The 69,243-nt window shown below is 45.1% G+C and overlaps 3 protein-coding genes, 1 long non-coding RNA gene and 2 pseudogenes across 4 annotated transcripts; 4 read left to right on the top strand and 2 right to left on the bottom strand.

Annotated features, from left to right (window-relative positions):
• Positions 1 to 27,910: 27,910 nt before the first annotated feature.
• Positions 27,911 to 44,861, bottom strand: LOC123407071. Its single transcript, XR_006612536.1, has 4 exons — positions 44,480 to 44,861; positions 44,320 to 44,405; positions 37,444 to 37,513; positions 27,911 to 28,124 (listed from the first exon to the last, which is right to left on the bottom strand). It is a non-coding gene; the product is annotated as an uncharacterized LOC123407071 (long non-coding RNA).
• On the top strand, positions 30,845 to 34,255 carry LOC123407068 (G-type lectin S-receptor-like serine/threonine-protein kinase At2g19130). Its single transcript, XM_045100112.1, has one exon. It carries the CDS (start codon positions 31,039 to 31,041, stop codon positions 33,451 to 33,453), a length of 2,415 nt encoding a protein of 804 aa, XP_044956047.1. The 5' UTR covers positions 30,845 to 31,038; the 3' UTR covers positions 33,454 to 34,255.
• LOC123407070 lies at positions 34,265 to 37,437 on the top strand (annotated as a pseudogene).
• Positions 41,191 to 44,017, top strand: LOC123407069 (annotated as a pseudogene).
• Positions 44,862 to 54,834: 9,973 nt separating the features above from the next.
• Positions 54,835 to 59,694, bottom strand: LOC123409343. Its single transcript, XM_045102273.1, has 4 exons — positions 59,550 to 59,694; positions 59,218 to 59,398; positions 59,059 to 59,139; positions 54,835 to 55,229 (listed from the first exon to the last, which is right to left on the bottom strand). Exons 1-4 carry the CDS (start codon positions 59,692 to 59,694, stop codon positions 55,064 to 55,066), a joined length of 573 nt encoding a protein of 190 aa, XP_044958208.1. The 3' UTR covers positions 54,835 to 55,063.
• Positions 55,224 to 58,850, top strand: LOC123407067 (G-type lectin S-receptor-like serine/threonine-protein kinase At2g19130). Its single transcript, XM_045100111.1, has one exon. The coding sequence runs from the start codon at positions 56,236 to 56,238 to the stop codon at positions 58,642 to 58,644; it is 2,409 nt and encodes an 802-aa protein (XP_044956046.1). The 5' UTR covers positions 55,224 to 56,235; the 3' UTR covers positions 58,645 to 58,850.
• Positions 59,695 to 69,243: the final 9,549 nt, after the last annotated feature.

The raw sequence follows: 69,243 nt of genomic DNA, 5'->3' as shown, positions 1-69,243 counted from the left end.
TGCTGCTGCAGCGTTTATCAGCAAGGTTTCATCTACAACTAATATTTTCTGGAATCAAGAACACAACAATCTTTTCTAAAATCAAGAACAGATAGAGGAACAAGGGTGCAGTGAGGAGATATGGATCTCACCTTGCTGGATGTGTCATGGGCCTGGATGCAGACCTTGCTGACGATGAATCCAAGCTGCCGGAGATGAGGACGAGGCCCTGTTGATCTCAGCCGCTGGAGGCCGAGGTCGCAGCCGCCTTGAGGAGGTGGGCGAGGAGATGCCGAGCTCGTAGCCGCCTTGAGGAGGGGGACGAGGAGATGGCGAGGTTGCAGCCGCTTGAGGAGGGGGACGAGGAGATGGCGAGGAGGGGGACGACCGGACGAGGAGATGGCGAGGATCTGGCGGCAGGGGTAGCGGCGGCAGGGAGCTAGGGTTCCATGTCGCGAGGTGTTTTGGAAGGATGAAGGGGATCGAACAGGTATGTTTTGCGGAGGGAGTCGCGAGGAGTCGGACCTTAGCGACTTCGCCAAATCTGATTGGGATCGGCTCCGCTCCATTCTTTTGACTCCGTGGAGTTGCAGCGTTCGGCGCGCTCCTTCCGCTCCCGGAACAGAGTTGTGGAGTGGAGTGGATCCGAACAGGTCCTAATTGCGCTAGAGCTAGACAATGGCACCACTGTAGCTTAGGAAAAAAAAGTGATTTCCTGCTGGCTGTTCGCTGCTGCATGCGCGTGACGTTATGAACTAGAATTAGAAAAGAGCTAGACAGTGGCGCCACTGTAGCTAGACAGTGCGGTGTGGCTGTGACGTGAGCCAAGACCAAAGTGCAAGGATCCATGCGGCTGACGTGTTCAAGGTATTAAAAACTTGCATGTGCTTCAAACATTTGCCAACCACTCATTTCTGCACTTGTTTGAAGAAGGCTAACATACTTAGGCCCTGTTTGGATCCCAGTGCTAGAGCTAGTTGGAGCTAGTTGAAGCTGAACTAACCCTCAAAGTATCCAAACATATGTGCTAGTTTGGGTTAGATGGAAACTAACCCACCAAAAAAACTATTCCTCAGAAGGGTGCTAATTGGAGCTAGTTGGGGTATATCAGTAAAAAAATCCCCATCCTCCCGCATCCACCGCTCTAGCCCTAGCCGACCGCTGCTCGTACGCTCGCCCCAGCCGGCCGCTGCTCGCCGCGCACGCCCCAGCCGGCCGCTGCTCGCCCGCTCGCCCCAGCCATCCTCGCTCGCCCGTTCGGCCCGCCGGCCGCGCTCGCCACCGCCTGCCGACGCCGCCCCCGCCACCGCCTGCCGACGCCCCCGCCAGCCCTCGACAGCCACCGCCGGCCACGCTCGCCCCGCCTGTCACTGTCGGTCCCGTCGCGTGCCACCGCCGGCCCCGGTCCCGCCTCCCACCGCCGGCCCTGTCCCGCCTCCCACTCTGCGATGGACGGAGGCAGCTTCGACGCTTGGGGTTCGCAGCCGTCGGCAAGCGGCCCTGCTGCCCAGGCCGGCCTCGACCTCAACTCGCAAGCGTCGGCATCAGAGGGATTTCCAGGGCTTGGGCTCTATGGAGCTTTCCTCCAAAGCGACAACGACGAGCTTCTCCCTGGGCGCGGAAGGAGCTCCGGGCTCCCTCCTTGTCGCCGCCCGCGTGCCGGAGCAGGAGACGGATTGGCGAATCCATCGCCGCCATTTGTCCGACAATTGGACTTCGGCGGCTCCTCGTCGGCGGCAGATGGTCGCGGTGGAGGAAACGACAGCTTGTTCGTTGGCGGGTCATCGACGAGGGCTGGAGGCGGCGTTCGGCAGCGCGCCAACTCAGCCGCCACGGCACCCGGCCGCCGTAACCAGCGCAACAGCACGACAATCCGGGGCGGCGGTGGAGGCCAGCGCGTACCGCCTCCCCGGGTTCCACGGAGTGCCGTCCGTGGGCAAGCATACGGCTACGGTGCTCCCTTCTATAATGATGATGAAGAGTTGGAGGATGATGTGGAGGAGTTATCGAGCTTCGGAGGTCCCCCGGTGAGCCAAAGAAATCGAGCCCACTAGAATGATGCTAATAGTGCTTGCTTGTTAGAATTGTGCATTGAGCAACGTAAAGCAGGAACATATAATGGTAAAGTGATGACTGGTGAACGGTATGAAGCTGTTGTCGACGGCTTACTTGCTAGAAGAGGGTTGGTATATTCCTGCGTGCAGGTGAAGAACCAGATACTCGTACTCAAAAATACCTACTCTTTCTGGCGATACATGCAAGTTCATACAGGGTTGGGGAGGAAACCAGATGGAACCGTTGATGCCGACTCCCAGTTCTGGATGACACACACAGAGGTACACTTCTTAGTAATGCTAATTTTAATTGAATTCTGGAATGTGCTATCATATATTAACTAGTTTCTCCATTTCACTATCGTGCAGAAGAAACCATACCTAAGGTAGCTGCAGTTGGGACCTCCAGCAAACGAGGATTTGCTTGATCAATTGTTCAGAGGTTACACTATGGATGGAAGCACGGCCTTTGTTCCTGGAGATGATTACGGTCAGAATCAAGGGCAAGATTTAGGGACAGGAGAGGAAGAGGAGGAGTTTCAAGGAACACCTACAAGTAGAAGCAACGAGAGGAGCCAGAGATGCAAGAGATCATCAAGCACTACAAGCACTTTAACCAGTCCATTGAAGAAGAGCAAGAGCCCAATGGTGAAGATTGTGAACGACATAGCTAGTACCTTCAAGGAGTCTGTCGTAGCCAACACTAAACAAATGCAGAAACGTGCAAATGAGAAGGCTGCATTTTCTATGAAGAGATGTCAGGAGTTGGCTTTTGAGTGTGGCATCGAGCAAACAGTTGACTCTATATATGCTATGTCCAAGATGTTCGAAATGGAGTACCAAAGAGAGTTCTTATGTGGCCTATTAAGTCATGAGCTTAGGCTGGGTTACTTCAAGAAATGGTGTAGGGACAACAATTTGGAGTAGTTCTTAGGTTGGGTTGGGTTACTAAAAGATATGGTGCAGGGACCTATTTAAATTTCTGCTTGTGAGGTGTTGGACCTATTTAAATTTCTGCTTTTGAGGTGTTGGACCTATTTAAATTTCTGCTTGTGAGGTGTTGGACCTATTTAAATTTCTGCTTGTGAGGTGTTGGACCTATTTAAATTTCTGCTTGTGAGGTGTTGGGCCTATTTAAATTGCTGTTTGTGAGGTGTTGGACCTATTTAAATTGCTGTTTTTGAGCTGTTGGAGTCATAATAAGTGCAGTTTTTAGCTGTTGGAGTCATAATAAGTGCAGTTTTTAGCTGTTGGAGTGACATAAAGTGCAGTTTTTGAGCTGCTGGAGTGATATAAAGTGCAGTTTTTGAGCTGTTGGAGTGATATAGAGTGCTGTTTTTGAGCTGTTGGAGTGATATAAAGTGCAGTTTTTAGCTGTTGGAGTGATATAAATTGCAGTTTTTGAGCTGTTGGAGTGATATAAAGTGCAGTTTTTAGCTGTTGGAGTGATATAAAGTGCAGTTTTTGAGCTGCTGGAGTGATATAAAGTGCTGTTTTTAGCTATTGTAGTCATATAAAGTGCTGTTTTTAGCTATTGTAGTCATATAAAGTGCTGTTTTTTAGATGTTGGAGTCATATAAATTGAGGATTAATTTCATATGTTGTTTGTGAATCAGGAAGAAGGTCATGGCCACATGAGTGAGGAAGAAGAATATGATGGAGGTAGCACAAGTGAGGATGAGATCATATCCATGTGCCACAACAATTTCGTGCAGTCCGAGAAATTAATCTTGCAGCTGGTTCCTATCTTGGGTATGTACTCCGATAACTACTTTGTAAAATTACCTAGAAGGTCTAGTGGGTATTCTGGTTTGGATTGGGTGCAAGAGACACTATCCCGAGATACCCAATGCTACAACATGTTCAGGGTTGAGATACATTTGTTTAATAGGCTACATAATACTTTGGTGCAATCATATGGGTTGAAGTCCAGTAGTAAAATGACATCTGTGGAGGCTCTAGCTATGTTCTTATGGATTGTTGGATCACCACGGTCAGTTAGACAGACTGAGAACCGTTTCAGGAGGTCTACGGAGACAGTAAGTAGGACATTTAACAAAGTTTTGACATGCCTCCTTAGGTTAGCACATGATATAATTGTACCCAAGGACCCAACATTTTCACAAGTGCACCCAAACTTAGAAAATCCAGCATTCTGGCCTCACTTTAATGACTGTATAGGAGTTATAGATGGCACACATGTGAAGGTTGTGGTGGATAAGAGTAAGAGGATTTCATACTTAAACAGGCACAATGAAACCAACCAGAATGTGCTTGCTATTTGTGATTTCGACATGAGATTTACATTTGTGATGTCGGGATGGCCTGGTTCAACACACGACATGAGAGTTTTGAAAGATGCCATAAGTACTCATCATCACAAATTTCCCCATCCACCATCAGGTTTGCTACTTGAACCGTCTTGCAACAATTTTTGACCAATTACACTTGTTCATCTAAGTCTCATTGTGTGCCTTTGAAAATATGTAGGGAAGTACTATGTGGTTGATGCGGGATACCCAAACCGGTCGGGCTACCTTTCGCCATACAAATGCACAAGGTACCATGTGCAGCAATGGCAAATCGGCCCGCCGCCACAAGGTATGAAAGAAACCTTCAACCATGCACACGCCAAAGTTAGGAATGTCATTGAGCGATCCTTTGGAGTGTTGAAGATGAAATTTAGGATTTTGTTGAACATGCCAAAATTTCCAGAAGACAAGCAAACTAGAATTATTGTTGCTTGTATGGCTCTTCATAATTTCATTCGAGAGAGCAGAATTGCGGATAGGGAATTTGATGCCTGTGATGCGGATGAAAATTATAACCCAATGCCTAGTTCTTCGGCATCCGCATGGCCAGAAGATGAACCTTTTGTTGGAAATATGTCCTAGAGGCAATAATAAAATGGTTATTACCATATTTCCTTGTTCATGATAATCGTCTATTGTTCATGCTATAATTTATTAACAGGAAACAATGATACATGTGTGAATAATAGATCACAATGTGTCCCTAGCAAGCCTCTAGTTGGCTAGCTCGTTAGTCAATAGATGATCATGGTTTCCTGGTCATGGGCATTAGATGTCATTGATAACGGGATCACATCATTGAGAGAATGATGTGATGGACAAGACCCAATCCTAAGCATAGCACTAGATCGTATTGTTCGTATGCTAAAGCTTTTCTAAATGTCAAGTATCTTTTCCTTCGACCGTGAGATTGTGCAACTCCCGGATACCGTAGGAGTGCTTTGGGTGTATCAAACGTCACAACGTAACTGTGTGACTATAAAGGTGCACTACGGGTATCTCTGAAAGTGTCTGTTGGGTTGGTACGAATCGAGATCGGGATTTGTCACTCCGTGTGATGGAGAGGTATCTCTGGGCCCACTCGGTAGAACATCATCATGAGCTCAATGTGACTAAGGAGTTAGTCACACGATGACGTGCTACGGAACGAGTAAAGAGACTTACCGGTAACGAGAGGTATAGGTATACCGACGATCGAATCTCGGGCAACTTCTATACCGACAGACAAAGGGAATTGTATACGGGATTGATTGAATCCTTGACATCGTGGTTCATCCGATGAGATCATCATGGAGAAAGTGGTAGCCACCATGGGTATCCAGACCCCGCTGATGGTTATTGACCGAAGAGGTGTCTCGGTCATGTCTGCATGTCTCCCGAACCTGTAGGGTCTACACACTTAAGGTTCGATGACGCTAGGGTTATAGGGAATTGTTATACGAGCTTATTGAAAGTTTTTAGGAATCCCGGATGAGATCCCGGACGTCACGAGGAGCTTCAGAATGGTCCGGAGGTAAAGATTGATATATAGGACGGATGGTTTCGGACACCGGAAGTGTTTCGGGCATCACCGGTAACGTACCGGGACCACCAGAGGTGGCCCCGGGGGTCCACCAAAGGGGGGCAACGACCTCGGGAGGCTAGATGGGCCAAGTGGGGAAGGGAACCAGCCCCTAGGTGGGCTGGTGCGCCCCCCCCCCTCAGCCCGTGGCGCAGGAAGAGGGGAGAGGGGGGGGGACCATAGCGCAGGTGGGCCTAAGGCCCACCAGAGGGGTGCGCCACCCCTCCTCCCTGCCCTGGCCGCCGCCCCCTCTCCCATCTGGGGCTACCACACCCCTTGGGGGTGGAAACCCTAAGTGTTGCACCCCCTCCCTCCCCCCCTATATATAGTTGAGGTTTCGGGGCTGTTTGGCACACGGTTTTCTCTCTCTCTCGGCGCAGCCCTGCCCTTCTTCCTCCTCCTCTCTGCCGGTGTTTGGCGAAGCCGTGTCGGGAGACCTCGTCTCTCCATTGACACCACGCCGTCGTGCTGCTGGAGTTCTTCCCCAACCTCTCCCTCCTCCTTGCTGGATTAAGGTGCGGGAGACGTCATCGGGCTGCACGTGTGTTGAACGTGGAGGTGCCGTAGTTCGGCACTAGATTGGAATCACACCGCGATCTGAATCGCCACGAGGACGACTCCATCAACCGCGTTCTAGTAACGCTTCCGCTTAGCGATCTTCAAAGGTATGAAGATGCACTCACCCCTCTCTCGTTGCTGGTCTCTCCATAGGAAGATCTGAATATGCGTAGGAAATTTTTTGAATTTATGCTACGTTACCCAACAGTGGCACCCGAGCCAGGTTTTCTATGCGTAGATTCTATGCACGAGTAGAACACAAAAGGTTGTGGGCGATGATTTGTCAATTGCTTGCCGCTACTAGTCTTATTCTTTTCTGGCGGTATTGTGGGATGAAGCGGCCCGGACCGACCTTACACGTACGCTTACGTGAGACTGGTTCCACCGACAGACATGCACACCGTGCATAAAGGTGGCTAGCGGGTGTCTGTCTCTCCTACTCTAGTCGGATTGGATTTGATGAAAAGGGTCCTTATGAAGGGTAAATAGCTTTGGCATATCATCGTTGTGGCTGTCACGTAGGTAAGAAAGCTTTCTTGCTAGAAACCCAAATCAGCCACGTAAAACTTGCAACAACAATTAGAGGACGTCTAACTTGTTTTTGCAGGATTTGACATGTGATGTGATATGGCCAAAGTTGTGATGTTGCATGTATGATGTATGAGATGATCATGTTATTGTAATAGGTTTCACGACTTGCATGTCGATGAGTATGACAATCGGCAGGAGCCATACGAGTTGTCTTAATTTATTGTATGAGATGCAACGCCATGTGCTTACTACTTTTACTTCATTGCTAACGATTAGCTATATTAGTAGTGATAGTAGTAGTTGGCGTGACGACTTCACGGAGACACGATGATGGAGATCATGATAATGGAGATCATGGTGTCACGCCGGTGACGATGATGATCATGCGATGCCTGAAGATGGAGATCGAAAGAGCAAAGATGATAATGGCCATATCATGTCACTATATGATTGCATTGTGATGTTTATCATATTTTTCATCTTATTGCTTACAATGACGGTAGCATAATAAGATGATCCCTCTTAAAATTTCGAGAACGTATTCCCCTAAGTGTGCACCGTTGCGAAGGATCGTTGTCTCGAAGCACCACGAGATGATCGGATTGTTGGAATTATGCCCTAGAGGCAATAATAAATGTATAGTTATTATTATAATTACTGTATCAAGATAATAGTTTATTATCCATGCTATAGTTGTATTGAATGAAGACTCATTTACATGTGTGGATACATAGACAAAACACCGTCCCTAGCATGCCTCTAGTTGGCTAGCCAGTTGATCAATGATAGTCAGTGTCTTCTGATTATGAACAAGGTGTTGTTGCTTGATAACTGGATCACGTCATTGGGAGAATCACGTGATGGACTAGACCCAAACTAATAGACGTAGCATGTTGATCGTGTCATTTTGTTGCTACTGTTTTCTGCGTGTCAAGTATTTGTTCCTATGACCATGAGATCATATAACTCACTGACACCGGATGAATGCTTTGTGTGTATCAAACATCGCAACGTAACTGGGTGACTATAAAGATGCTCTACAGGTATCTCCGAAGGTGTTAGTTGAGTTAGTATGGATCAAGACTGGGATTTGTCACTCCGTGTGACGGAGAGGTATCTCGGGGCCCACTCGGTAATACAACATCACACACAAGCCTTGCAAGCAATGTAACTTAGTGTAAGTTGCGGGATTTTGTATTACGGAACGAGTAAAGAGACTTGCCGGTAAACGAGATTGAAATAGGTATGCGGATACTGACGATCGAATCTCGGGCAAGTAACATGCCGAAGGACAAAGGGAATAACATACGGGATTGTACGAATCCTTGGCACTGAGGTTCAAACGATAAGATCTTCGTAGAATATGTAGGATCCAATATGAGCATCCAGGTCCCGCTATTGGATATTGACCGAGGAGTCTCTCGGGTCATGTCTACATAGTTCTCGAACCCGCAGGGTCTGCACACTTAAGGTTCGACGTTGTTTTATGCGTATTTGAGTTATATGGTTGGTTACCGAATGTTGTTCGGAGTCCCGGATGAGATCACGGACGTCACGAGGGTTTCCGGAATGGTCCGGAAACGAAGATTGATATATAGGATGACCTCATTTGATTACCGGAAGGTTTTCGGAGTTATCGGGAATGTACCGGGAATGACGAATGGGTTCCGGGAGTTCACCGGGGGGGGGGGGGGAACCCACCCCGGGGAAGCCCATAGGCTTTGGGGAGACACACCAGCCCTTAGTGGGCTGGTGGGACAGCCCCAAGGGGGCCTATGCGCCAAGAATAAAGAATCAAAGGAAAAGAAAAAAAAAGAGGGAGGAAGTGGGAAGGGAAGGGGACTCCTCCCACCAAACCAAGTCCAACTCGGTTTGGGGGGGGAGTCCTCCCCCCCTTGGCTCGGCCGACCCCTTGAGGGTCCCTTGGACCCCAAGGCAAGGTCCCCCTCCCTCCTCCTATATATATGGAGCAATTAGGGCTGATTTGAGACGACTTTCTCACGGCTGCCCGACCACATACCTTCATAGTTTTTCCTCTAGATCGCGTTTCTGCGGAGCTCGGGCGGAGCCCTGCTGAGACAAGATCATCACCAACCTCCGGAGCGCCGTCACGCTGCCGGAGAACTCTTCTACCTCTCCGTCTCTCTTGCTGGATCAAGAAGGCCGAGATCATCGTCGAGCTGTACGTGTGCTGAACGCGGAGGTGCCGTCTGTTCGGTACTAGATCGTGGGACTGATCGCGGGATTGTTCGCGGGGCGGATCGAGGGACGTGAGGACGTTCCACTACATCAACCGCGTTCTCTAATGCTTCTGCTGTACGATCTACAAGGGTACGTAGATCACTCATCCCCTCTCGTAGATGGACATCACCATGATAGGTCTTCGTGCGCGTAGGAAAATTTTTGTTTCCCATGCGACGTTCCCCAACAGTGGCATCATGAGCTAGGTTCATGCGTAGATGTCTTCTCGAGTAGAAAACAAAAGTTTTTGTGGGCGGTGATGTGCGTTTTGCTGCCCTCCTTAGTCTTTTCTTGATTCCGCGGTATTGTTGGATTGAAGCGGCTTGGACCGACATTACTCGTACGCTTACGAGAGACTGGTTTCATCGTTACGAGTAACCCCCTTTGCTCAAAGATGACTGGCAAGTGACGGTTTCTCCAACTTTAGTTGAATCGGATTTGACCGAGGAGGTCCTTGGATGAGGTTAAATAGCAACTCATATATCTCCGTTGTGGTGTTTGCGTAAGTAAGATGCGATCCTACTAGATACCCTTGGTCACCACGTAAAACATGCAACAACAAAATTAGAGGACGTCTAACTTGTTTTTGCAGGGTATGATTGTGATGTGATATGGCCAATGATGTGATGTGATATATTGGATGTATGAGATGATCATGTTGTAACAGAAATATCGACTTGCACGTCGATGGTACGGCAACCGGCAGGAGCCATAGGGTTGTCTTTATACTAACGTTTGTGCTTGCAGATGCGTTTACTATTTTGCTAGGATGTAGCTTTAGTAGTAATAGCATAAGTAGCACGACAACCCCGATGGCAACACGTTGATGGATGATCATGGTGTGGCGCCGGTGACAAGAAGATCGTGCCGGTGCTTTGGTGATGGAGATCAAGAAGCACGTGATGATGGCCATATCATGTCACTTATGAATTGCATGTGATGTTAATCCTTTTATGCACCTTATTTTGCTTAGAACGACGGTAGCATTATGAGGTGATCTCTCACTAAAATTTCAAGACGAAATTGTGTTCTCCCCGACTGTGCACCGTTGCTACAGTTCGTCGTTTCGAGACACCACGTGATGATCGGGTGTGATAGACTCAACGTTCACATACAACGGGTGCAAAACAGTTGCGCACGCGGAACACTCGGGTCAAGCTTGACGAGCCTAGCATGTGCAGACATGGCCTCGGAACACATGAGACCGAAAGGTCGATCATGAATCATATAGTTGATATGATTAGCATAGGATGCTTACCACTGAAACTATACTCAACTCACGTGATGATCGGACTTGGGATAGTGTAGGTGGATCATGAACCACTCAAATGACTAGAGAGATGTACTTTTTGAGTGGGAGTTTAGCATATAATTTGATTAAGTTGAACTCTAATTATCTTGAACATAGTATAAGTCCACTTTGAATATATTTGTGTTGTAGATCATGGCTCACGCAAGTGTCATCCTGAATTTTAATACGTTCCTAGAGAAAGCTAAGTTGAAAGATGATGGAAGCAACTTTGTAGACTGGGCTCGTAATCTTAAGCTAATCTTACAAGCTGGGAAGAAGGATTATGTCCTTAATGCTGCGCTAGGAGATGAACCACCCGCTACGGCTGATCAGGATGTTAAGAACGCTTGGTTAGCGCGTAAGGAGGACTACTCAATAGTTCAATGTGCAGTCTTGTATGGCTTAGAACCGGGACTTCAACGTCGCTTTGAGCGCCATGGAGCATTTGAGATGTTCCAGGAGTTGAAGTTTATCTTTCAGAACAACGCCCGGATCGAGAGGTATGAGACCTCCGATAAATTCTATGCTTGCAAGATGGAGGAAAACTCGTCTGTCAGTGAACATGTGCTCAAAATGTCTGGGTACTCAAACCGTCTAGCTGAACTGGGGATTGAACTCCCGCAAGAAGCTATCACTGACAGAATCCTTCAATCACTGCCGCCAAGCTATAAAGGCTTTGTGTTGAACTACAACATGCAAGGGATGAACAAGTCTCCCGGCAAGTTGTTTGCGATGCTGAAAGTCGCAGAGTCTAAACTCCGTAAAGAGCATCAAGTGTTGATGGCGAGCAAGACCACTAGTTTCAAGAGAAACGGCAAAGGCAAGAAGGGCAATTCGAAGAAGAGCGGCAAGCCTGTTGCCAATCCGCCGAAGAAACCCAAGGCTGGACCTAAGCCTGAAACAGAGTGCTTCTATTGCAAGGGTATGGGTCACTGGAAGCGCAATTGCCCCAAGTATCTGGCAGATAAGAAGGCGGGCAAAGAAAAATCAGGTATATTTGATATACATGTTATTGATGTGTACTTAACCGGCTCTCGTAGTAGTGCCTGGGTATTCGATACCGGTTCTGTTGCTCACATTTGCAACTCGAAACAGGAACTGCGGAATAGACGAAGGCTGGCGAAAGACGAAGTGACGATGCGCGTAGGAAATGGTTCCAAGGTTGATGCAATCGCCATCGGCACAGTGTCACTTCAGCTACCATCGGGATTAGTGATGAACTTAAATCATTGTTATTTAGTGCCTGCGTTGAGCATGAACATTATATCTGGATCTTGTTTATTGCGAGACGGTTACTCTTTTAAGTCTGAGAATAATGGTTGTTATATTTCTATGAGTAACATCTTTTATGGTCATGCACCGAATGTGAGAGGATTGTTCATATTGAATCTTGATAGCGATACGCATATACATAACATTGAGACCAAAAGAGTTAGAGTAAACAATGATAGCGCCATATTTTTGTGGCACTGCCGCTTGGGTCATATTGGTGTAAAGCGCATGAAGAAACTCCATGCTGATGGACTTTTGGAGTCAGTTGACTTTGATTCACTTGACACGTGCGAACCATGCCTCATGGGCAAGATGACTAAGACTCCGTTCTCTGGAACAATGGAGCGTGCAAGTGACTTGTTGGAAATCATACATACCGATGTGTGTGGTCCAATGAGCGTAGAGGCACGCGGCGGATATCGTTATTTCCTCACCTTCACTGACGATTTGAGTAGATATGGTTATGTCTACTTGATGAAGCACAAGTCTGAAACATTTGAAAAGTTCAAGCAATTTCAGAGTGAAGTGGAAAATCATCGTAACAAGAAGATCAAGTTCCTACGGTCTGATCGTGGGGGTGAATATCTGAGTTTCGAGTTTGGTGCTCACTTAAGACAATGTGGAATTGTTTCGCAGTTAACACCGCCTGGAACACCACAGCGTAATGGTGTGTCCGAACGTCGTAATCGTACTTTGTTAGAGATGGTGCGATCTATGATGTCTCTTACTGATTTGCCGTTATCTTTTTGGGGTTATGCATTAGAAACAGCTGCATTCACTTTAAATAGGGCACCATCGAAATCCGTTGAGACGACACCATACGAACTGTGGTATGGCAAAAGGCCAAAGTTGTCGTTTCTTAAAGTTTGCGGATGTGATGCTTATGTCAAAAAGCTTCAGCCTGAAAAGCTGGAACCCAAAGCGGAAAAATGCGTCTTCATAGGCTACCCAAAAGAGACAGTTGGGTACACCTTCTATCTCAAATCCGAGGGCAAAGTGTTTGTTGCTAAGAACGGAACTTTTCTCGAGAAGGAGTTTCTCTCGAGAGAATTGAGTGGGAGGAAGATAGAACTTGACGAGGTTGTCGAACCTCTCATCCCTCTGGATGGTGGCGCAGGGCAAGGGGAAACCTCTGTCATTGCGACGCCGGTTGAGGAGGAAGTTAATGATGATGATCATGAAACTCCAGTTCAAGTTTCTATTGAACCACGCAGGTCGACGAGATCACGTGCTGCTCCAGAGTGGTACGGTAATCCCGTCTTATCAATCATGTTGTTAGACAACAATGAACCTGCGAATTATGAAGAAGCAATGGTGGGCCCAGATTCCAACAAATGGCTAGAAGCCATGAAATCTGAGATAGGATCCATGTATTAGAACAAAGTGTGGACTTTGGAGATACTACCTAAGGGCCGCAAGGCTATTCAGAACAAATGGATCTTTAAGAAGAAGACGGACGCTGACGGTAATGTGACCGTTTATAAAGCTCGACTTGTGGCAAAGGGTTTTTCACAAGTTCCAGGAATTGACAACGATGAGACTTTCTCTCCCGTGGCAATGCTTAAGTCCGTCAGAATCATGTTAGCAATAGCTGCATTTTTCGATTATGAAATCTGGCAGATGGATGTCAAAACGGCGTTCCTTAACGGTTTCCTTAAGGAAGAGTTGTATATGATGCAACCCGAAGGTTTTGTCGATCCTAAAAATGCTGACAAAGTGTGCAAGCTCCAGCGATCCATTTATGGACTGGTGCAAGCATCTCGGAGTTGGAACAAACGCTTTGATGAGGTGATCAAAGCATTTGGGTTTATACAAGTGGTTGGAGAATCTTGTATTTACAAGAAAGTGAGTGGGAGCTCTGTGGCGTTTCTAATATTATATGTGGATGACATATTACTGATTGGAAACAACGTAGAGCTTTTGGAGAGCATAAAAGGTTACTTGAATAAAAGTTTCTCTATGAAGGACCTAGGAGAAGCTGCTTACATTCTAGGCATTAAGATCTATAGGGATAGATCAAAACGCCTGATAGGACTTTCACAAAGCACATACCTTGATAAAGTTTTGAAAAGGTTCAAAATGGAACAGTCCAAGAAAGGGTTCTTGCCAGTTTTACAAGGTACGAGATTGAGTAAGACTCAGTGCCCAGCAACTAATGAAGATAGAGAGCATATGCGCTCCGTCCCCTATGCTTCAGCCATAGGTTCTATCATGTATGCGATGATGTGCACTAGACCGGATGTTAGCCTGGCCATAAGTATGGCAGGTAGGTTCCAGAGTAATCCAGGAGTGGATCACTGGACAGCGGTCAAGAATATCCTGAAGTACCTGAAAAGGACTAAGGAGATGTTTCTCGTGTATGGAGGTGACGAAGAGCTCGCCGTAAAAGGTTACGTCGATGCAAGCTTTGACACAGATCCGGACGACTCTAAGTCGCAAACCGGATACGTATTTATTCTGAATGGGGGTGCAGTAAGCTCGTGCAGTTCCAAGCAAAGCGTCGTAGCAGATTCTACATGTGAAGCAGAGTACATGGTTGCCTTGGAGGCGGCTAAGGAGGGTGTCTGGATGAAGCAGTTCATGACGGATCTTGGAGTGGTGCCAAGTGCACTGGATCCAATAACCTTGTTCTGTGACAACACTGGTGCCATTGCCTTAGCAAAGGAACCAAGGTTTCACAAGAAGACCAGACACATCAAACGACGCTTCAACCTCATTCGCGACTACGTCGAGGAGGAGGACGTAAATATATGCAAAGTGCACACGGATCTGAATATAGCAGACCCGCTGACTAAACCTCTTCCACGGCCAAAACATGATCGACACCAGAACTGTATGGGTGTTAGATTTATTACAATGTAATTCACATGGTGATGTGAGGGCTAGATTATTGACTCTAGTGCAAGTGGGAGACTGTTGGAATTATGCCCTAGAGGCAATAATAAATGTATAGTTATTATTATAATTCCTGTATCAAGATAATAGTTTATTATCCATGCTATAGTTGTATTGAATGAGGACTCATTTACATGTGTGGATACATAGACAAAACACCGTCCCTAGCATGCCTCTAGTTGGCTAGCCAGTTGATCAATGATAGTCAGTGTCTTCTGATTATGAACAAGGTGTTGTTGCTTGATAACTGGATCACGTCATTGGGAGAATCACGTGATGGACTAGACCCAAACTAATAGACGTAGCATGTTGATCGTGTCATTTTGTTGCTACTGTTTTCTGCGTGTCAAGTATTTGTTCCTATGACCATGAGATCATATAACTCACTGACACCGGATGAATGCTTTGTGTGTATCAAACGTCGCAACGTAACTGGGTGACTATAAAGATGCTCTACAGGTATCTCCGAAGGTGTTAGTTGAGTTAGTATGGATCAAGACTGGGATTTGTCACTCCGTGTGACGGAGAGGTATCTCGGGGCCCACTCGATAATACAACATCACACACAAGCCTTGCAAGCAATGTAACTTAGTGTAAGTTGCGGGATTTTGTATTACGGAACGAGTAAAGAGACTTGCCGGTAAACGAGATTGAAATAGGTATGCGGATACTGACGACCGAATCTCGGGCAAGTAACATACCGAAGGACAAAGGGAATAACATACGGGATTGTACGAATCCTTGGCACCGAGGTTCAAACGATAAGATCTTCGTAGAATATGTAGGATCCAATATGGGCATCCAGGTCCCGCTATTGGATATTGACCGAGGAGTCTCTCGGGTCATGTCTACATAGTTCTCGAACCCGCAGGGTCTGCACACTTAAGGTTCGACGTTGTTTTATGCGTATTTGAGTTATATGGTTGGTTACCGAATGTTGTTCGGAGTCCCGGATGAGATCACGGACGTCACGAGGGTTTCCGGAATGGTCCGAAAACGAAGATTGATATATAGGATGACCTCATTTGATTACCGGAAGGTTTTCGGAGTTACCGGGAATGTACCGGGAATGACGAATGGGTTCCGGGAGTTCACCGGGGGGGGGGGGGCAACCCACCCCGGGGAAGCCCATAGGCTTTGGGGAGACACACCAGCCCTTAGTGGGCTGGTGGGACAGCCCCAAGGGGGCCTATGCGCCAAGAATAAAGAATCAAAGGAAAAGAAAAAAAAAAGAGGGAGGAAGTGGGAAGGGAAGGGGACTCCTCGCACCAAACCAAGTCCAACTCGGTTTGGGGGGGGAGTCCTCCCCCCCTTGGCTCGGCCGACCCCTTGAGGGTCCCTTGGACCCCAAGGCAAGGTCCCCCTCCCTCCTCCTATATATATGGAGCAATTAGGGCTGATTTGAGACGACTTTCTCACGGCTGCCCGACCACATACCTCCATAGTTTTTCCTCTAGATCGCGTTTCTGCGGAGCTCGGGCGGAGCCCTGCTGAGACAAGATCATCACCAACCTCCGGAGCACCGTTACGCTGCCGGAGAACTCTTCTACCTCTCCGTCTCTCTTGCTGGATCAAGAAGGCCGAGATCATCGTCGAGCTGTACGTGTGCTGAACGCGGAGGTGCCGTCCGTTCGGTACTAGATCGTGGGACCGATCGCGGGATTGTTCGCGGGGCGGATCGAGGGACGTGAGGACGTTCCACTACATCAACCGCGTTCTCTAACGCTTCTGCTGTACGATCTACAAGGGTACGTAGATCACTCATCCCCTCTCGTAGATGGACATCACCATGATAGGTCTTCGTGCGCGTAGGAAAATTTTTGTTTCCCATGCGACGTTCCCCAACACGGATGTGATAGACTCTAACGTTCGCATACAACGGGTGTAAGCCAGATTTACACACGCGAAACACCTAGGTTGACTCGACGAGCTTAGCATGTACATACATGACCTCGAATACAAGAGACCGAAAGGTCGAACATGAGTCATATGGTTGAATACGATCAGCATGAAGTTGCTCACCATGGTGACTAGTCCGTCTCACGTGATGATCGGACACGGGTTAGTCAACATGGATCATGTATCACTTAGATGACTAGAGGGATGTCGATTTAAGTGGGAGTTCATACTTAATTTGATTAAATGAACTTAACTGTCATGAACTTAGTCTAAAAGTTGTCTTTATAAATTTTGTAGATGGCCGACATCAACCTCAATTTCAACGCATTCCTAGAGAAAAACAAGCTGAAAGATGATGGTAGCAACTATGCGGACTGGGTTCGCAACTTGAAGCTCATCTTTGAAGCAGCTAAAAGGGCTTATGTCCTTGATGCGCCGCTAGGTGACCCTCCCGCTCCTGCAGCAGCCCAGGACATTCTAAACGTCTGGCAAACGCGGAGTGATGACTACTCTCTAGTTAGGTATGGCAATGTTATACAGTTTAGAAACGGGGCTCCAAAGGTGTTTTTAGCAACACGGTTCATATGAGATGTTCCAAGAGCTGAAGCTAGTTTTTCAAGCTCATGCCCGTGTCGAGAGATATGAAGTCTTCGACAAGTTATTTAGCTGTAAGATGGAGGAGAACAGTTCTGTTAGTGAGCACATACTTAAAATGTCTGGGTTACACGGTCATCTGACTTCACTTGGAGTCAAACTTCCGGATGATGCTATAATTGACAGAATCCTCCAGTCTCTCCCACCAAGCTACAAAGGCTTTGTGCTTAACTACAACATGCAAGGGATGGAGAAGACCATTCCCGAGTTGTACTCGATGCTCAAGTCTGCAGAAGTAGAAATCAAGAAAGAGCATCAAGTGTTGATGGTCAACAAGAACACTAGTTTCAAGAAGGGCAAGGGTAAGAAGAACTTCAAGAAAGATGGCAAAGCCGTTGCCGCGCCCGGTAAGCTAGATGCCGGGAAGAAGAAAAAGAATGGACCCAAGCCTGAGACTGAGTGCTTGTATTGCAAGGGAAAGGGTCACTGGAAGCGAAACTGTCCCAAATACTTAGCGGACAAGAAGGCCGGCAACGTTAAAGGTATATGTGATATACATGTTATTGATGTGTACCTTACCAGCACTCGTAGTAGCTCATGGGTATTTGATACCGGTGTTGTTGCTCACATTTGCAACTCAAAGCAGGAACTGCGGAATAAGCGGAGACTGGCAAAGGACGAGGTGACGATGCGCGTCGGGAATGGCTCCAAGGTCGATGTGATCGCCGTCGGCATGTTACCTCTACATCTACCGTCGGTATTAGTTTTAAACCTTAATAATTGTTATTTAGTACCAGCTTTAAGCATGAACATTGTATCAGGGTCTTGCTTGATGCGAGACGGCTACTCATTTAAGTCAGAGAATAATGGTTGTTCTATTTATATGAGTGATATGTTTTATGGTCATGCTCCGCTGGTAAATGGTTTATTCTTGATGAATCTCGATCGTGATGTTACGCATATTCATAGTGTGAGTACCAAAAGATGTAAAGTTGATAATGATAGTACCACATACTTGTGGCACTGCCGCCTTGGTCATATCGGCGTTAAGCGCACGAAGAAGCTCCATACTGATGGACTGTTAGAGTCTCTTGACTTTGAATCATTTGACACATGCGAACCGTGCCTCATGGGCAAGATGACTAAGACTCCATTCTCAAGAATAATGGAGAGAGCAACCGACTTATTGGAAATAATACATAATGATGTGTGTGGTCCAATGAACGTTGAAGCTCGCGGTGGCTATCGTTATGTTCTCACTCTCACCGATGATTTGAGTAGGTATGGGTATATCTACTTGATGAGGCACAAATCTGAGACATTTGAAAAGTTCAAGGAATTTCAGAGTGAGGTCGAGAATCAACGTGACGGAAAAATTAAGTGTCTACGATCTGATCGTGGAGGAGAATATTTGAGTCACGAGTTTGGCACACACCTAAGGAAGTGTGGAATCATTTCACAACTAACGCCGCCTGGCACACCGCAACGAAATGGAGTGTCTGAACGTCGTAATCGCACTTTATTAGATATGGTACGATCTATGATGTCTCTTACCGAGTTACCGCTATCATTTTGGGGATACGCATTAGAAACTGCAGCATTCACTTTAAATAGGGCACCGTCTAAATCCGTTGAGACGACACCGTATGAACTATGGTTTGGCAAGAAACCTAAGTTGTCGTTTCTTAAAGTTTGGGGCTGCGATGCTTATGTGAAGAAACTTCAACCAGAAAAGCTCGAACCCAAAGCGGAGAAATGCGTATTCATAGGATACCCTAAGGAAACTATTGGGTATACCTTCTATCTTAGATCCGAAGGTAAAACCTTTGTTCCCAAGAACGGATCCTTTCTAGAGAAAGAGTTTCTCTCGAAAGAAGTAAGTGGGAGGAAGGTAGAACTTGATGAGGTAATTACACCCCCTCTCGAACAGGATAGTAGCGCAACACGGGAAGTTGTTCTTGTGGCGCCTACACCAACTGAAGAGGAAGTTAATGATAATGATCATGAAGCTTCGGATCACGTTACTACTGAACCGCGAAGGTCCACGAGGGCACGCTCCGCACCAGAGTGGTACGGCAACCCTGTGATGGAAATCATGTTGTTAGACAACGGTGAACCTTCGAACTATGAAGAAGCGATGGCGGGCCCGGATTCCAACAAATGGCTTGAAGCTATGAAATCCGAGATAGGATCCATGTATGAGAACAAAGTATGGACTTTGGTGGACTTGCCCGATGACCGGCGAGCCATAGAAAATAAATGGATCTTCAAGAAGAAGACTGATGCAAACGGTAATGTAACCGTTTATAAAGCTCGACTTGTCGCAAAGGGTTTTCGACAAATTCAAGGAGTTGACTATGAAGAGACTTTCTCTCCCGTAGCGAAGCTTAAATCAGTCCGAATCATGTTAGCGATTGCCGCCTTTTATGATTATGAAATTTGGCAAATGGACGTCAAAACAGCGTTCCTTAACGGGAACCTTAAGGAAGAGTTGTATATGATGTAACCAGAAGGTTTTGTTGACCCTAAGGGTGCTAACAAAGTGTGCAAGCTCCAGCGCTCCATCTATGGGCTGGTGCAAGCATCTCAGAGTTGGAACATTCGCTTTAATGAGGTGATTAAAGCATTTGGGTTCATACAAGTTTACGGAGAAGCCTGTCTGTACAAGAAAGTGAGTGGGAGCTCTGTAGCTTTCCTCATACTGTATGTGGATGACATATTATTGATGGGGAACAATACAGAAATGTTGGAGAGCATAACGGCCTATTTGAACAAGAGTTTTTCAATGAAGGACCTTGGAGAAGCTGCATACATATTAGGCATCAAGATCTATAGAGATAGATCGAGACGCCTCATAGGTCTTTCGCAAAGCACATACCTTGACAAGATATTGAAGAAGTTTAATACGGAAAACTCAAAGAAAGGGTTCTTGCCAGTTTTGCAAGGTATGAGATTGAGTAAGGCTCAATCGCCGACCACGGCAGCAGATAGAGAGAAGATGAGTACTGTCCCCTATGCTTCAGCCGTAGGCTCTCTAATGTATGCCATGCTGTGTACCAGACCTGATATAAACCTTGCCATAAGTTTGGTAGGGAGGTACCAAAGTGATCCTGGTATGGAACACTGGACAACGGTCAAGAATATCCTTGAGTACCTGAAAAGGACTAAGGAAATGTTTCTCGTTTGTGGAGGTGAAGAAGAGCTCGTCGTAAAGGGTTACGTCGACGCTAGCTTCGACACAGATCCGGATGACTCTAAGTCACAGACCGGATACGTATATGTTTTGAATGGTGGGGCAGTGAGCTAGTGCAGCAGCAAGCAAGAAGTCGTGGCAGCATCTACATGCGAAGCGAAGTACATAGCTGCTTCAAAAGCGGCTCATGAAGGAATTTGGATGAAGGAGCTCATCACCGACCTTGGAGTGGTTCCAAGCGCGTCGGGTCCAATGACACTCTTCTGTGATAACACTGGGGCCATTGCCATAGCCAAGGAGCCCAGGTTTCACCGGAAGACGAAGCACATCAAACGCCGCTACAACTCCATCCAGGACCATGTCCAGAGTGGAGTGATAGATATTTGTAAAGTACACACGGATCTGAATGTTGCAGACCCGTTGACTAAACCTCTTCCACGAGCAAAACATGATCAACACCATAATGCTATGGGTGTTCGATACATCACAATGTAACTAGATTATTGACTCTAGTGCAAGTGGGAGACTGTTGGAAATATGCCTTAGAGGCAATAATAAAATGGTTATTATCATATTTCCTTGTTCATGATAATCGTCTATTGTTCATGCTATAATTGTACTAACAGGAAACAGTGATACATGTGTGAATAATAGATCACAATGTGTCCCTAGCAAGCCTCTAGTTGGCTAGCTCGTTAGTCAATAGATGATCATGGTTTCCTGGTCATGGGCATTAGATGTCATTGATAACGGGATCACATCATTGGGAGAATGATGTGATGGACAAGACCAAATCCTAAGCATAGCACTAGATCGTATTGTTCGTATGCTAAAGCTTTTCTAAATGTCAAGTATCTTTTCCTTCGACCGTGAGATTGTGCAACTCCCGGATACCGTAGGAGTGCTTTGGGTGTATCAAACGTCACAACGTAATTGGGTGACTATAAAGGTGCACTACGGGTATCTCTGAAAGTGTGTGTTGGGTTGGTACGAATCGAGATCGGGATTTGTCACTCCGTGTGACGGAGAGGTATCTCTGGGCCCACTCGGTAGAACATCATCATGAGCTCAATGTGACTAAGGAGTTAGTCACACGATGACGTGCTACGGAACGAGTAAAGAGACTTACCGGTAATGAGATTGAACAAGGTATAGGTATACCGACGATCGAATCTCGGGCAAGTTCTATACCGACAGACAAAGGGAATTTTATACGGGATTGATTGAATCCTTGACATCGTGGTTCATCCGATGAGATCATCGTGGAGCAAGTGGAAGCCACCATGGGTATCTAGACCCTGTTGATGGTTATTGACCGGAGAGGTGTCTCGGTCATGTCTGCCTATCTCCCGAACCTGTAGGTTCTACACACTTAAGGTTCGATGACGCTAGGGTTATAGGGAATTGTTATACGAGGTTATCGAAAGTTGTTCGGAGTCCCGGATGAGATCCCGGACGTCACGAGGAGCTCTGGAATGGTCCGGAGGTAAAGATTGATATATAAGATGGATGGTTTCGGATACCGGAAGTGTTTTGGGCATCACCGGTAACGTACCGGGACCACCGGGACCACCGGAGGTGGCCCCGGGGGTCCACCAAAGGGGGGCAACGACCCCGGGAGGCTAGATGGGCCAAGTGGGGAAGGAAACCAGCCCCTAGGTGGGTTGGTGCGCCCCCCCCCCCCCCACTCAGCCCATGGCGCAGGAAGAGGGGAGGGGGGGGACGCTAGCGCAGGTGGGCCTAAGGCCCACCAGAGGGGTGCGCCACCCCTTCTCCCTGCCCTGGCCGCCGCCCCCTCTCTCATCTGGGGCTGCCGCACCCCTTGGGGGTGGAAACCCTAAGGCCTGCGCCCCCTCCCTCTCCGCCTATATATAGTTGAGGTTTCGGGCCTGTTTGGCACACGGTTTTCTCTCTCTCTCGGCGCAGCCTTGCCCTTCTTCCTCCTCCTCTCTGCCGGTGCTTGGCGAAGCCCTTCCGGGAGACCTCGTCTCTCCATTGACACCACGCCGTCGTGCTGCTGGAGTTCTTACCCAACCTCTCCCTCCTCCTTGCTGGATCAAGGTGCTAAAGACGTCATCGGGCTGCATGTGTGTTGAACGCGGAGGTGCCGTAGTTCGGCACTAGATCGGAATCACACCGCGATCTGAATCGCCGCGAGTACGACTCCATCAACCGCGTTCTAGTAACGCTTTCGCTTAGCGATCTTCAAAGGTATGAAGATGCACTCATCCCTCTCTCGTTGCTGGTCTCTCCATAGGAAGATCTGAATATGCGTAGGAATTTTTTTGAATTTATGCTACGTTACCCAACACCTTTTGTTGAAGATATCAACATGAACGCCTTTCGTGATGAGTTAGCTCATGCTCTCTTTCATGGAATGTAATTTTATTTTGTTAAGCCTGATTGATGACTTGTATGTTTAAGTGGGACGCCTTATTTGTATGGACAAAATAAAATTTATCATATTTTGGATATTTGATTTGCAAAGATGATTTTAATATCATTTGTGAGTGGAAGGAGGCCACACAAGAGCCGACCACAACAAATCCTGGTTAAAAGAGTCAAATGATTTAAAAAGTATATTTGTTGTCAAACTAACTCTATCATCCAAACACCACCAAAGGCTAGAGCTAGTTCAGAGTTAGTCCAGAGTTAGAAACTAACTCTAACCTCTAGCCAGGCTAGTATATCCAAACATGGCCTTAGTCTCCGTACTAGTATACTGGTGCGAGTACAGAAGAGCCAATTGATCCATTCATGAAGATGCCGACGGATCGGTCGGTGCATCCGTGCCCTCTGGTCGTCATGCTTAATGGCGTTTGGCGCCTGTGTAGAAAAGCCAGCGAGGGTGACGTTTCTAGGTGATCTGCAACGCGAGCTAGACTGACGTCTGAATGTGGACCGAAAACGCCACGGTAGACTCGCGTTTTTATGTACACCAGCAACGCCACGGGTTCTGCCGTTTCTAAAAGGATCAGATCGTGAAATAGTTTCAGATCGAGTTTATTCTGTGCATTATTTTCGTCTCGTGGGTCAGAAAAGTGAAAAAACCCAATAGGGATAGCCTTTTTTTTCTTCTTTTGTTTTTTCTTGAAGGGAGGGATAGCCTGTTTTAGTGTTGCCGCACGGAAAGAGAACGAGAGCAAAATCGATCACACAGCGGACATCAAACGGTGACATGATAGGGTGCCCCATTTTATTTTGGGGACACATAAAATTATTTATTTTACATTGACTTTGCCGGTTCAAAGAGAGTTTTTTATTTTAAAGGTGTACTGTTACAGTATATAGGCAAGATTTCTTTAAAACACCCTCCGTTTCTAAATATAATTTTTTTAAAGGTTTCATTATGAATTACATATGTAGTCTTTAGTAAAAAATTTAAAAAATTTATATTTAAGAACGAAAGGAGTACATGATAACATAAAGAACCTAACTAGCTACCAGTTGGGGTACGATCAATACAACTATATCTTGCCAAAGTGTTTGCAACTCTATTCTCGCTACGAAGAAAAAGGAATTAGATAAACTCTCTACCTACTATTAATTCTTTAATCTCTAAAACTAGATGAGCATACAAAGAATGATCGGAAAACCTCAGACAAGATGAATACAGACTGGAAACTCCGTATGTTGTATAATGAGTGCCAAATCGAATACGAATTTTTGGTCGACTTTATTTCAAATGATTTGAAATTGATATTTTCAAGTTTCAAACAAAATATGTGAAAATTTATACATATTCATGGTGTATTTATAAAATTTTGTTCAAAAATATTATTGTTTGCAAGCTGCATAAAAAAAAATCCCCGCCCAACAACTACAAAAAGGATCCATTTTCATTTCTGTATTTTTTTACGCCATGTATGAAAGTAGTATATTATTATAAAAAAATTCCTGAACATGTTATATATGTATTTGTGTCATCTCAACTAAAAGCGGCATCTCCCCTTCATAATCTTGTCAGTCATAAATTTACGATCGTTGCTTAAAGACTGCCAACAACTCCTTCAAAATTCAACTGAGGTACTCATCATAGGTATTTCTTTTCCATGAACTATATCATTTCTCAACTGCTAAATCCTCCAAACCCTCTGGATAATACTTTGCATGTAAAAGACATGCACACATGCTATCCGGTGTATCAATGAACTATATCAATGCAAAGCGTAGGCGGGACCAAGGAGGGTCCAACCCCGTCGGACATGCCCCGTCGTCCGTCGGTCGCGCCCCATCGCCCGCCGGCCATGCCCCGTCATCCGTCGGCCGCAGCCCGTCCCCGTCGGTCGCACCCCATCACCACGCCGGCCGCGCCCAACCTCGCCGGCCACGCCTTGTCGTCCGTCGGCCATGCCCCGTCACCTTTGTCGTCAGCGACTTGCTCTGTTGCCAGCCGCGCCGGGCCAGCCGTGCCCCTTTGCCTGCCGTGCTGGGAGGATTCCGGCGGCCAGGCTGAGGTCATGGGAGGCCATGGCGAGGCCGAGCTCGTCCAATTCAAACCGGCGGCGATCGATTGCGGCGTCGAGGGGCCTTTTTCCGGCGTACGGTGATGAATTCCGACAAGTTTAGTGTGGATTCTAGCAAACTCCACGGCGGCGTGTTTGCTCCAACGAGGTTTGATCGGTATATAGAGGCCCCTAGAACCGGCCTTCCAACCTTTAAAAATAAGGGTTTTGAATGTGGCTTTACCGTGCCCCTTAAAAATTTACGGATTAGACCACTTTTATAGTTTCTGTTCTGCACATTTTTTGGGATCGGAACTGTAAAATGCAATTTTTTTACGAATTTGACCACTTATATGGGGTCTACTAGAGATGCTCTTACCAAGGATGGTATTAATGTGAACCTATTTGCAATTTTGCTTGACTGTCAATGCACTAGGAAGTATCAGATCATTTTTTGCTGTAGTATTTGGGGATGATTTGAAATAGAGCAAGAATTGATTGTTTCTTACTTTTCATTCCAGAATTTTTCCTGTACAATTAAGGTAGAACTACTGAGTTTACGATGACGGGAAAGCAGGCTGCATTATTTGGATTATGCACAAGAAAACATATAATGGTGAATTGGTTGTAGTTAAATATCTGAAGTAATAGTTTCCTTTGGGGCAGTTAAGATTGATTGGATAATCTGATTTTACTGATAGATTGTAGAAAAAAACATGTTTTTCTTTGTTTAATATTCACTCTCATATCTCGGTTGTCTTTTAACCAGAATTTGGACAGAGGATGATATTTCTCCCTTTTGCGCTTATTTTTTCAACAAAGCGTGTTGATATGCATGGTCAAGTTTTACTAGAATAGCACACTGATATATACCAGCATTATGTAACTTGGGATTAAGTTTGGAGAAAATACCACTGAACACCTGGGTGGTTCGTGTAGTTTGTTAGTAGTTACCAATGTAATGTATTATTTATGTAGGCCTGAAGCTTTTTGTTCTCTCGCATTCTGGTTTAGTGCTGATTAGGCTAGGAAACCAAGATGCTAATATCCATAAAGGCATGTTTTTCAAACTTTTCTGGCCTTTAGGATTACAATACATTAGAACAGAGGATAATGCCTGCCCTTGATATATTGTCTTCTCTCTCACGTGTTATCTCCTATTTTTTGCTACCTATTTCAGGTTCGTATGGAACTGCACTGTACTTGATTCTGTGGTGGATCAGCTTGTTTTAGAGGAGTTGGTCAGACACAAATTCTCCAAGCTAGGTTTGTTATATTTCCTTTATATGAAATCGCATGACTTCCTCAGGCATATGCACATATATACTAAGTATCAGCTTCAAGTGCACTTGGATTTTTTTTGTTCTCACCAAATCACAGATTTTTTTTAAAAAAAACGATGATTAATATGTCACGTCAAAAGATATTCGATAAGCTTAGGAGTTTTCCGGAGAAACCCTTGGATTTAGGTGTGAAGCTGAAGAACTACTAGGTCAAGAAAGCAGCAGGTCTTACGCCCCAAATGTTACAGCCCTCGTGCCAACAAATTGCCAAAGAACAAGAAAAAGGTCGGTATCATATACCTTAGCGCCTGGGAAAACAATCTGCTTGCATTGTGTTTATGTTGAATATTATTTTGTGGTTGTGACGCAACAACCGCTAGAACAAATTCTGTAATTTACCATGTTCAGCGCATTCTGGTTGTTAGTAGATGTATTTTTAGTTTAAGGAATATGTGTGCTTGTGGGCACTGACAGTTTAACATTTTGAAAATATTTGCTCAATTTTTTTCCTGTAGTTATTTGATTACTATTTAACCTACATCATTTGCCAATATACATGTTGCCGATTTTCCATTTTTTGTAGGTTCGACGAGAAGTCGGTGATCTAAATGTTTGGCTTAGAAGAAATATTTTATTTCTTGGAAACCGTATGCTTGATTGTGCTAGATATGTACCAATCAACTATATGACATCGACTTGATCAATATCTCAGTATATTTTTTATTTTTTATTTTTTGTGATTTCATAGTGTAGCACGGGTATCTTACAGTCTCTAGCTTTTTTGTCCCCTCCTTGGATTTGGCTCACACTCCGCCACTAGATGAGCCTCCATACCTCCTTCACAAGAAGAGCTTGATTAAACACGCGCATATCACCAAAAACCATGCCACCTTTCGTCTTCAGCGGTATCATTTCATTCCAGCTCAACCATGCCCTTCTCCACTCCTCATGAGTGTTGTCGCATCATCCATGTGAGATCATCAGCCACCGAAGCAGAAAGACGAAACACACTCATAACTTAAGTAGGGATAGTTTGAGTAACAACTTTGATCATCGATCACAAGATCATCAAACTCCTCTTTCAATAGGTCAAGTTGGTTGAAGAAACCATTTAGGACACAAGGGCCCATGCTCCTCGATCGTCCGCTCGTGGATGGTTGGGTGTCCGACGGTATTGCCATGTCCGACGGTATTGCCATGGTGCGTCGATCGTCCGCTCGTGGATGGTTGGGTGTCCGACAGTATTGCCATGGCGCACCGGAAGGGGTGGCCACGGGGCGGCCAGGATAGGTAGGGACCCGACGACGGCAAGATCGCCACAAGGAGATGGTAACCCTAGCCGCAACTAAGGGGATTTTTTTATTCTATCTCTCTCTTGTTTACAGGTGGCACGACACAAGGTCATTCCCATCTCACCCTTCTCTTCAGTTCTTCAGGATTTATCATGTTGTGGAATTTCAGGCGCGGTCAGTTGTGGTTAACTGGGCATAATTCACAGCCTAGTTTGAATTGACTACTATTCATACTATGATTTTTATTTATTTTCTCTCAAGCTAAGGTTTAAAATGGCATCTGAGTTTCCGTTCTATGATATGAAAAAAAAAATCATGTCGATGTCCAAGAAAATAAAAATCAGAATTTTGTAGAACTTCCTGTGTGTATTTAATTTGGAGGTTGCACCACATAAGCGAGGGCATAAGATAATTCCCATACACCTAAAGTGCAGCACAGCAGCACCCAGTCAAAACACGAAAATGAAAAACATATGGAATTTTACTGTCATGACATTAATCCTGTAGTCATAGTATGAAAAGAGATTTGATTGCTCAAATAAAAAATATAGGAATGTTCCGAAGAGGTTACAGTCAATGCACACCAAAAAAAACTATTGTGTTAATGGATCCATACATCAATAAGTTCATGCAGAAATAAAGAATATTACTACCTCTGATCTAAAATGTCTTACATAAGGTAGATGAAAGAAAATACACGAATAACGAGATCAGCAGGGTCGAGCTATCTCCAAGACATGCAAGGAAATAACACAACTTTAGTTAGATTACATAGTGACACACATATACAGACGTAAAAGAAATCAGATCAGCTACAGAGTTGTAACATCGTCAGAGGTAGTACAAGATTACTTGTTGTAGCTAAATTTGGAACATGGCATGGTTGTTGCCCTCTTAAATACAAAAGAAAGAATACTAACAGTTGTAATCAAAGAACATTTGACAGAAAAAAATTAACGCTAACAAATACCTGACATCTCATTTGTATCAATTGATGTTTATTTGGTTAAAGATATGGCAACTTATCAATCAAGGGCGTCAAGTGTTTGCATACTTGTCAAGCTGTGACGTGGGCCGGCAACCATATTCTGATCTCAAGCCCACACGTTTTTCTTCGTTCAGCCGGTTTACTATCCACTCTCCGGTTTTAAATACAAAAGGATGTTTCTCGCTGCTGTCAAAGTGAAAAGGAGTCCAGAATAAAACTGAGAGTTAAATGCACGGGCGGTCCTCAAAGTTTACGAAAAGCGTCAAGTTGGTCCCTATTCTATGAAAATGCACGTCTGGGTCCTAAATGTTTGTTAAGTGATTCATGCGAGGTCCTTTTCTCGTCTGGGTCGTGGATATTTGCATCTGAACCCTTACAAGACTCTGTCTTTCTATTCTCCAGTCCCTAGGTTTGCTCTTCCTCAGCTCTCTTCTCCAGCCGCCATGTCTCTCGCTGGTAGCTCGTCTGGTGGCAATAGATCGAAGGCTTCGTCGCCGGTTGCATCGCTGCCAGTAGCTTTAGGACCCAGAAGGCCTGCACCTCTCGGGTCAGCACTGCCTTTAGTTCCGTGTCCGTGCTGTCAAATGCGCCGCACGGTTCAGTGCGTTTCCAGATCAGTAGCTAATCCAGGACGTGTATTCTACAAGTGCCCTAATCCAGGACGTGTGTTCTACAAATATATCCTAACCATCAGGTTTCACTAGTTTTGTAGCCAAAAGATAACCATCAGTAGTCACTCATCATCTACAACTAAGGGACTATGTTCTCTTTCTTTTTGGTGGGCACTTTCTTCCTCCTTTTCAAGCCCAGTGTTGCAGTTGTTGACCTGGGAGGGGGTAGAGCATCTCTACAACCTGCAATAAACTGGCTCTCAGGTAGAGGACCTGGAATTTGAGTCTGAGATTGCTGAGTGGATGCAGCCTGTAAAAATGGGACATTAAATACTCAGCTCTCAGTGTTGCAGTTGTTGTTGCAGAATTGCAGGACTAGGTATATGTACTCACCTGCTCTTGCAGAATGTCAATGATACTAGTTGTGGACAAATCAGGGGTGCTTGAGGATGCAACAACACTGGAAGCACTTCTCCTGGATTGTGGCACTAGTTTTTTCTTGATTGGTAGTTTTTGTCTGGTTTGTGTCATCTGGAGAGCTTCTTCTGGTTCCTCATCTGGTAGCAGTATCTGAATTGGCTCTGGCTGTGGAGAAAGACCTTCTGCTGCTTGTTGCTCTGGTTCTTCTTCTTCTGCTGCTTGTTGTTGTGGTTCTTCTTGTGCTGCTGCTTGTTGCTCTGGTTCTTCTTCTTCTGCTGCTTATTGATGTGGTTCTTCTTCTGCTGCTGCTGGCTGTTGTGGATGGCCTACTGCTCCTCTACCTAGTGCTGGGCATTTTCTTTTGTTGTGACCTGTTTCATGGCATGAACTGCAGTGGCCAATGGTTCCATGTCTGCTCATCCTAGTTCCCTCCTCCTCCTCAACTGGATTCTTCCTCCTGTTCTTCCTGGGCCTACCAACTTGCTTGTCATATTTTGGTGGTCTCACAGGTGGTCCATTGGTTTTTTCATCCACCCACTCATTGAATAGATCATCATCATCTGCTCCAATCTCATTGTCAGAGTCAACCCAGTCTGAGTCACAATCACTGTCTTCATGCCACTATCTAAGCCAATGTGACCTTCTCCTTCTGCTGCTTGTCTCCTCTGGCTTCTTCTAAGCTCATGCCCAACATTTTGTTGTTGCTGCTCCTGCTGCATTGGTGGAACCTTGCTACTGCTACTTTCTACATTACATGTAGCAGAATTGGGGGTCATCATTGAAGAAAGATTTGGTGTGCCAGTAAGTTGAATTCCATCCAGTACATTGTGATATGCCATATCTTTGTGGTCGACAAACAACTGGAAAAACTGAAATTTGGGAACCACAGCGATCATGCTTAGAGTGTGAGTGTCACTGTCGACAATGCGAAGGCCTGTACCTAGGTTCTTTCCAGGCAGCAGCTAGTACAAACTATAATTTGCTGACTCAGAATACCCTAGCTGGTGCATAAAATCCCTAAGCCACAAAGGCGACCAAGTGTCTTCTTCACATCCATCAAAACGAGCAACTTTGCCATCGACATAAGATTTGGACGAGCCTAATCCGCAAAAGAATCCACCATAGTTGATTTCTACTGTGAACAGCTCCTCAAGTGGACCTAAGTATCATGAATCTAGTCAAAATCTACATCTAATTCGATCTACTTGGCATGGGGAGCGGGACCGCGGTCGCTATTGAATCAGATTTGGGGGGGCTTCATGCAAATATGCGATGACGTGGCGTGGGTCAAAGCTGGTCAGACAAGAAAAGGACCTCGCATGAATCACTTAACAAACATTTAGGACCCAGACGTGCATTTTCATAGAATAGGGACCAACTTGGCACTCCTCCTAAACTTTAAGGACCGCCCATGCATTTAACTCTAAAACCGCCCATGCATTTAACTCTAAAACTGATGATGCTACACAGTTTTCAACTAGTCTGTATGGTTGTTATGGACTCTTGACTTTTGAGACCACCGTGCCTTTTACTGCTATGACCAGACCATTGAATTGAGGCTTGAGCACTCATATCTACACTCTCTGCAGCTGCAAGCTCGCCCTCGGCTTCAGAACAACATGCATTTCCTCCCCATTGCTTTCACCTTGCTCTTTTTCCTACGCACCCCAGCAAGTTCTGTCGCGAAGGACACCATCTTGGCCGGCCAAGCACTTGCTGTCAACGACAAGCTCGTCTCCAAGAATGGCAGGTACGCGCTTGGCTTCTTCAACACAAGCAGCAGCAAACCCTCCCAAGACACCACCAACTGGTACCTTGGCATATGGTTCAATACAGTCCCCAAATTTACCTCTGCATGGGTCGCAAATAGGGACAAACCAATCAAAAACACCACCTCACCAGAGCTCACAATCTCCCACGATGGCAACCTTGTCATCTTAAACCGGTCCACCAAGTCCATAATCTGGAGTACACAAGCAAACAACACAAGAAATAGCACCATTGCTATGCTCTTGAGTAGTGGAAATCTGATCCTAACAGACTCTTGTAACTCATCAGAGGTTCTGTGGCAGAGCTTTGATCACCCCACAGATACACTTTTCCCTGGTGCGAAGCTTGGATGGAACAAGCTCACTGGTCTAACTTGTCGTCTAGTTTCTTGGAAGAACTTGAACGACCCAGCTACTGGTGTTTACTATGATGGCTTAGACCCGAGTGGTCTCAATCAGTTAGTGCTTACACCATTGAACTCCTCCATACCATATTGGTCAACCGGTGTATGGAATGGCAAATACTTTGCCTCACTTCCGGAGATGACAGCAAGCAACCCAGTTTTCACCGCGACATTTGTCAACAATGACCAAGAGAAGTACATGACACTTCAAGTAGTCAATTCATCTATGGTTACTCGTAATGTAATTGATGTCTCGGGTCAAACAAAAGCTTTCATTTGGTTGGATAGCTCACAAGACTGGACAATGATATATGCCCAACCGAAAGCTCAGTGCGATGTCTTTGCAATCTGTGGACCATTCACAATTTGCACGGATGATGCGGTTCCACATTGCAATTGCATGGAAGGCTTCACGATAACATCCCCCAAGGATTGGGATCTAGAAGACCGAGCAAGTGGCTGCTCAAGAAAAACTCCATTAGACTGCATTAGCAACAAAAGTATGTCACGAACCACAGACAAGTTCTACTCCGTGCCATGTGTTAAGTTACCCCAGAACACCCCAAAAGTACAAGCTGCTGCAAGCGCGAGTGAGTGTGCACAAGTTTGCCTGAACAGTTGCTCTTGCACTGCTTATTCCTTCATTGATGGTGGATGTTCTATCTTACATAATGAATTGCTCAACATAAGATTTCTACAGTGTAGTAGCACTACCAATTTCTCCGGAGAAACACTTTACCTCCGCCTTTCTGCTAAAGATTTCCAACGACTAGAAAACAACAGAAAAAGGATTGTTATTGGACTTGCAATTGGTACAGGCTCTTCCGCCCTAGGTTTATTTGCAGTCATTCTCCTAGCACTGATTTGGAGGAAAAAAAGGAAGATCTCTGAACGTATGTTGGATGGTGTTCAAGGTTGTAATGGAATAATTGCTTTTAGATACACTTATTTAAAACGTGCAACAAATAAGTTCAAAGATAGGTTGGGGGGAGGCAGTTTTGGTTCTGTATTCAAGGGGTTTATAGGAGACTCGACTCCCATAGCAGTGAAGAGGCTTGATGGTGCTTATCAAGGAGAGAAGGAATTCAGAGCAGAAGTGAGCTCGATTGGAGCTATCCAGCACATCAATTTAGTTAAGCTTGTTGGTTTTTGTTGTGAGGGTTCCAAGAGGTTGCTTGTTTATGAACACATGTCAAATCGCTCTCTTGATGTCCATCTATTTCCAAACAATTCAACGACATTGAGTTGGACTACTAGATATCAGATAGCCCTAGGGGTTGCTAGAGGGTTAGCCTACTTGCACGAGAGCTGTCGAGACTGCATCATACACTGCGATCTTAAGCCAGAAAACATACTTCTTGATGATTCACTCATTCCCAAAGTTGCAGACTTTGGGATGGCAAAGCTTTTGGGAAGGGAATTTAGCCGAGTACTGACTACAATGAGAGGAACTGCAGGGTACCTTGCACCTGAGTGGATTAGTGGCGTGGCTATTTCAGCAAAAGTCGATGTGTATAGCTACGGGTTAATGTTGCTGGAAATAATATCTGGAAAGAGGAACTCATGTGCACCATGTTCTAGTGGTGGCAACCTTGATGTTTATTTTCCTGTGCATGCCGCACACAAGCTCCTTGAAGGAGACGTTGGGTGTTTGACAGATCACAAGCTACAAGGTGATGTCAATCTGGTTGAGGTTGAACTGGCTTGCAAGGTTGCATGTTGGTGCATTCAAGACAATGAGCTTGATCGACCAACAATGGCACAGGTAGTTCTGATTCTTGAAGGGATAGTTGACATCAGGATGCCCTCAATACCAAGACTGCTCGAGGCTATGACTGGAAGCCCATATTCGTGCTCTTAATCCTTTTGTTTAAGGTAATCCAGATGAATTGCATGAGAGAGATGTTATGATACATATGTAATGTTCTGTCTATATCCAAAATTAATAGATATATTTGTGTATTATTGAGTACGGGCACGTCAAATTATATAAACAGGTTTAAAAAAACTATAGGTAAACTATACAAATGTAGTGCCTATGACTGGAGATGCAGTTGCATTCCATATTATAATAAAGTTGTAATTGTCTGAGTGTACTCAGTACTGTCATAGATCATTGTGTGGACATGTCGGGCCATGAATATATATCTTCTTTTTCTGTTTTCTCTGCTTAAAAAGGCAACACCAATCTGGGAGTTTTATCCTTTCTCGGTGATAGCAAGCTAGCTAGACTGCAGCGATATCCGGGAAGGAGAACTGAAGGAGGGACTGCTGGATTCTGAGAAAGAAGATGACAACTGAAGAAACAGACGACTTTCTCTACAGCTAACTGAAGAAAAACAGTGCAGAGTATGCAAAAACATGAAAGTAGCAGACATGAATTTAGTTTTATTATATCCAAACCTGGGCCACGAGTTTTAGCTGTTCAATTAGGATTACATTAACCACTTACTCAGCAAGTGTTCCTTAAGAAGAGGAACTACACAAGAACCATAGGATCATACCCTTTTTTTCAAGAAAACTTCCAATTCTGTTCATCGCCTCCCAGCAGTTGATCGACACATAGCTCACACTCTGAAGTAACTGAAAAATGTCTCCGGCTGGTGCGCGGGCTCTCATCGCTTGGTGATGCTGGCGAGGGCGGCACATCTTTCTTTTGCATGGCACTGCAACAAGCCAGGAGAGGAGGAGTGAGAGGTTAGGGGAAGGTCTGACGAGCAGGACCCGGTGGCAGCCATTTCTTTTTTAACAATAATAACCGGACAGACTAGTTTTGATGAACGGAACGGCACCAGGAAAAAACAATCACATGGATACCAAACCATCACATTTGACCATATGCCATTTTACTTCCAGGCCGGATAAAATGTTTTGTTTTACATTGCCATTTTGACCATATGCCATTTCAGTGAAGAAATATAAGAGCGTTGAGATCACTAATTTGTTGCCTGCTCCGTTCTTCATTCACTCGTCTGCTGTACACCACGCAAACCCACTCCAAAACAAGACCAGACTACAGCGTTGCCCTGCGGTGGGTGCTATGCATTAGATCATCACCACATAAAAGTATTCCTCCAGCTAATTTGGCTATTGCGCTTGACTGTTGACTCCACGGTGCTTATCTACTGCCATGACCCCCAAGCACCCAACTTGCATCTGTAGTCTATGCAGCTGCAAGCTCGCCCTCCACTTCAGAACACCATGCCTCTCGTCCCCATTGTTTTCACCTTGCTCTTCTTCCTACGAGCCCCAGCAAGTTCTGTCGCGACGGACACCATCTTGGCCGGCCAAGCACTTGGTATGAACAACAAGCTCGTCTCCAAGAATGGCAGGTACGCGCTTGGCTTCTTCAAAACAAACAACAACAAATCCTCCCAAGACACCACCAACTAGTACCTTGGCATATGGTTCAACACAGTACCCAAATTTACTTCTGCATGGATTGCAAATAGAGATACGCCAATCAGGAACACCACCTCACTGGAGCTCACAATCTCGCATGATGGCAATCTTGTCAACTTAAACCGGTCCACCAAGTCCATAATCTGGAGTACACAAGCCAACATCACAAGAAATAGCACCACTGGCATGCTCTTGAGTAGTGGAACCTTATCCTAAGAGACTCTTCAAACTCACAGATACACTTTTCCCTGGGGCAAAGTTAGGATGGGACAAGGTCACCAACCTAAATCACCGTCTTGTTCCTTGGAATATGTTGAATGGCCCAGCTACCGGCGTCTATTGTTATGCGTTAGACCCCAGTGGTCGCAGTCAGTTCATGCTTACACCATTGAACTCCTCCATACCATATTGGTCGACTGGTGTATGGAACGGCGAACACTTTCATTCAATACTAGAGATGAAAGTCAGCAACCCACTTTTCAACACAACATTTGTCATCAATGACCAAGAGAGGTATTTGACAGTTAACTTAGTCAATAAATCTATGGTTACTCATAATGTAATTGACGTCTCAGGTCAAAGAAAAGCGTTCATTCGGTTGGAGGACTCACAGGATTGGACAATGGTCTATGCCCAGCCGAAACTTCAGTGTGATGTCTATGCAATTTGTGGACCTTTCACAATTTGTAATGATATAATGCGCTTCCACATTGCAACTGCATGGAGGGCTTCACCATAACATCCCCAAAGGATTGGGAGCTAGAAGATCGAAAAGGTGGGTGCTCGAGAAATACTCTGTTTGATTGGATTGCCAACAAAAGCACAACTCATACAACAGACAAGTTCTACTCTCTGTCATGTGTTAAGTTTCCGGAGAATGCCCCAAAATTAGAAGCTGTTGCAAGCGCGAGCCATTGTGCACAAGTTTGTCTGAGTGATTGCTCTTGCACCGCATACTCTTTCAACGATGGAAGGTGTTCTATCTGGCATAATGAATTGCTCAACACAAGAGCGCTAGAATGTAGTGGTAACTCAAGTTCAACTGTAGAAATTCTTTACCTTTGTGTTTCTGCTAAAGATTAACACGGAGTGAAAAATAACAGAAAGGGGATTGTTATCGGAGTTGCAACTGGCACATGCGTTTCTGCTCTAGTTTTATTTGCAGTTGTTGTCCTGGTAATGGTTTGGAGAAACAAAAGTAAGAGCTCTAGCCATATACCGGATGGTGTTCAAGGTTGCAATAGAATCATTGCAATTAGATATACTGATTTACAGCGTGCCACAACAAAATTCACAGATAAGTTAGGGGCAGGCAGTTTTGGCACTGTACTCGATTGGAGCTGTCCAACACATCAATTTAGTTAAGCTTGCCGGTTTCTGTTGTGAAGGTTCCAAAAGGTTCCTTGTTTATGAACACATGTGAAATTGCTCTCTTGATGTACATCTATTTCGAAACAATTCAATTATATTAGTTGGACTATTAGATATCAGATAGCCCTGGGGGTTGCTAGAGGGTTAGCTTACTTGCATGAGAGATGTCGAGACTGCATCATACACTGTAATATCAAGCCAGAAAACATACTTCTTGATGATTCACTCATTCCGAAAGTTGCAGACTTTGGGATGGCGAAGCTTTTGGGAAGGGAATTTAGCCGAGTACTGACTGCAATGAGAGGAACTTCTGGGTACCTTGCACCTGAATGGGTTAGTGGTGTTGCCATTACACCAAAAGTTGATGTGTATAGCTACGGGATGATGTTGCTGGAAATAATATCCGGAAAGAGGAACTCGTGGGCACCATGTACCAACCGTGGCAATGTTGATGTTTATTTCCCCGTGCATGCCGCACAAAAGCTTATTGAAGGAGGCGCCAGGAGTTTGGTAGACCGCAAGCTACATGGTGATATCAATTTGGATAAGGTTGACCTGGCTTGCAAGGTTGCATGCTGGTGCATCCAAGATGAGGAGCTTGATCGGCCAACAATGGGACGGGTGGTTCAGATTCTTGAAGGGCTAGTTAAGATCACGATGCCTCCGATACCAAGACTGCTCCAAGCTATGGCCTGAATCTCATTCAACGTGATACTAATCCTTTTGTACAAGGGAAACTAGATGGGTCGCATGTTGAGATGTTATAATACAGATGTGTATATTTAAAACTACAGCTGTATGGACTATACAAATGTAGTGCTTGTGATTGGAGATGCGGTCGTATTCCATATAATAAAGTTGGAGTGGTTTGAATGTACTCAGTATTGTCGTGCTTTCATTGTCTGGTGGATCCATATCGAAATAGGCACCATAGATAGCAAAACCAATCTGGTGGTTTCATCCTTGCACAGAGAATGCAAGCTAGACCGCATGAAAACGGCATCAAGGTCAGCAAGTAGTGCAATAGCTCAACATTAGTAGTACTACTGCAGCAAAAAGAGGTTGCATAGAAACTCACCTGAGGACGCGGACGCACCAACGGTAGTAACTGAAGAAATAGTGACGATCTTGATCTCCGATGCGAAAAGCTGTAAAATTCAACAAAGGGGAAATTAGATGACCGCTAATGGCGCACGATGACGTGAATGGAATTCGACAAGGCTCATTCCGACCAAGGGAGGTGGTCATGGGCAAGGTGAGTCGCCAAGTGCTTGATTGCCATCTACCGCCGCCACTCCTCCCCGCCATGGCTTAACCATACTCCTTATCGTCGCCTGAGAAAACGGCGGCAAATACCACCCAGTCATCGAGGACGGCGACAGCAGGGCGGCTGCTCGACTCCTCTTCCTCCTTCCTTCCCCTCCTTCCTCCCTTTTGGTCCCTCCCCTCCTCCCGTCTCCGGTAGCATCCGTCCCTGACTTCCGCGTAAATCCGACAGCTTAGGCTCCGGTTTCGGCCATCCCGGTAGCCAGCGGAGCCCGATGCATCCGCGTCGAGCCGATGGTGCGCTCCATTTGGTTCCCCTGCTCGGCAAGGACCCATCTTCCTTTCAAATCGTGGTCGTGGCCAGGGAGCGATGCCGCCTACTCCTCATTCGATGGTCGGGGTGCCACCGGGGCCGTACTCGTCGATGCGGGGCGGGGTCGATGGGGTTGACTGCTCTCGAGACAGATCTAACTGGTTTGGGTTCGTTGTTAGCCGCTACAAGTGGTTGTGGCACCGACATGGTGCGTGCCTTCGTCCATGGTGTCGGTGTGCGGGGGCAAGGTTGGGAACAGGGACATCGGGGCGGCGGCCCCGGATGGCGGTATGTCAGATTGGCTTTTCAGCAGGAGTTTTGGTTGCGGTGACGATGGATGCATCTTTTGGTCGCTTGGGTGGCAGATTATGTAGTGTTTGGTGATCTTGGAGTTGGTGGTGCCTTAGCCTCGGCAGTTGCGGCTTCCATATCATGCTCTGCATGTCTTGCTTGGTAGCGGCATGTCTTCCCTTGATGATGAAGAATAATAGATGAAAACAAAATCATATTTTCTCAACCCTATCTATTGTCTTCTAGAGTCTTCTAGTTATGAGTAGAACGGTGTGTTTTCTGGAGTGTTCTCGTCGTTAATAGAAGTGAGATGTGAAGGCTTTCCAAAGCCCTATAAATAGATGTCATCATCTCTAGTTTGTAACCAGACTATAGACCCACTAGCTATAGTAGAACTTGTTGTTCTTATCTAAGATCTTGGGCTAGATCTTGTGCTCTAGGAGTTTTGGATTGAACTCATGCCGCCATATCAACCCTATCTCTGTGTCTATAGAGATATCTAGCACAACACGTTGAAGTTGTTCTTTCAACACTTGTGTTATACAAATTTTAGCAGCAAGGTGGATTTGCTCCTCCATAACCTTTTGTTGCTTCACTCGGGGTGGAAAGGTGCTCGGAACTCCTCGGTGTGGCACGAGTGAGAGGATCCGGGCAAAGCCTTGTGCTCCGATGCCAGCAACGGTGATGCCCATGGCTGTTGCGTCCCTGTTGGGGGCCTCGTTGTGGTCTTCTTTGCTTAGCGGGGCCCGAGTGAAAACCCTTGACAGTCTAATTAGTCTTGGTGGCGACGACCCGTTGTGTTGTTCCCCTCCTGAGGGCATCGTCGTGGAGCTCACGTTTCTTCCGATGCGTCGCGCCGTCATTGGCGGACATTTTCAGATCCTAGCTTGAAGCTTCCTCGAGCCTCGCGTGGGCGGTCACATGCCTCATATTCTTTTACACGTGTCCTTGATGGTGCCGCTCATGGTCCTCGTTATCCGCAGGCAGGCTCAAGCTCCATGACTCGGAGCGGGAGGGCAGGGGAACTCTCCGACGGCAACTTGGTGTGAGTGGCATGACGAGGTTCGACGATTTCACTTCGTTCTAGAGCGACGGATATGGCAATAGCCCTCTTAATAAGCTTGTGGTGTGCTCGATGTAAGGTGTGGTGATGATCTTGTCATTCTCCTATAACCATCAGGGTCGTGGAAGGAACAAGTGCAAGATCTCAGCATAACATGGCTCGTCACCGCCATGCCTTATCGGATTTGTGTGTTCGGCGAGGACAACATCAGTCCTTATGCTGGAGCTCTGACTCAATCTTGCCTGCAAGAAGATGCAGAGGTGAGGCGTGACGATGTTGATGGGAACAGAGCGAATTTTCAACGTCGGTTTTCTACAATCTTTTGCAGTCACCACAAAGGGAGACTATAGTGGCCGATGGTCGGTCTTTTCTAGTGCGCCGCTTATCCTCTTGGTCGAAGGGCGGCCTGATTTCTTCCTCCCTGGTGCGATGCATAAGGGAATGCATAACAACCTCATAGTAGAGTCCATGGCGCAGCCATGTTGATTTCATCGGACCAAGTGATCTCGTCCATGGTGCCGGCAAAATTGGTTGTCGGTGGTTATTTTGGACCCAGCTGCATTATGTATCTGCTTTCTAGGGCTTCTAGGGCATCTCTATAAGTCTGAGGGACTTGGTTGTTATTTTTGTTTTAGGCTGAGTCCTTCTGCAAGATGCTCTTTCCCACCACTTTGATCAACATAAGGACCCTTTATGTGTTAAAAAAACACGAACATCGTACAATGACATTTGATGAAGCATGTCCCATTTGATCTTGCACCAAATCAAATGCCTTATTTTACATTTTAGGTTTCCTTCGAGCCACAGGGCAAAAGCCACCATTTAATGAAACAACATCAGTGTACCTCGCATTATTACAAACTTTGAACACCTACTAATGCTTGTTCTCAACATTCTCTCTCGTTTCTCAAGGTGAGTGTTTCACTCTTCTCTTCTGTTCTCAAGGATTTGTCATGATGTGAAATTTTTCAGGTCTGAATTCAAATCACGGCTCAAGAAACAAAAACAAGTTCAATTGCAATAGACAGTTAACTGGGCATAATTCACAGCCTAGATGTGTGTTTTCTTTTTTCTATTATGTGTATTTTTTTCCTTGATCTACGGTTTAGAATGGCATCTGAATTTCTGTTTTGTGACATGAAAAAAAATGTATCCATGTAAAAAAACAGATTTTTGTAGAACTTCATGTGTGTATTTTCAAGGTTGCCGTTGCACCACACGAGCACTCAGGATAATTCTGATAGACATATGGTGCAGCACAACATCACTCAGTCAAAACACGGAAATGAAAAAAAAACATGGATTTTTACCGACATGCCATTAATCATACAGTATGAGAAGATATTTTATTGCTCAAATAAAAAAGTATAGGAACATTTTGAAATGCACAAAAGAATGGAAACTATTGAGTAAATGGAGATACATCAACAAGCTCATGTAGAAAAGAAATACTACTACTAGATTTCTCTGGACAGAGAGACACTACTGACAACGGGGTATATGAAAGAAATACATGAATATTGAGATCATCAGGGCCGAGCTAAATCCAAGACATGCAAGGAAATAAAACATGTTTAGTTGGATTACATGGTGAAGCGCATATACCGAAGTAAAAGAAATCAGATCAGTTACAGAGTTGTAGGGTCATCAGAGGTAGTACAAGATTATTTGTTGTAGCTAAATTTGGAAGATGGCATGGCTGTTGCCCTCTTAAATACACAAGAAAGGACACTAACAGTTGTGATCAAAAGAACATTTGCAAAATGTGTAACGCTAACGAAAACCTGACATCTCATTTGTATAAACTAATGTTTATTTGCTTAAAGATATGGCAACTTATCAAGCTAGGGTCTCAAGTGTTTGCATACTAGTCAAGTTGTGATGGTGAATACCTTGACGTGGGCCGACAACCATCTCTGATCTCAAGCCCACACGTTTTTCTTTGTTCAGCCCTTTTCCTGTCCACTCTCCGTCTCCACCACGCAAACCCAGTCCGGAGGAAGTTTCTCACTGCTGTCAAAGTGAAAAGGAGTCCAGAATAAGACTGATGATGCTACACAGTTTTCCACTAGTTGTATGGTTGTTATGGACTCTTGACTTTTGACACCACCGTGCCTTTTACTGCTATGACCAAACCATTGAATTGAGGCTTGGGCACTTATATCTACACTCTGCAGCTGCAAGCTCGCCCTCATCTTCAGAACAACATGCATCTCCTCCCCATTGTTTTCACCTTGCTCTTTTTCCTACGTGCCCCAGCAAGTTCTGTCACGACGGACACCATATTGGCCGGCCAAGCACTTGCTGTCAACGACAAGCTCGTCTCCAAGAATGGCAGGTACGCGCTTGGCTTCTTCAACACAAGCAGCAGCAAACCCTCCCAAGACACCACCAACTGGTACCTTGGCATATCGTTCAATACAGTCCCCAAATTTACCTCTGCGTGGGTCGCAAATAGGGATAAACCAATCAAGAACACCACCACACCAGAGCTCACAATCTCCCATGATGGCAACCTTGTCATCATAAACCAGTCCACCAAGTCCATAATCTGGAGTACACAAGCAAACATCACAAGAAATAGCACCACTGCTATGCTCTTGAGTAGTGGAAATCTGATCTTAACAGACTCTTCCAACTCATCAGAGGTTCTGTGGCAGAGCTTTGATCACCCCACAGATACACTTTTCCCTGGTGCGAAGCTTGGATGGGACAAGCTCACTGGTCTAAACCGCCGTCTAGTTTCTTGGAAGAACTTGAACGACCCAACTACTGGTCTTTACTGTGATGGGTTAGACCCGAGCGGTCTCAATCAGTTCTTGCTTACAGCATTGAACTCCTCCATACCATATTGGTCGACCGGTGTATGGAATGGCAAATACTTTGCCTCACTTCCGGAGATGAAAGCCAGCAACCCAGTTTTCACCGCAACATTTGTCAGCAATAACCGAGAGAAGTATTCGACCGTTAATGTAGTCGATGAATCTATGGTTACTCGTAATGTAATTGACGTCTCAGGTCAAAGAAAAACGTTTATTTGGTTGGAGGGCTCACAGGATTGGACAATGATTTATGCCCAACCGAAACTTCAGTGTGATGTCTATGCAATCTGTGGACCTTTCACAATTTGCAATAATAATGCCCTTCCACATTGCAAGTGCATGGAGGGCTTCACCATAACATCCCCCAAGGATTGGGAGCTAGAAGATCAAACCAGTGGGTGCTCAAGAAATACTCCGTTGGACTGCATTAGCAACAAAAGCACAACTCATAGCACAGACAAGTTCTACTCTGTGCCATGTGTTGAGTTGCCCCAGAATACCCTAAAAGTAGAAGCTGCTGCAAGCACGAATGAGTGCGCACGAATTTGCCTGAGAAACTGCTCTTGCACTGCATATTCGTTCACCGATGAAAGATGTTCTATCTGGCATACTGAATTGCTCAACATAAGAGCACTACAATGTAGTGGCACTACTAATTCAACTGGGGAAACTCTTTACCTTCGTGTTTCAGCTAATGATTTCCACAGACTGAAAAACAACAGAAAGGGGATTGTCATTGGAGTTGCAACTGCTACAGGCATTTCTGTTCTGTGTTTATTTGCACTCATTCTCCTGGTAATGATACGGAGAAACAAAAGTAAGAGCTCTAGCCGTATACTGGATGGTGTTCAAGGTTGTAACAGAATCATTGCATTTAGATACACTGATTTACAGCGTGCCACAACGAAATTCACAGATAAGTTAGGGGCAGGCAGTTTTGGTTCTGTATTCAAGGGTTTTTTAAATGAGTCAACTGCCATAGCCGTGAAAAGGCTAGACGGTGCTTATCAAGGAGAGAAGCAATTCAGAGCTGAAGTGAGCTCGATTGGAGCTATCCAACACATCAATTTAGTTAAGCTTCTTGGTTTCTGTTGTGAGGGTTCTAAGAGGCTGCTTGTTTATGAACACATGCCAAATCGCTCACTTGATGTGCATCTATTTGGAAACAACTCTACAACGTTGAATTGGACTGTTAGGTACCACATAGCCCTGGGAGTCGCGAGAGGATTAGCTTACTTGCATGAGAGCTGTCGAGACTGCATCATACACTGTGATATTAAGCCAGAAAACATACTTCTTGATGATTCACTCATTTCCAAAGTTGCGGACTTTGGGATGGCAAAGCTTTTGGGAAGGGAATTTAGCCGAGTACTGACTACAATTAGAGGAACAATGGGTACCTTGCACCTGAATGGATCAGTGGTGTTGCCATTACACCAAAAGTTGATGTGTATAGCTACGGGATGATGTTGCTGGAAATAATATCTGGAAAGAGGAACTCGTGGGCAGCATGTACTAGCGGTGGCAACCTTGATGTTTATTTCCCTGTGCATGCCGCACAAAAGCTTCTTGAAGGAGATGTCGGGAGTTTGATAGATCACAAGCTACATGGTGATATCAATCTGGTTGAGGTTGAACTGGCTTGCAAGGTTGCATGCTGGTGCATTCAAGACAATGAACTTGATCGACCAACAATGGGACATGTAGTTCAGATTCTTCAAGGGCTAGTTGAGATCAGGATGCCCCCGATACCAAAACACCTCGAAGCTATGACTTAAAGCTCGCATTCAATATGATCCTAATCCTTCTGTATACGGGAAACTAGATGGGTTGTATGTCGAGATGTTATAATACAAATGTGTACATTTGAAACTATATACATATTTACTACTCCCTCCGTTCCTAAATATAAGTTCTTTTAGAGGTTTTACTAGGGGACTACATACGGATGTATATGTATATAGACATACTTTAAAGTGTCGATTCAGGAGCATGTAGTCCCTTAGTGAAATCTCTTAAAAGACTTATATTTAGGAATTGAGGGAGTATACAAATATAGTGCCTATGAATCTATGATTGGAGATGCAGTTGTATTCCATATACAGTAATAAAGTTGTAATGGTTTGAATGGACGTATGGCAACACCAATCTTGGTGATAGCAAGCTAGGCTGCAGCGAAGAGGTTGCACAGAAACTCACCCGAGCACATGAGACGCGCGCGACAGCTGACAGTTTTTGCCGGCGGTGAGGGAGACGGCGACGATGTGAATCTCCGGCGCTGGAAACTACAAAATGAAATGAGGGAAAAATTAGATAGAGTCCGATGACACTGACGAGAATGGAAATCGCCGGGGCTCACTGGTCAGGCAAATCGGCGGCGCGGCGGGGGGGCTCGATCCCGACCTTGCCTCAGGGGCATCCGAGTGGATGAGAGTTGGGGAAGGGAGGCGGTCATGGACAAACTCGCTGGGGGAGGTGGCCACGGGTCAGGCAAGTTGGCAGGAGCTCGACTCGAGCGAGCGCCGGTGCGGCGAGGGCGGAGGCACTAGAGCACGCGCTGGAAGGTGGGCCGGCGCGACGCTGGCCGGAGTAGGACCGCGGCAGGTCTGGGCGACGCGACGCGTAGGAAGCCGCGGCATCTCATTGCGCGGTGACGGTGGTGGTTACGGCGGCGCTGATCCGGTGTGGCGGCGGGGGCTACAGCGGAGCCGGAGGTCAGGGGAAGGCCTGACGAGCGGGACCCCGTGGGCGGGGGCATCCTCGAACGGCAGCACATATGTTTTTTTTAACGGTAATGCTATTTCCCAACCTTTTTACATATGTAATGTATGTATTAGAGAATAAAACTGATGACATTCTATATATATTTTTTAATTTAAAAAATTCAAAATTGATATGTAGCTTAAATCATTGTTTTAATTAAAAATCTGTTTTCACAAAAAAAATCGTCACGGCGAGATCTTGAAAACAAGAACTATTGTTGATTATCCACGTACATAGCATGTAATACATGTACAACATAGTTGATAACCCACGTACAAATACCGTGATTATTTTAACCTAAATTTTAATATTGAAACATCTTTCAATAATGTTGTCTGAATAACATGGTCATTAACGCATCGGGGACCTGATAACTTACATACAAACACCCTGGTAACTCACACATTAGAGACGTTATAATTTATGTGACCAGTCCTGATAACTTTGGCGGGGGAGGGGGTGATCAAGTATCCCCGAGTAACTTTCGTGTGAATAGCATGGTAACTCACATACCGGAGACCCGATAACTTATGCACCCCGGTCCTGATACTTTTCGTGAGGGAGGGGTGATGATATATACCCCGATAACTTTTATGTGAATAGCACGGTAACTCAAACATCGTAGGCCTGATAACTAATGTACCCCAGTCTTGATAAATTTGGTGACCGGGTGGGGGGTGGTTGATGAAGTATACCATTGATAACTTTGTGTGAATAAAATGATAACTCACATATCACAGACCTGATAACTTATGTGTCCTAGTCCTGGTAACTTTGGCGACGGTGGTGATGGGTGGGGTGGGTTGTTGATGAAATATACCTCCGGTAACTTTTTGGTCAATATAATGATAACTCGCATATCATAGACCTGATAACTTAGGTACAAACAACGCGATAACTTTAGAATCGAATAAAAAGTTATTGAAACATACCTGGGTTACTTCTCTGTAAATAGCACGGTAACGTATGCATTCGGAGCTGATAACTTGGGTATGAATACCACGGTAAATTTTGTTGGGGAACGTTGCATGGGAAACAAAAAAAAATCCTACGCACACAAAGACCTATAATGATGATGTTCATCTACGAGAGGGAGATTTGATCCACATACTCTTGTAGATCGCTCAGCGGGAAGCGTTAAGAAACGTGGTTGATGTAGTGGTACGTCTTCACGATCCGTCCCTCGAACTATCCCACGATCTATCCCACGAACCGTCTTGCGATCCGTCCCTCGAACCATCCCACGATCCGTCCCACGAACCGTCTTGCGATCCGTCCCACGATCCGTCCCGATCTAGCGCCGAATGGACAGCACCTCCGCGTTCAGCACACGTACAGTTCGATGATGATCTCGGCCTTCTTGATCCAGCAAGAGAGACGGAGAAGTAGATGAGTTCTCCGGCAACGTGACGACGCACCGGCGTTGGTGATGATCTATTCCTGCAGGGCTCCGCTCGAGCTCCGCAGAAATCTAATCTAGAGGAAGAACTACGAGGTGTAGGTTTGAGTTGCACGTGGCAAAGTTGTGTCTCAAACAGCCCTAAACCTCTTGTATATAGGAGGAGCTAAGGGGTGGGGCAAAGCCCTAGGGTGCCGGCCAAAGGTGGCCCTCCTTGGGTCGGTCGAAGTGGGAGGGAAGAGTCCTTCTCCAATCCCACTTGGATTAGGACTCCTTCCTTATTTTCCCACCTCTTTTGGATTTTTCATTTTTTCCTCATGGGCTTTCTTTGGATGACTTTGTCAGCCCATTATACCTTATTGCGCATCCAATAAACCCATGTGGACCCCTTGGGCGTGGTGGGCCCACCCAGTGGGCCCCCGGAACCCATTCGTCACTCCTGGTACACTGCCGGCAATGCCCGAAAACCTTCCGGAATCCAAACACCAACTTCTTATATATCAATCTTCATTTCCGGACCATTCCGGAAACCCTCGCGACGTTTGTGATCTCATCCGGGACTCCGAACAACCTTCGGTCACCAACGCGTGTAACTCAACTATACTAAAACATCATTGAACTTTAAGTGTGCAGACCCTGCGTGTTCGAGAACTATGCAGACATGACCCGATACACTCCTCGGTCAATATCCAATAGCGGGACCTGGAGGCCCATATTGGATCCTACATATTCTACGAAGATCTTATCGGTTGAACCTCTGTGCCAAGGATTCATATAATCTCGTATATCATTCCCTTTGTCCTTCGGTATGTTACTTGCCCGAGATTTGATCGTCGGTATCCCTATACCTATTTCAATCTCGTTACCAGCAAGTCTCTTTACTCGTTCTGTAACACAAGATCCCATGACTCACACTTGAGTCACATTGCTTGCAAGGCTTATATGTGATGTTGTATTACCGAGTGGGCCCCGAGATACCTCTCCGTCACACGGAGTGACAAATCCCAGTCTTGATCCATGTCAACTCAACGGACACCTTCGAAGATACCTGTAGAGCACATTTATAGTCACCCAGTAACGTTGTGACATTTGATACACACAAGGTATTCCTCCGATGTCAGTAAGTTACATGATCTCATGGTCATAGAAATGAATACTTGACACGCAGAAAACAATAGCAACAAAATGACACGATCACATGCTACGTTTATAATTTGGGTCTTGTCCATCACATAATTCTTTTAATGATGTGATCCCGTTATCAAGTGACAACACTTGTCTATGGCCAGGAAACCTTGACCATCTTTGATCAACGAGCTAGTCAACTAGAGGCTTACTAGGGATAGTGTTTTGTCTATGTATCCACGCATGCATTTGTGTTTCCAATCAATACAATTATAGCATGGATAATAAACGATTATCATGAACAAAGAAATATAATAATAACTAATTTATTATTGCCTCTAGGGCATATTTCCAACAAATTTGACCCAAGGGAAAAAAGTCGTTGAAAACACATCTCCGGTCACTTCTACCTAAATAACATGTTAATATACATACATAATAAGTGATAACTTTTGATAAAAAAGTGATCAAACATATCAACGCGAGATCTAGTTTCAAAGTTTTCATCATGATGGATTTTTTATGTAAAAACATTTTTTCAGTCAAAAATGACAGTTTAAGCTATAAAACATTTTACATTTTTTAAATAGCGAGAATTTACAATGACAGCAGGTTTCATGTGCTCTACTACATTTTGCATGTGGAGAGAATGTTGGAGTAACCATTGTTATGCCCCGGTAATTTTCACGTAAACAGGATGGTAACTCACGTACCACATAGGTGATAACTTATTTAGGCTAGGTCTCATAACTTTTGACCCGAGAAAAAAAGTCGTCGAAACATACTCACATGAGTTCTAGTTTCAAAGGTCTCGTTGCGACGAATCTTTTATGTGAAAACATTTTTTTAATCTAATAGATGGTTTGAGCTATAGAACATTTTAAATTTTTAGTTTAAAAAAAAATCTATGTTGACACTATTATTTTTTGTTTTTATGCATGCATTTGATTAGTTGCTAATTAGACTAACCGGTAGTGAACAATGTACACCGACACAAACATGAAAAAAGAAATGAAATAAGCTAGTGTAAGCATGCAAATTAGGAAGGATGAGTCGTTCGGATCTATCGCTATGTGGTAGTCAGTAGGAAGTTAGCACTGTTCTTTCTTTAAATGTTATGTGAACTACCACCTTTTTTTAATCGTGCCTAACACGACACGACCTTTGGCGCGGGCCGACCCATCTTGTCTTTCTCTATGTTCTCACAAGAATTTATCATCTTGTAAAATTCTAGGTCCAGATTAGGGATGTAAGAGAATTTCTAGCAAACCCCATATGATATTCCGATCCACAAAATATTCGTCAAAATACGGATCGATGCGGAAAATGCTACCCGACCAGTCTCCGCAAATGCCTCAGACCCGTAAAACAATTTGAGGGGCGCGGCAAAATCCTCTCCCCGACCTGTGAAAACACATGTTTCTGCCCCGCCCCTACGGTCCCCCTATGTCCGAGGAAAGCGGTTGGCGGGAGGAACATTTCAGCCTGCGCCCTTTCCCCACCCCCTTCCACCGCCTCCCGTCATTGGTTCCGCCCGTCCGCCGCTAATGATCGCGGGCAAATCCGCGGGCGAAATCGCGCCGCGGGGGCGCCCGTGCCCTCTTCCACCGAGCCGCTGCACCGGCTCCCCCGATCCGCCAATCCATCGCGGTCGGAGAGCTACCGTCGGAGATGGAATTGAGCCCGTGCGAGAAATTTTTGCTCGACAATTCATTCGATTCGGACGACTCGAATATTGAGACGATGCTTATCACCTTTCGCCAACAGACTTTGGTGATGGCCCTTGCCGTGAAGGAGCACGAAGACGAGAACCGAAAGAGGCGGCGAGGATCGACCGTCGGCCGTCTTTGCATTCCTCGAAATCTCCATCTCGGCAGCGAGATGTTGATGCAAGACTACTTCGCGGACAATCCAACATATCCGATGCACCTCTTCCGGAGAAGGTACCATATGCGCCGATCCCTCTTTATGAAAATTGTTCAAGCTTGCGAGGCCAATTATTGATATTTTACTCAAAGAAGAAATGTTGTGGGCTTGAAGGGATTTAGTGCATATAAAAAAATATCGGCATCTGTGCGGATAATTGCATTCGACATTTCGGCTGACTATGTCGATGAGTACCTTCGCATTGATAAAGATAGTACAATTGAGTCAGTGCATAGGTTTACCAAAGTGATCATCCGTGTCTTTGGTCCCTAACCGAATTAGAGCTTTTCTTCATACCTACGGGGGAGGTTGAATATGCAAACACCCACTGTCAGAAAGATCTCATTGAACACCATTGGCAAAGGGGTGAGCAATAACACATTCCATTTTTCCATTCATTCTCATTTTATTCATGTGTTATTGGTATACGGGACAAGTTTTGTATTGAATTATTTACTTTGCTACGGTGGTTTGAATAATTATTCTACTTTGGATGATTATTGTATTGTAATATTGATATTTTTCTTATATTGCACATTAGTAATTCTGATCTATGGGGTTTTTGGTTTGCGGATCCACGAGGCGACGCACGAGCAGACCCCGCATAGCCGACCCGTAAAAAGAGCATCTTCTGTGAATATCCTTTTTTACGGATCCGTTTTACGGGGTCTGACTCTGTCCACACCCGCGCCTGCGCGCAAAACCGTTTTTCCGTGAAGTGTAAACGAGTTTTGCGGGTCGGCTTTATATGGGGTTTGCTAGAGATGCTCTAAGAGCATCTATAGCCGGACCCTTCAAATCGGGCCCTTAAACGCGTGCAGACGCGTCCGGGCACGCCCGCGGACGTATTCGGACGGACCCTCATATTTCTCTCCGTCCACCCACATACCTCATATTCGAACTCTCAAATTCATACAAAGTCATGCACTTTGATCATCCGATAATAAACGTCGCACGTAAACTAAATGTTGGTATCGAACATAAAAAGGGTTTACATCAATTTTATTTGAAGTGCACGATCAATCATCTGCTCTTTGATTTCTATTGTGGATGCACATATGGTCCACCGGATCATTGAGTAGTTTCATGTGCACGTGATGATCTCGAAGATTCTGATGCATCTGCAGAAAATTTATAAAGTGCATTGTATCTTGATCTTCAGGGATTTCAACTTGTACTCCATGTGTTTCAAAATCGTTGGTTTTGTCTACAACATCACCCTCATCCTCGACGATCATATTGTGCAAAATAACACCACATGTCATCACCTGCCATAAAATTTCTTGTTCCCACATTATTACAGCCCCACAAATAATTCCCCAACGCGCTTGCAGCACTCCAAAAGCCCTCTCCACATCATTCCTAGCTGATTACTACATTGTTGTGAAGTGCTTTTGTTTTCTGCCATGTGGTTTGGATATGATCTTCACAAATGCATCCCACTAAGGATATATGCCATGGACAAGATAGTATCCCATGTTGTAGTATCGGCTGTTGACGGTGTAGTTGCATGGAGGTGATTCCCCGTTGCAAAGCCTCGTGAACACCGGAGATCGTTGAAGCACGTTGATGTGTTGGGGAACGTCGCATGGGAAACAAAAAATTTCCTACGCGCACGAATACCTATCATGGTGATGTCCATCTACGAGAGGGGATGAGTGATCTACGTACCCTTGTAGATCGTACAGCAGAAGCGTTAGTGAACGCGGTTGATGTAGTGGAACGTCCTCACGTCCCTCGATCCGCCCCGCGAACAATCCCGCGATCAGTCCCACGATCTAGTACCGAACGGACGGCACCTCCGCGTTCAGCACACGTATAGCTCGACGATGATCTCGGCCTTCTTGATCCAGCAAGAGAGACGGAGAGGTAGAAGAGTTCTCCGGCAGCGTGACGGCGCTCCGGAGGTTGGTGATGACCTTGTCTCAGCAGGGCTCCGCCCGAGCTCCGCAGAAACGCGATCTAGAGGAAAAACCGTGGAGGTCTGTGGTCGGGCTGCCGTGGGAAAGTCGTCTCAAATCAACCCTAAAACCTCCGTATATATAGGTGGGAGGGAGGGGACCTTGCCTTGGGGCTCAAGGAGCCCCAAGGGGGTCGGCCGAGTCCAAGGGGGGAGGACTCCCCCCCCAAACCGAGTTGGACTTGGTTTGGTGGGAGGGAGTCCCCCTTCCTTCCCACCTCCTCCTTTTTTTTCTTTTTCTCTTGATTTTCTCTTCTTGGCGCATAGAGCCCTTTTGGGCTGTCCCACCAGCCCATTAAGGGCTGGTGTGCCACCCTCAAGGCCTATGGGCTTCCCCGGGGTGGGTTGCCCCCCCGGTGAACTCCCGGAACCCATTCGTCATTCCCGGTACATTCCCGGTAACTCCTAAAACCTTCCGGTAATCAAATGAGGTCATCCTATATATCAATCTTTGTTTCCGGACTATTCCGGAAACCCTCGTGACGTCCGTGATCTCATCTGGGACTCCGAACAACATTCGGTAACCAACCATATAACTCAAATACGCATAAAACAACGTCGAACCTTAAGTGTGCAGACGCGGGTTCGAGAACTATGTAGACATGACCCGAGAGACTCCTCGGTCAATATCCAATAGCGGGACCTGGATGCCCATATTGGATCCTACATATTCTACGAAGATCTTATCGTTTGAACCTCAGTGCCAAGGATTCATATAATCCCGTATGTCATTCCCTTTGTCCTTCGACATGTTACTTGCCCGAGATTCGATCGTCAGTATCCGTATACCTATTTCAATCTCGTTTACCGACAAGTCTCTTTACTCGTTCCGTAATACAAGATCCCGCAACTTACACTAAGTTACATTGCTTGCAAGGCTTGTGTGTGATGTTCTATTACCGAGTGGGCCCCGAGATACCTCTCCGTCACACGGAGTGACAAATCCCAGTCTTGATCCATACTAACTCAACTAACACCTTCGGAGATACCTGTAGAGCATCTTTATAGTCACCCAGTTACGTTGCGACGTTTGATACACACAAAGCATTCCTCCGGTGTCAGTGAGTTATATGATCTCATGGTCATAGGAATAAATACTTGACACGCAGAAAACAGTAGCAACAAAATGACACGATCAACATGCTACGTCTATTAGTTTGGGTCTAGTCCATCACGTGATTCTCCTAATGACGTGATCCAGTTATCAAGCAACAACACCTTGTTCATAATCAGAAGACACTGACTATCTTTGATCAACTGGCTAGCCAACTAGAGGCTTGCTAGGGACGGTGTTTTGTCTATGTATCCACACATGTAAATGAGTCTTCATTCAATACAATTATAGCTTGGATAATAAACGATTATCTTGATACATTAATTATAATAATAACTATATTTATTATTGCCTCTAGGGCATAATTCCAACATGATGTTGTTGTGAGAACCTGGCATTCGAAAGAAAGCATGCCAAATCCATAAGTCATGTGATGCCACCACCTCTAGTATGATGGTGGCATATTTTGTGTGACCTTGGTACATTCGTTGTAAACCTTTGGGGTAGTTTTTCCATTGCCAATGCATGCAATCGATTGATCCGAGCATTCGTGAAACCCTCTGGCCTCTCCAATTGCCAACAACTTCTCCGTGTCCTGTGCATTCGGCTCTCTCAGATACTCTGCTCCAAACACCTCCACCACATCACGGGTAAACTTGACAGTAATTTTCAAGCATGTGATCTTCCCCATCCTGACCATCTCACCAACGGCATCAGCCGCAATACCAAGTGCAAGCATCCTCATAGCAGCCGTGCACTTATGCTTGGCAGAGAAAGAGAGTTGACACAACAACCCCTTGTGAGCTTGAAATAGTCATCGTGTGCCTCCACTGCCTCCACAATGCGCAAAAACAATGGTTTTCGCATGCGAAAATGACGACGAAAAAATGTATGAGGCACGAAAGTTGAATCTGTATTAAAGTAATCCTTCTGCAGTAGCTTTGCTCCGGATACCCTATCCCGATTGATGACTCTTCTTCCTTTGATTGAGCCCTTGAAACTGAGAGTGTGCTCCACTTATCGGTCCATTTCCTCTCGCATGCTCATGAGCATCATCATGTCCACTTATTTGTCCGAATCCGAATCAGTTGATCAAGCTTCGTCTGTCCATACTCCTCGTCAAACGAAGCATCAGAATCCATCGTTTTCCCTAAAAATTTGACCAACAAATCCGGTCAGATATTCTGTCGAACACATCCGACGCAAGGCACGACCAGAGAGTTGCCGGATGTACCGCGGTGTCTTTCGGACCGACGACGACGTCCCGCGCGAAGAGGTCGGGAGAGATGATCCCTTTCACCGATTGGCTGGGATGGCAGAGGCTACTAGGCGACGGAGCGCGCACGGCGACAGAGCTGCGAGACGGACGACGCACGGAGGAAGAAGAAAGGAAAACGAGAACTGGATCCGACAGTTATGCGGGTTGGATTTGATGCAATTTGCGATAGGGTCGAGTTGTCGGGTCCAACGTGGCGGGCGTGCCTGAACGCGCCCGGGTTTTCCCATATCCAGCCCATATTTGGGCTGAAAATGAGGGTGCCCGTCAGCCCGAGCGTTTGAGGTCGGTTTGAGAGACCCGTCGACGGGTCGATTTTTGTGACCGGGCGGCCTGTCCGGGCATTTGAGAAGGGTTTAAGGGGTCCGGCTGTAGGTGCACTAAGTGAATGCATCCATTATGTCCGTGACCATTCGCAAAGGCGGAAAATAAGCTACCAATAAATGTTGCCATGAAAATCGATCTAATACAAAGACGACAAATGCATACGTTCATGGACACGTCCACTTACATTCCTAGTCCAGATCCAAATCAATGCTCAGGAAACAAAAATAACCAAATTCAGTTGCCATATGCTTACCCACAGCCTAGTTTGAATTAACTACTGAACAAACTATTATGTTTTGTATTTTCGTTTCTCTGTGGCATCTGAATTTCCATGACAGAAAAAAAAAATCATATCCATGCCTAAAAACAATAATCAGATTTGTATATAACCTCTAGCGTGTATTTTCATGGTTGGGTGCAACTGTTGCAACACATGAGTGATGCCACAAGACACGGTCTTATATGCCTACAGGGTTGCACTCAAGTCAAGAAGTCAAGAAAAAGGGTGGGTGGGTGGGGGGGGGGGATCATAGGTCTTTAGTAGTATCATGACACTCTATATCCCTTACAAAAGATCCAAAGTATTGAGAAGATATTCGATTGCTCAAATAAAAAAGCATATGAATATTCTGTAAAGGTTACAGTCAATGCACAAAGCAATGTAAACCACTCAAGCATAGGCCATAGGAGCATTGTGCAAATGGATCCATACCGAAAAAGTAATTCTATAGACTGCAAGCCTACAAAACAAAAATGTTCATCTAGAACAAATTACTACTGGATTTCTTTGGACCGAGACACGCCGCTCAAAATAGGTACAAGGTTTCGCTTCTCATGATCATCAAGGTTGAGCTATAGCCAAAGGGACCAAGAAACCAAGGAGATAACAGAAGTTTAGTTATATTGCATAGTGAAGCGCATACAGAAGTAAAAGCAATTGGATATGCTACATCACCGTCAGAACTGCAAGATTGCTTCTTGCAGCCAACAAAAATACACGAAAGAACACTAACAGTTGTGATCAAAAGAACATTTTAACAGCAACGAGTACGCTACGAAAACCTAACATCCTTTGTATCAACTGACGTTTGCTTGCTTAAATGCATGCCAATTTCATATCAGAGCAAGGGCCTCAAGTGTTTGCATACAAATTGTCAAGCTCTTATGGCAATTGGCAAACACACGGTGTGGGTCGGTAACCAAATGCCTGATCTCGCTCATGCCCACACGTTTTTCCTCTTCACGCAGACCCAGTCCAGATTCCAGAGCAAGCTTCTCACTGCAATCAAGAAGAAAAGAACAGCAGTCCACGGCAAGACCGGGCTATTGAAAATCCCACAGTATTGAAAAGATATTTGATTGCTGAAATAAAAAGCATAGAAATGTTTCAAAGAGGCGAAGAGGTTACAGTCATTGCACAAATCAATAATCTAAACTATCATGCAAATGGATCCATACGAGAGAAAAATCTATACACTGCAAGCCTACAAAACAAAAGGTTCATGTAGAAAATACTACTTTGGACGGAGAGACACTACTTACAGTCGGTACAAGGCTTTCTTTTTAGATCATCAGGGTCAAGCTGTGGCCAATACAGGAAAAGAAGTAAAAGCAACCAGATCAGCTACAGAGTTGTAGCATCGTCCAAGCTAGTACAAGATTATTTCTTGTAACTAAAGATGTCATGGCTTTTGCCCTCTTAAGACATGAAAGGATACTAATAGTCGGGATCAAAAGAACACTCTACAGCAAAGTATATAACACTAACAAAAACTTAACATGATTTGTATTAATTGACGTTTGCTTGGCTTAAAAATATGGCAACTTAAGATCAAGCTAGTGCCAGTAACCAAATGCCTGATCTCATGCCACTGAAAATGAAAATCTGCTATGAGGCTTAAAATTTTGTCAAGAGAAAGAGACTAATAATAGTGTGGCTGGTCATGGGTTATTTTGGCCGATTAATCTTACAAGATGTTAGTTTCAACAACTCTTGTCCTTTACACTTCTTGGTGCTTGACCCTTTCATCTCCACTCACCAGTCTCCACCATGACAAAACCCAAAGCCAGTCCAGATTCAAGTTCTCTGCTGTTAAGGAAAAAAAATCCACTAACATCATTGTCCCGTCGCAGTTGAAAAATACACCACTGGAATAAGTATTCTTTCCACTAATGCTCGACTCTTGACTCCACCGTGTCTTTTACTGCCATGACCGGACCACTGAGCACCCATCTTATAATTACAGTATCTGCATCTGCAAGCTCCCCAACCTCTTCAGTTCATCATGCATCTCCTTGCATATTTCGCCTTGCTCCTCTTCCTATGCATCCAAGCAAGTTCTGCTGCTACGAACACTATCTTGGCTGGCCAAGCACTTGTTGTCAATGACAAGCTCGTCTCCAAGAATAACAGGTACGCGCTTGGCTTCTTCCAAACAAGTAGCAGCAAATCATCCCAAGACACCAACTGGTACCTGGGCATATGGTTCAATACAGTCCCTACAGTAACTTCTGCATGGGTTGCGAATAGAGATAAACCAATCAAGAACATTGCCTCAATGGAGCTCACAGTCTCCCAGGATGGCAACCTTGTGATCTTGAACCGGTCCACCAAGTCCATAATCTGGTCGACAAAGGTAAACATCACGAGAAATAGCACCACAGCAGTGCTGTTGAGTAATGGAAATCTCATCTTGACAAACTCTTCAAACTCATCCGAAGTTTTTTGGCAGAGCTTTGACCACCCAACCGATACAATTTTCCCTGGGGCAAAGCTTGGGTGGGACAAGGTTATCGGCCTGAATCGCCGTCTTGTTTCTTCGAAAAACTCGATCAGCCCAGCTAGCGGTGCGTACTGTACTGAGTTAGACCCCACTGGTGCCAGCCAGTTCTGGCTTGCACCAGTGAACTCCACAGTACCATATTGGTCTAGTGGTGCATGGAACGGCATATACTTCACATCAATTCCAGAGATGGCTGCCAAATCTACTTTCAGTTCAAGATTCGTCAGCAATAACCAGGAGACATATTACTCATATAACTTAGAAGATGAAGATATGATTGCCCGCATAGTACTTGATGTCTCAGGTAGATCAAAGGTGTTCATTTGGTTGGAGGGCTCACAGGAATGGACAATGGTCTACGCACAACCAAAAGCTCAGTGTGATGTCAATGCAATTTGTGGACCTTTCACAATTTGCGATGATAACGCGCTTCAGTATTGCAATTGCATGGAGGGCTTCACCATAACATCCGCTGAGGACTGGGAGCTAGAAGATCGAACCGGTGGTTGCTCAAGAAATACTCCGTTAGATTGCATTAGCAACAAAAGCACAACACGTACCACAGACAAGTTTTACTCTGTCCAATGTGTTAAGTTTCCGCAGAGTGCCACAAAAGTAGAAGCTGCTGCAAGCACAGGTGAGTGCGCACGAGGTTGCCTGAATAATTGCTCTTGCATCGCGTATTCCTTCCACGACGGTGGATGTTCTATCTGGCATAATGAATTGCTCAACATAAGACAACTACAATGTGGTGGCACCACCAATTCAAATGAAGAAACTCTTTACCTTCGCCTTTCTGCTAAAGATTTCCAGCGATTAGAAGACAACAAAAAAAGGATTGTTATTGGAGTTGCAGTTGGCGCAGGCATTTCTGCCCTAGCATTATTTGCACTCATTCTCCTGCTACTGTTTTGGAGAAACAAAAGGAAGAACTCTGGCCGTAGACTGCATGGTGTTCAAGGTTGTAATGGAATCATCGCATTTAGATACAATGATTTAAAATGTGCAACAAATAAATTCAAGGATAGGTTGGGGGGAGGCAGTTTTGGTTCTGTATTCAAGGGGTTAATAGATGACTCAACTGCCATAGCAGTGAAGAGGCTTGACGGTGCATATCAAGGAGAGAAGGAATTCAGAGCAGAAGTGAGCTCGATTGGAGCTATCCAGCACATCAATTTAGTTAAGCTTGTTGGTTTCTGTTGTGACGGTTCTAAGAGGTTGCTTGTTTATGAACACATGCCAAATCGCTCACTGGATGTCCATCTATTTCGAAACAATTCAACGATATTGAGTTGGACTATTAGATATCAGATAGCCCTGGGAGTTGCCAGAGGGTTAGCCTACTTGCATGAGAGTTGTCGGGACTGCATCATACACTGTGATATTAAGCCAGAAAACATACTTCTCGATACTTTATTCGTTCCCAAAATTGCAGACTTTGGGATGGCAAAGCTTTTCAGAAGGGATTATAGCCGAGTACTGACTACGATAAGAGGAACTATAGGGTACCTTGCACCTGAATGGATTACTGGAGTTGCCATTACACCAAAAGTTGATGTGTATAGCTATGGGATGATGGTGCTGGAAATAATATCTGGAAAGAGGAACTCATGCGCACCATGTTCTAGTGGTGGCAACCTTGATATTTTTTTTCCTGTGCATGCCGCACATAAGCTTCTTGAAGGAGACGTCGGGAGTTTGGTAGATCACATGCTACATGGTGATGTCAATCTGGATGAGGCCGAACTGGCTTGCAAGGTTGCATGTTGGTGCATCCAAGACAATGAGCTTGATCGACCAACAATGGGACATGTAGTTCAGATCCTCGAAGGGCTGGTTGAGATCGGGATGCCCCCATTACCAAGTCTGCTCGAATCTATGACTGGAAGCTCGCACTCAGCTCGATCCTAATCCTTTTGTGGTTTCGCTTACCGGAAACTAGATGGATTCCATGTCCAGATGTTACATGGCAGATGTGTATATTTATAACTGCATATATATGTACTATTCAAATGTAGTGCCTATGATTGGAGATGCAGCACCAATCTGGTAGTTTGAATAAAAGCTGTAATGGTGCCTTTAGATATATGTATTCCATACAATAAAGTTGTAATGGTTTGAATGTACTCACATAATCACATATATAATAAACTGTAGATGTATGTACAGTCGTACTTGCATTGTCTAGATCCATATCCAATCTGGTAGTTTCATCCTTTGCTTGGCGAAATTACAAGATAGGCTGCACGAAAGCGGCACCAGGGACAGCAAGAGGTCGTCACCGTTATACTAGTGGAGCGAAGAGGTTGTTGCAAAGTAACTCACCTGAGCACGCTAGACTCGGGATCGGCAGTATCTGCCGGAATCGGGGAAGACAGCGCCGGTATTGTTCTCCGGTGCTGGAAGCTGTAAAATCAAACGAGGGGAAAATTAGATGGGGGCTAATTGCGCGCTATGGAGCGAATGGAATTCGACGGGGCTCACGGCTCGGGGAGATCGGCGAAGTGCGCCACGGCGGCGCGGCGCGGGCTCCATTCCGCGCTGGGGGTTGCTCTGTCTCTGCCATCGTGGAGGGAGGCGGTTAGGCCGACGCGACGCGGGCGGGAGTGGGCCCATACCTGGCCAAACAGGCCGGCCCGGTCCGGCAGAACCCGGCCCAGCACGCCTGGGCCCGATTACTAAACGGGCCGTGTCGTGCCGGCCCGCGTGCCAGGCTATCAGGTCCAAGCACGGCACGCTGCCTAATCGGGCCGGCTAGCGGCACACTAGGCCCACGGCACGTTGGCCGATTTAATTGAATATAAAATAAAATAAACGCATGTTCCCGGCTTCCCGCCCCTCTCGCGCCCAGATCCTGCCCAGCTGGCCGCGCCGCGCGCCCTGCTGCGTTGACCGCATCGGCCCCGCAACCCCCGCTCCAACCGCCCCGACGCCCAGATCCCGCAGCCCCCGCTCCCCCATCGGCCCATCGCTCCCTAATCGTGCCGGGCCGTGCCGGCACGCGGGCTCGGGGTGGCAGCCCGGGCACGGCTCACGGCGTGCTCGTGCCTGGCCCGAGCACGATTAGCCCGTGGCGGGCCTGGCCTGCGGGCAGTCGGGCTGGCCCTGCAGGCACGACCCGTTTGGCCAGGTTTGAGTGGGCCTGTTGCAGGTTCCGCGCGAAATGGCTAAGCGGGTTGGTCACCCTGGGCGTTTGGGTACCCGAATCCGAACCGAACCGAATTATCTAAATTGTCGGGTAATTCGGATATCGGGTAAGGGTTCGGTTCTTATTTCTTGACTGTTTGATTTTCGGGTTAGGGTTTGGGTTCTAGTCTGGAAAACCCGAAATACCATACTATCCAAATTATTCATACTGTTCAAAAATTTCATGCTATTATTACACTAACTTGTTGTCCATACTAACTAAAATACCCATATTACCAAAAATACCCATAATATCCGAGTTATTCATATCAAAAGTTGATGTATGCTCCGAATATTTTGGGCATTTTGGGTACCCGAATTATCCGAATCAAAAATTTGGGTAATTTGAGTTCGGACAGTTTTTTGATAAAAACAATTTTGATTCCCATTTTCAAATACCCGAATTACCAATAAACCAAACTACCCGAACTAAAATAACCAAAATACCCGAACTTCCAGGCTGACGGGTCGGGTTCTCTCGCGGTGGTGCTGGCTTCGCCGGCGCGGCGGGGCGCGGACGAAGGTTTGGGAGCGGTGTGGAGTGTGGACTCGACCCAGGTGAGTGTGAAACCGATGACCACATTTTTTGTGGCACGGAGCAGTACATGAGAAAATCAATGGCACCACCCATCCCCTTCTCGTCCTTCTCTACTCATTTTTTTTCTTCTAAAAAACTTCTTCTCTTTTCTGCGAAGATTATATATATATATATATATATTCATATTCAATTATAACATTATAACGAAAAAATAACCTAAATAATAACATCCACAGGTGTGATACGAGGCAACATGATACATCGTCTTTATAATCATTCATCTTGTCACATGAAACATATGACATCAACAAATATTTTTTTGGTTTTTAGACTTAAAAATATTTTTATCTTTTAAATAAAAAATCTAATTAAAAATCTGTTTTTACCATTAAACCCGTCTCGATGAGATCTTTAAAACTAGATCACATATTAATATGTTTTGATAACTTTTTTTAGAGTTACAAATTGCCACATGTTTATACTGAAGTTGGCATATGGTTTACAATAACGGTTTTGCTAAAACTCATCTAGCTGAGTTTTTTCTATGGTCTCATTCACCTGCATGACCATTGGATCAATAGACAATTTGTTGTTGATGGACTTTGTCCAGGACGCGGGGTACATTTTACCGCTGGTTGTACAGGTAAGATCATTTTAATAACTAGATAATGCCCCGCGCGTTCCTGCAGGGTTTTTTATCATGAATTTCCTGAGAAAGTTGAGTATCGAAAATGAAATGACAAAACTGCACAACTAACTTTAGATTTTGGAGAGCTCGCACTCCATGTCCATGAATCTAAGTGGAAATTTGTACAAAGAAAAGGTACAGATGTTAACAGTTGTACATGTAATCTCATGTCATAATATATTTGTAGTTGTATACCACTGAAAACATCTAGAATTATGAGAATGTTTCTTAGTTACAATAGGTAGCGATTAAGGTAATGATTATTAATAGTGCTATACTATAAGGAACTGGTATGGAAGGCATTGAAGCTTGTATCTTCGTTCCAGCATAGCTGGACGTTGCCTCGTATGGTTTAGAATTTGTAGCATTGTTAGGAAGGTATTAAGTGGATATAATGGTGAATTAGTCCATGACGAAGAACTGGTTCAATCTACTATGTGTTGCATAATACCTCCATATCTTTCCCCTAGCAGCATTACTCTGCCTGTCCTGAATTGTTTCATGTATTCTTGTTGTTTGTACTGCTGCATGAAGATGTAAAATGAGAGCATCACGGTAAATTGTGATAGGTAATAGTAGTCTTCCCATTAATTTGTACTGATTAAATATGGATAAGAAAACACTGAGAAAATGAAATAACTTAATGATTTCATAGAAGAAAAATTGTTTCCTTAACATGGAGGGTGTTGAAGGGTCATATACCTTTGGGATCTATGGGTAACATCTTCAGCAAAGCCGAGTTTTCGTTTTGTACCAGAGTTTCTGCGAAAGAGATTTTTGTTTTTGTGTTGAAACGTTGATCAACAAATGAAATAATTTTGTGTTATGGGTATTAATTAACCTTCAAAATGTTATAACAAAGTGACATATACAGTGATCTAGCAAATAATGCGGTTTTCCTGAATGGCCATAGTACCAAGTCGGTCAATAACCGAACTGCATATACATATACGCTGCTACATGTTTGAGATCATTGACCATGTACCTCTAAACCTTATATTATGATTCAGTTTGAACTCTGACCTACACATCTACTCCCTCTGTTCCGTATTATAGGTCGCTGGGGTGTCTCCCGACCAGGTGAAAAAGGGCTAAAATGACCAGGTTACCCCTGGTTTGAATTCCACCTGATCAGTCTCCTACTTCCAGCCTCCGCCGCCATACACCCCCGCCTCCTCCCTCCATCGGCCCACCTCTCCCTCCTCCCTCCGCCCTCCACCACTCCCTCCGCCCTCCACCCGTCCCTCCTCCCTACGCCCTCCACCTGCATCTCCTTCCTCCTCCCACCATCCACTGCTGCTGGCGCCTTAATCCCCTGCTGCTCGTATCCATCCCCTGCTGCTGGTGCCTCCATCTCCTGGTGTTGGTGCCTCCATTCCCTGTTGATCGCCTCCATCCCCTGCTGTTGGTGCATCCATCCCCTGCTGCTCTCCTCATGTTCACTGCTGAGCAGGAACTGTTGTTGCCTCATCTTTGCTGTTGTTCTAGGGATCAGATGGTGATGTTCCAGTAACAGGTGAATTTCCTGCACATCAACAGACATGATAAACAATGATGTGAACTACTCATGGCACTGTACTCTACTGTAATGCATAACAAGGCAGTTAATTGACAGCGAGCAACAGATATCGAGTTCACTGGATTAACATTCCAAGGGACATTTAACACATGGCAGGAGAACTAATACTTATTTCCAGCAAATAATCTCTTTGATAACTTATTGCATTGCAAGGCTATTGGATTAAAAGTTTCTATGATGGCACATCGCCATGGTAATGGAAGCCACAGGAAAAACAATGGAGAAAGTCGGAACTAGTTTCAGAAACTAGCAAAACCCCTAGCGAGTACACACACAACTCCCGCCGTCACAACATAAACATATGAAGTAGTAGACAGCTTATGTTTGCTTTTTTCCCGTGTGCTCTAAATACCTGTCACTGTCAACATATGTTGTAAGCCCGGACGACCTCGATGATGAGAGCGCGACATAGCGGGCACTTGCCGGCACCGTGGAGCAGCTCGCGGGCGCACTTTGAGCAGGTGCACATGTGCCCACACCTGAAATATCCAGCAGAAGATGAACCAATGTCACATTGTGTTTCTGAACAAGTCATTGTGCAACCAATGTCACAAAATTTGGGCACATGATCAAGGTGAGAGATGGAAAATGGAAGCAGGAGAGACATGTAGAGAAGTGAGTCGATCTGGGTGTGAAGAGATATTTAAAAATTACAGCCAGGGTATATCTAAAGAGATATTGTGTGAAGAGATATTTGTACAGTGATATAACTGATGATATTCAGGTCGGGAGTGTTCTTAGATATGGTTCTAAAACGAAACACACACACGCCAGATTTAAATTAACTGAATCTCTTTGCTGCTTAACTACTATCTTGCTTTCAATTAACTGAACTGAAGTTAAACTAACTGACTGAGTTTGTACAGATTGTGTGAAGAGATATTTGCTGGCCTTCCCCGACCACGACGAAGATGCCGCCTCCGTAAGGTTTGTTTGTAGCTTCTGTTCAGTTTAGCTTCGTCGGGCCAATGGGGATTTTTATTCTACTCCTGCGTCGGTGTTGAAATGGGATTTTTGTAGCTTTAGTTCAGTTTAGCTTGGTTGCACTCCAGAGGCTAGATGGATGGATGGAGTAGGATTACTTAGTGGATGTGTCAGTGAGGCTGGATGCATTAAGTAATATGAGTAAAATTCAGTAAGATGTGTACTCTGAACTCTGAAATTTGTACTGTCTCAAAATTTAGTAAGATTTTTTCTCAGGATGCACTAAGTAAGATGGAGTACGGTACTTGAACCCTGAAATTTGGCTTTGACTGAGTATGGTAGAGACAATATATCATGTTTATTCTTCAATCAAAATTCAATAATCTGATAGTGACTTTGATAATCAGGAAGATTAGTAAGATTTTGCTAGGAGTAGAAACAAATATGACTGGAGTACATTATGTTTGTTTCACTATTTAGGCATCACCAATTTTCATGACAAGGAGGATGAAAGAGTAGATGATCAGCAGGAAGGAAACTTGTCAGTTTTCAGTACTGTCACAATTCTGTATTGTCAATTGGGAGTAGGAATCTCTCCATGATTTCACTACCGTCTTGAATCTGCTCCACTTCGTCGCCAGCACCGGATCCGCCGTCTCCGCCTCCCGCATCGCCTAGTAGATGAGATCGTAGTCCATGCCCCCGTCGTCTCCGCAGAAGTGAGCTCGCTCCTCGAACGTCGCCATGCGGATTATCTCCACCATGATCTCCGGCCAACTTGCTCGATCTGGGAATCTCCCTCGAACTACACGGAGCATCTCCGCTCGGGCCTTCGTTGAGTGAAGCTCCGCCGTCGGCAGAAGCGTCACCGGGGTTGGTACGGTGGGGGCCGTCGAGGGCGACACCATCACCGCACGAAGCCGCCGCACTCGAATCCTTCGCCTCTCTCCTGCCATCGAATGCGCGCAGTGGGTGAGGGAGGGGAAGCGGGGCCGAGGAGGAAGATGGGCGGTGGATCGGCTCGAAGTAAACGCCGAGCGGTGGTGGGCGGGGAATGCCATTAATGGCGGTAGGTGGAGGAGGCGTGTCGTCAGACGCAACGTCCCGTGCCATCAACCTTCAGTGTTTTTTCTCTAGACCGGTTCGTATTAATCTCTGCTACATGCGTGGAAAAGAACATGCATCATTGTTCCTGTTTGGAGTAAAAAGTAAAGAAAGAGAGAGATGAATGAAAGATGATTCATTAGTCTTTATTCATGATAGCAATGGGGTATTTATACCCGGGCGGAAGTACACATGTTGCTTGGGAGTCAAGTAACTTGAAGTTACTTAAGGGCCAAGTTATTACATAGTTTCCTTGAGAGTCAAGGAAGTGCATGGTTGCTTGAGGACTAAGTAACCTATCTAAGAATTAACTTAATCCTAATAAGCTTAATTAACAAGCAACTAATCTATTCTTAACACTCCTCCTTGTACAACGCCTCTTCTTGAGTATATGCATCATCTTCATAAATTCTTTGAATATTCTTGAAAGTCTCCTCCAAAAAACCCTGTGGGAAAAATATGAGGAGAATTGTGCAGACATGTTGCTAAAACTCCTTTAAACCGAGTGGGAAAATAATAAGGAGAAAATGATGCAACATATAATGATTATTGCCTCTTGATAACTCATATGAGAAAAACCTTTGAAGAAGGAGAAAACTCATTGGTGAGTTTAGAGAACAATTGATATGTCTTAAGTACTTCTTTTAAAAACCCCAATAGGGAAAATAGAAAGTATAACATATGATCTTTGATAAGATATTGCCTCATGATACGTCTCAAACGTATGTATAATTTTTGATGGTTTCACGCTGTTATCTTGTCTACTTTGGATGTTTTGTTTACCTTTTATATCTTTTTTGGGACTAACTTATTAACTCAGTGCCAAGTGCCAGTTCCTGTTTTTTCTGTGTTTTTTACTCTTTCCAGATCTGATTTTGGAACGGAGTCCAAACGGAATAAAAACCCCAAAATGATTTTTTCCAGAACGGAAGAAGATCGGGAGGCTTGAGGGCCAAGCAAGTGGGCCCACAGGGAGCCGACAAGCCCTGTTGCCGCGGCCAGGAGGGAGGCCGCGACAACCAAGCTTGTGCACCCCCTGGCGCTCCCCTGCCCTAGGTATTTAACCTATAAATTCCCTAAAAATCCAGAAAAAATCAGGGCGTCCACGAAAACACTTTTCCGCCGCCGCAAGCTTCCGTTTTCGCGAGATCTCATCTTGAGACCCTTCCCGGTGCCCTGTCGGAGGGGACTTTGGAGTTGGAGGGCTTCTTCATCAACATCATCGCCCCTCCAATGACTCGTGAGTAATTCACTTCAGACCTACGGGTCCGTAGTTAGTAGCTAGATGGCTTCTTCTCTCTCTTGGATCTTCAATACAAAGTTCTCCATGATCTTCATGGAGATCTATCCGATGTAATCCTCTTTGGCGGTGTGTTTGTCGAGATCCGATGAATTGTGGATTTGTGATCAGATTATCTATGATATATATTTGAGTCTTTGCTGATTTCTTATATGCATGATTTGATATCCTTGTAAGTCTCTCCGAGTCTTGGGTTTTGTTTGGCCAACTAGATCTATGATTCTTGCAATGGGAGAAGTGCTTGGTTTTGGGTTCATACCGTGTGGTGACCTTTCCCAGTGACAGTAGGGGCAGCAAGGCACGCATCATGTTGTTGCCATCAAGGGTAACAAGATGGGCTTCATCATAGATATGAGATTTTCCATCTACATCATGTCATCTTGCTTAAGGCGTTACTCTGTTTTTTGGACTTAATACACTAGATGCATGCTGGATATCGGTCGACGTGTGGAGTAATAGTAGTAGATGCAGAAAGTATCGGTCTACTTGTTTTGGATGTGATGCCTATAGATATAATCATTATCATAGATAACGTTACGACTTTGCGCGGTTCTATCAATTGCTCGATAGTAATTCGTTCACCCACCGTCTACTTGCTTTCATGAGAGAAGCCACTAGTGAACACTATGCCCCCGGGTCTATTCACACCTATCGTTGCCACCTTCGCTTTTACTTTGCTTTGTTACTTTGTTGCTTTCAGTTCTCACTTGGCAAACAATCTATAAGGGATTTACAACCCCTTCATAGCGTTGGGAGCAAGCTCTTTGTGTTTGTGCAGGTACTTGTGATACTCCTTCACTGGATCGATACCTTGGTTCTCAAAACTGAGGGAAATACTTACCGCCGCTGTGCTACATCGCCCTTTCCACTTGGAGGGAACACCAAGGCAAGGCTCCAAGGCCACGGGGGAATCCTTTGCATATTTGCCTAGGAAGTCCCTAAAGGCGTAGCCGTAGCAGAAGGATTCCTGGTGCCGTTGCTGAGGAGAATCAAGACAAGAATAGTCTCCCATCAGGACGCTTGTTTCTCGCGTCGTTGGAAGGTCTTTTGTTGCAGTAGCAGAAGTAATTTCTGGCGCCGTTGTCGGGGAAGGAGAGATCTATCCAAGTAGGTCTCACAAACTCATCTCTTGCATTTACTTTTTTGCGAGTTGCCTCTCGTTTTCCTCTCCCCCACTTCACATTTGCCGTTTTCATTTGCCTTTCTCCTTTGCCTTTTTCTTTTGCCTTTTTGCTGTCCTCCTTTGCCGTTCTCTTTTGCCCGCTTCGCTCGCTTACTTCATGCTCGTTTGTGTGTGGGATAGTCCTTCAATGGCTAGACCCACTACTCCAAACGATACCCCTGAAAACGAAGTTCTCAATTTCAGGCAAAATGAGGAAGAAAATTTAAAGGACGCTTGGTACCAGATTTGTAATGCTCAGAGTAGATCTACTCATAAGCAGTCCACTACCATTCTTCTTCGCAGTTTTTATGTTGGAATCTCTCCTTGGAATAGGTATATTCTTGATACCATCGTAGGCGGGAATTTTTTGCGGAGCCATACTGTTGACTCCTATGGAGCTATCATGAATTTGGTAGGCTCACCCCCGCTCATGGTTAATGGAACTACCTTAACCTTGGAACACGTGATGCAAAGGCTTGACGCTACTGAAAACAAAATTGCCACAGTTGAACTTATTGAGGGTTTGGAAAGAAAGATCCACAATCAAATTACTCAGTACGGATCCAAAGTGGGAAATGTTTTGAAAAATTTAAGGGAGAAGGAACCTATAGTTAATGATTCTTCTAGAATTGGCAAACTAGAGGATGTCATAACCAACTTGGGTTCCGCTTTTGCCGCTGTGCAAAATACTCCAAATCTCACTCTCAAAAAGACCATCAAGTCTATTTTTGTTCCTAAAGCTAGTGGTGAGTCATCCAATAAAGATGAAGATCTTAAGATGATAAATGATCACACTACTTATGGTTTGAGCACCAAGGATGACTATCCGTGATTCCATCACCTTTTGCCTAGCTAAGAGCGTTAAACAATAGCGCTTGTTGGGAGGCAACCCAACGAATCTATCATTTTTATTTCTGTTTTGTGTTTTCCACACTTTCATAATTCTGTTATGATTGTGTTTTTTGTGTTTCTTTTTGCGTTTGTGCCAAGCAAAACCGTTATGATTAATCTTGGGGATGATCGTTTGGTCATGCTGGAAAAGATAGAAACTTTATGCTCACGAAAAGAATTTTCATTTTTTCTGTAAGAGCTTTTGAGTTGATTCTTTTTGCTGCTGATTGCTACGCAAATTCTTCAGACTGTCGTAATTTTTTAGAATTTTTGAAGTACCAGAAGTATACGAAATATACAAATTGCTACAGACTGATCTGCTGTTAACAGATTCTGTTTTTGTTGTGTTGGTTGCTTATTTTGATGAAACTATGGATAGTATCGGGGGGGTATTAGCCATGGAAGATTGAAAATACAGTAACCCAACATCAACATAAGTATAATTTAAGTTTGCTACAGTACCTAAGGAAGTGGTGGTTTGCTTTCTTATACTAATGTTATCACGAGTTTCTGTTTAAGTTTCGTGTTGTGAAATTTTCAAGTTTTGGGTGAAGTTCTTATGGACAAAAAGATAAAGAGTGGCAAGATCTCAAGCTTGGGGATGCCCAAGGCTCCCCAATATGATTCAAGGATGTCGTAAAAGCCTAAGCTTGCGGATGCCCCGGGAAGGCATCCCCTCTTTCGTCTTCAATCCATCGGTAACGTTACTTGGGGCTATATTTTTATTCACCACATGTTATGTATTTTGCTTGGAGCGTCTTGTATCGTAGGAGTCTCTTATTTTTGTTGTGTCACAAACATCCTTGCTGCACACCTAGAGAGAGAGACATGCACTCACCGTGATTTTGTCGAGCTTCACTTATATCCTTTGGTTAGACAATTCAGCTCACATGTGCTTCACTTATATCTTTTGAGCTAGTTGCTTTTGCTCTGTGTGCTTCACTTATATCTTTTAGAGCATGGCGGTTCGTGGCTTGGTAGTTGATCTATTCTTTGAAAGTAGTCTCAAAAAGGGTAGTTATCCAAAGGGATACGAAAACTTCCACCTTCATGTGCATTGAATAGTTAGAGAAGTTTGATTCATCTCAACTAGTTTTGAGTTGTGGTTATGGTAATATCGAAGTTATATTAGTAAGGT

Source organism: Hordeum vulgare, chromosome 7H, assembly GCF_904849725.1.
Source record: "Hordeum vulgare subsp. vulgare chromosome 7H, MorexV3_pseudomolecules_assembly, whole genome shotgun sequence".
Classification (NCBI taxonomy): Eukaryota; Viridiplantae; Streptophyta; class Magnoliopsida; order Poales; family Poaceae; genus Hordeum; species Hordeum vulgare.
This window is presented reverse-complemented; position numbering and strand designations above follow the sequence as displayed.

Excerpts from the sequence above, each read along its gene's own strand:
- LOC123407068 (XM_045100112.1), top strand. The coding sequence starts at position 31,039 with ATGCATTTCCTCCCCATTGCTTTCACCTTGCTCTTTTTCCTACGCACC.
- LOC123407067 (XM_045100111.1), top strand. The coding sequence starts at position 56,236 with ATGCATCTCCTTGCATATTTCGCCTTGCTCCTCTTCCTATGCATCCAA.
- LOC123409343 (XM_045102273.1), bottom strand. The coding sequence starts at position 59,694 with ATGGGGGAGCGGGGGCTGCGGGATCTGGGCGTCGGGGCGGTTGGAGCG. Across the intron at positions 59,399-59,549 it reads GCGGGAAGCCGGGAACATGC|GCGTGCTGGGCCGGGTTCTG; the intron begins GTTTATTTTATT and ends AATCGGGCCCAG. Across the intron at positions 55,230-59,058 it reads CCCGAGTCTAGCGTGCTCAG|TGAGAAGCTTGCTCTGGAAT; the intron begins GTGAGTTACTTT and ends TCTTGATTGCAG.